Source organism: Hordeum vulgare, chromosome 3H (assembly GCF_904849725.1).
Source record: "Hordeum vulgare subsp. vulgare chromosome 3H, MorexV3_pseudomolecules_assembly, whole genome shotgun sequence".
NCBI classification, from domain to species: domain Eukaryota; kingdom Viridiplantae; phylum Streptophyta; class Magnoliopsida; order Poales; family Poaceae; genus Hordeum; species Hordeum vulgare.
In genome coordinates, this window is record NC_058520.1 from 30,847,117 (window position 1) to 30,919,205 (window position 72,089).

Below are 72,089 nucleotides of genomic sequence, written 5' to 3' on the forward strand. Positions count from 1 at the left end.
AGCTTACCACTTCACCTACACGGAACATGTGACTTGAGATGGGATGATTTCCTTTTGAACTAGCCTGTGGAGGACTTTTATTCCCGGTCGATGATACAAACCGGGACTAAAGATCTATCTCTAGTCTCGGTTTGTATTATCAACCGGGATTAATGACCCTCGCAGGGGCCCCAGCCTGACAAAACCTTGCACCATCCATTTAGTCCCGGTTCGTAATACAACCGGAACTAGAGGTTACTAATAAACCGGGATTAAAAGCATTTCTCGCGGACCGGGACTAATAGTCACATTAGTCCTGGTTCAAAAGCAAACCGAAACTAATAATCCAAACGTATGGTCGTTTTCTACTAGTGTATCTCTAGTCTAGCATGAAAGGGCGCCAGGCTCGCTTACCATCAAGGAGTCATTTTGGATGCCCGTGGCAAGCATTCAGGTGCAGTCCTCGACTAGATTGCGACCAAAAGCTAGGAAACATGCTTGAGTAAACGCAACAAATGTTGGTAATTCAACAGAAAATTATAGCATGGTGTTGTTTGTTACATGGTTTGACAATATAGGTTTATAATGGGTGATTCTAGTGCCCCTTTTTTCCAGATTAGCCTGGCCTGATGCTTAATTACTTCGGCACCAAAATAATGTGAGTTCAGTGGAGAAATTGAAATGATATTGCACCCAGTCGATCGACAGATTTGGTCACAGCTGTCCACAGCATATGCAATTACTACGTTGTTCAAATGTGATGTGATGTGCCGGCTACGTCAGCATCGTTGCCGGTCTTGGGGTGGTGTTGGTGCCGGTGCCAATGTCGGTGCGGTGCCAGTGTCGGTGTTGGGGTTGGTGCCACTGCCACTCTGCACCATATGTGTCAGGGTTGGTGTCACTATCACCCTGACACTCAGAGGTGATAACTAATCTGAGTGGAGGAGGAAATCTTCGGCACCGAGACCTGCAATAAAAAAAAATCTTTTCGTGAAGATGCATAAATGTACATAAAAAAAATTCTGGTTTCTACTTTCAATATTCAAATCGTGTTTTTTCTTCCGATGAAGGTGCATAAATGTTGTTTTTTCAAAAGACACATTATAAGGGATACATATTGCAATCTAATACATATGGCTTGGTAGATAACTTAATTTATGAGTTTGATTAGTAGAAAAAGATGCTTAAGTCTAAAAGAATATATTTAACATGAAAATTATAATGTGTTACTGCTTTTCCAAAGCTACAGAATGTAACTCAAACTTAACGAAAAGTTATAGGCATGCATAATTGATCATAAGTACCATCCTTATTATGCTTTTCACGGTGCATTTGAATTTCACACCAGCGAAACTATTAAAATCATTTTCGTTGCGCTAGCCCCAACTAGACATGGTCACCGTGCAAGGCTTCGTAGTAGATATTTATTAATATAAGTAGACGTTTCTTGTTTGAAAATTGTTTTTGGAGCCGAGCTCCATGGAGAGGCCTACATTTGCAATTGTCAAAATTCATATTTCTATGTTTCAAAAATTCTGAAAACAAATACAGATATACATGGAGGCATAACACACATGTCTAAATTTTCAGAAATGAGGGTTGTGCAAAAAAGTCATATCTAAGGCCTTTTAGCACATGATACTATTCCTCCTCAAATTTCATGAATTTGTTTTTTTACAGGTCAAATTTTAAGGTATTTCATCTTGATTTTTTACACACATGCACATCATATCATGTATACTTGTATAATTTTTTTCAGTTTTTTTTTAAACTGAGAAGTCCAAATTTTGATTTTTTAAAGAATTCGGCCTCCATGGAGGCCGAACTGCAAAACGCCCCACTCCTTGTTGAGGTAATGGTAGTACATAGGAGTATACACTCTGGGGAAATAGCATAGAGGTGCGCTTAAGTTTCTTACCGTCGATCGTAATCCGGTATATCTTTTGTTTTCTAATTTGAATTATAGGTATACACTGAGTACGTTTGGCTTGGCTCATTTGGGCTTAGCTAAACACAAGCTGGCGTTTGTAAATCCAAAACACACCACGCTCCTTGCCATCGAGAGCGAGTCATTTTTGCCCCCTGGCTTGGGCAAGCATATATGTGCAGCCATCGGCTAGATTGCCACCAAAAACTAGAGAACGTTTCCTGTACCAAAGACCAATCCTTGTGCTCTGATAAGTTAGGAACTCAGGATAAGCTTCTGCTATAGATCCAAACGCACAAGGGGTGCCCTGATAACATTTTTCGAATAAACATGTGGCCTGCGAGCAGACTTGGTCACAACACACAAAACGGGGTGACAAAACCAAAGATCCCGGCAACGGCGGCATATGCCTGGTGCATATTCTCTCGCTGCCCTATAAATATCATGTGGGTCGACCATGAGATGCATACATCATACAAAACACAAGTCAAGAGAGAAAGAAGGAGAAAGAAAGGGCAGAAGATGAGCACCGCCAAGACGTCGTGGCCGGAGGTGGTGGGCTGGCCAGCGGCGCAGGCCGTGACGCAGGTCGGCACCGACAGGCCTGACGTCGCGATTGAGGTGCTCCCGTCCGGCACCAATGTGACCCCAGGGTTTAGCAACAAGCGCGTCCGCGTCTTCTTCGACGGGACTGGCAGCGTCGAGGCCACTCCAACGGTTGGTTAGGCCAACGCCGCCATGTTGCGAGGTCAAACATTACCGGGCGACAGATCGCTGAAAGAGTATTTTGGTGTTATTTTGATCATTTAGAAGCGAAGATGTATTTGATTTCATTAATGTACTCGTTATGAGTGGAGTCCTTAGCTACTTAGAGGCCGTGTTGGGTGTGTACTCTTTGTCATTGTATCGATCTTGATGTAAGTTTCGAGTTGATAATACTCCATTTATCAAAGAAAAGAAATTAACGAGTGAAGACTTTTATGGACAAACATGTCATAGTTGTAATGGGCTCCAATGAACCCAACAAATTCATGTTGGTAATTCTACACAAAATTATAATCTGGTACTATTTATAATGGATGAATCCAATACCCAGTGTTTCTGGCTTAGCCCGGCTTCAAGCTTAACTGTAGTACTTCGCACCCAAAGGATGTGAGCTTAGTGGAGGAAAAAGTTAAAATGATGTTCCTAGTCGCTTAACAGGTTTAGCCACAGTTGTTCAGAGCATATGCACGTAACAAGGCTTGATTTTCGGTTGTTGAAATGAGATGTGATGTGATGTGCTTATTTTACAGTCTGTTGTAGCTCACACAACTACACGTTGTTTGGTTGTATATGTGGAATACGATTAAGAGCTAACATCTATATTTAACACACACAGTTAAACTATGTCTCGCGGCTGCGGTGGACGATAACTGCAGCCCGCGACCGACACAGCGAGCACGGAGTCTCGACGAGCGTTCCAGCTGGCGCCGTGTCAAACTAATTGCTAGCCTCGCTACCGTAGAGAAATTCCGTGCGGAGGAGCGTTGGTGCAGAGGACGGGGGAGGAGAAATGCAGTGTGTGTTAGGCGATGACGAGTGCGATGGACAATGACCATGACGAGTGCGATGGACAGTGACCATGGCACCGCGTCCGACATGACGAGCACAGAGTCTTGGACAAATGTTCATGTCAGCGCCTTGGCGAACTAGTTGCTAGCGTCCCGTTGCAGAGAAAGTCCATGCGGAGGGGCCTGAGGCAGAGGACAGGGGAGGAAAAAACAATGTGTGTCGGACCATGGCGACTGCGGTTGGATGATGGTCGTGGCATTGCGTCCGACACGACGTGCACGGGGTCGTGCGTGAGCGACCCTATCAACGTCGCCATGAACTAGTTGCTAGCCTCATCGTCGCAGAGAAAGTCCGTGGACATAAGAGGAGAAATGCAGTGCTTGCATCATGACATTGTCAGTGCAGTAGGACAAAAGAAAGAGGAGGTCAAGATGACCGATGCTAGAAACGAGTCTAGTGTAGTAGGATGTGGGCAAGGAGGTCGAGAGAAATGACGCCGGTGTCGAAAATGACGAACAAGAGGGCTTTGAGACACAGGATGAAGGAGAAGAAATACAGCATGCGCGTAATTGAGGCGTCAGGATCATCGAAACAGAAAAGTTGCAACATGAAGGCCGTATGGAACAACGTGATGAAGCCATCGGTCAAAGAAAATTTCAAATGGTCCACCGTACGCGACGAATTTGACAAAATTCATCCAAAATAGCTCCAAACATGAACACAAAATTGAGCAATTATGATCGACCAAACTACGAACCGAACGCAAAAATGGAACTGAAACTTCGATGTGCACCTTTTTTTTATAGAGCTTATTTCAAATCAAAGAACCGTTGTCCAGATTAGAAGGGAGGAGGAAGAAAGGAGATTAGGGAGGGGCTTAGAGCATCTCTAGCAGACCCCGTATAATGCCCTGACCCGTCAAATAACTACCAAAATATGGGTCTATACGGAAATTGCTGCCCGATCAGACCCCGCAAACGCGTCTGACACGTAAACTTTTTTGAGGGGCGCGGCAAAATCCTCTCCCCGACCCGCGAAAACACAGGTTTCCGCCTCGCCTATACGATGCATGTATCCGAGGAAAGCGGTTGGCGGGAGGGACATTTCAGCCCGTGCCCTTTCCCCACCCCCTTCCTCCGCCGCCTCGCCATTGGTTCCGCCCGTCCACCGCTGGCGATTCCGGCTAAATCTGCAGGCTGAATCGCGTCGCAGGGGCGCCCCTGCCCTCTTGCACCGAGCCGCTGCACCGGCTCCCCCGGATCCGCCAATCCACCGCGGCCGAAGAGCCACCGCCGGAGATGGAGTTGAGCTTGTGCGAGAAGTTTTTGCTCGAGGATTCATCCCACTCGGATGTTGAGACGATGCTTCTCACATTTTGCCAGCAGAGTTTGGTGATGGCCCTTGCCATGAAGGAGCACGAAGAAGAGAACCGAAAGAGGCGGCGAGGATCGACCGTCGGCCGTCTTTGCATTCCTCGAAATCGCCATCTCAGGAACGAGATGCTGATGCAAGACTACTTTGCGGCCAATCCAACATATCTGTCGCACCTATTTCGAAAAAGGTAACGTATCAGATCCATCTTTGTAAAATTTGTTCAAGTTTGCAAGGCCAATTGTCGATATTTTACTCAAAGAAGAAATGTCACGGGCTTGAAGGGATTGAAGGTATACTAACAAGTAGACCTTCTTGTTGAGGTAAAAGTAGGAGGACACATACTTAGGCTTTGTTCCGTTACACCTCTTCCCTAGGAGATTGGAGGGGATTTGAGGGAATTTTGATTTGTAAGGCCTTATTTGGTTTGAGCCTAATCCACATGTATTACCTGGGGTTTCATCCTGACCCATGTGTATTAGACAGACGTGGAATCATTACCCGGTGATGCCCAAAGGCTCATTTGTTTTAGCCTAGACATGGATTTTTCACTCGTCAATCCACTTCCACTTGAATCCACGGGGTAAAAATAAATCGTCCCAGATGGATGGAACAAATCCACTACGATGGAGAGAAGCATTGACACGTTTGGATCAATTCCACTAGGGGATTGATTCCCTAGTAACCAAACAAGGCCTAAAGAATTTAATTCCTGCCAAAATCTCTTCAAATACATGTCAACCGAACGAAGCCTTAATTAGGAAAAAGGAAGTGCACTAGAGATTCTTGTTATCGATCGTAATACAGTATGTGCAGTGAGTGCGTTTGCATCTTGCTGCCCTTGGATAGCTAAGCTCTACGATCAGCTTGGCTCATTTGGTCTTAGCTAGACACAAGCAAGCGTTTGTTGTTTGGTTACGTCGTCTCTGGTCATTTTGGCTGCCCGGCTAGGGCAAGCATTTAGGTGCAGTCATCCACTAGATTACCACCAAAAGCTAGAAAACATTTTACAGATCAGGAACAGTGGCCAGAAATGCCTCTTGAATATTTCATGTGTCCTCCTTTAACAAAAAGAAAGGCAGGCAGACCTAAACAGAATAGATTCAAAGCATGGTTTGAAAAAGGTGAGAGTAGTAAGAAGGGCAAAAAGGACAAGAAAGATGCAAAGCCAAAAAGGGCTCAAAAGGGTAACAAAAACACATGCAAAAGGTGCCAAATACTTGGGCACAGAGAGGGATCCAGACTATGAATTTCTCTCCTCCTAATCCGAGAAAGTATGTGCTTGTTTATTTGTGTTTGTTCATATTCTGATTTTGTTTAAATTATAAATATGTGGCATGCTTTGTTGTTTTCAGGAGGAAGCTTCCAAGTCAGCCTATTGTTGTTGAACAGTGTTGGCCAACAAAAAGAGCAAGAGTGAGTGACAGCAGAAGGCAAACAAGTCAGTGGATGGAACAGTTTGGTGCTGCAAGTGACGAAATTGAAGCTGTGCACACTGTCGAAACTGTCGAAACTGAAGCTGTGCACACTGTCGAAACTGAAGTTGTGCACACTGTCAAAACTGAAACTGAAGCTGTGCACACTGTCGAAATTGAAGTTGTGCACACTGTCGAAACTGAAACTGAAGCTGTGCACACTTCGAAGCTGTCGAAACCGAAGCTGATATCGAGTTTCATGAGGCGATAGCATCGAGTCCAGTGAAGAAAACCAAGATGATCAGTGAACTTATATGTGCAGTACAACCAGAAACAAGAAATGTCAAGGCGAAGAAGGGTACACGGCGTGGTCGGAAGAGATAGAACTGTTGATCATTTGAAATTTATGGCATGTAATAAAATTTGTTGGGCACTATGTACCCACATGTTTCCATCAAAACTTGTTTGATTATTATTGTTTTCAAACTGAATTTCAAATTTGATGAAGAATAAAAATTTTGGTTTAAATTCAAATTTGGAGTAAGTTGAACTTTTGACTCGGGTATGATGTTTCAATGCTACCACAACAACTCAAATATGGTTGTTATGTCATCATTCTGAGCTCTTTTCTTAAGTTAGAGCCATAGTCATGAAAAATGTGTGACAAACGACCTCATAAGGTAGGGTAAACGCCATCTTCTTAAAGACATTTTCCTGCAAATGTATATAAACCATGTTTATATATATTTTTGGTTTCTATGCAACATAATAGGACTATGGACACAAGTTTTGATTTTTTTTGAATTATTTGTGCTCATTTGAAAAATAGTCAACTTTTTTACAAAAATGTTGACCGACTCAAAATCAAAGTTTATATTTTTGTTTGCTAAGTATGTGATGTAAAATGACAATGTGTGCTGGTTTTATATTTTTTTGATTTTTTTGAATTAATTATGTTCAACCCTAGCTCATTTCGTCGATATCGTGAACGTGTGAATTTTGCTTTTAAACTTTGCATATAACAAGTTTCCATTTTTTTTATAGCAACTCAGTTGAATAAGTACACAATGTGTGCTGGTTTTGTATTTTTTGAATTTTTTTTGAATTACTTATGCTCTATCCTAGATCATTCCATCAATAACATGAATTGTGTGAATCTTTTTCATTTAAACATGGATATAACATGAATTAATTTTTTTATAGCAACGTAGTTGCATCAGTAGACAGTGGGAGAAAGTTTCATATTTTTTTGATTTTTTTTTGAATTTTTTGTGCTCAACCTAGCCCACTGCAACCCAAACCCCGAAAACCCCATCCTAAACCCCTCCATAGTACATTGTACATTGTAACAAAATCCCTTTTTCTTGAAAGCATTTTCCTGCAATTGTATATATAAACCATGTTTATATTTTTTTTTTATTGCTATGCAACATAATAGGACTATGGGCACAAGTTTTGATTTATTTATTTTTTTTAATTATTTGTGCTCATTTGAAACATAGTCAACTTTTTCACAAAAACGTTGACCGACTCAAAATCAAAGTTTATATTTTTGTTTGCTAAGTATGTGATGTAAAATGACAATGTGTGCTGGTTTTATATTTGTTTGATTTTTTTTGAATTAATTATGTTCAACCCTAGCTCATTTCGTCGATATCGTGAACGTGTGAATTTTGCTTTTAAACTTTGCATATAACAAGTTTCCATTTTTTTATAGCAACTCAGTTGAATAAGTACACAATGTGCGCTGGTTTTGTATTTTTTGATTTTTTTTTTTAATTACTTATGCTCTACCCTAGATCAATACATTAATAACATGAATTGTGTGAATCTTTTTCATTTAAATATGGATATAACATGAATCAATTTTTTTATAGCAACGTAGTTGCATCAGTAGACAGTGGGAGAAAGTTTCATATTTTTTTGATTTTTTTTAAATTTTTTGTGCTCAACCCTAGCTCACTGCAACCCTAAACCCCATAACCCCGGAAACCGCATCCGGAACCCCGCCATGTTTATAGCCGTCGATCATTGCTGAGTGAGCGGTTGGATCTGACCCCGCCATGTTTGTGATCCGCCCGCGATCCGCGTGTGCTGATTGGCTAGCGAGCGGGGGTTTGGATCGAGGGCCCGAGTGAGGGCCTGTCCGTTGGATCTAGTCAGTTCGGTGAAGATCCGACGATTGGAAGTGAATCAGTGCATGGATGTGGCGTACGCGCCTCTGACTTCGTGTGCTTCTTTGTTGCATGACACGCGTCGGTTTTTCTGCATGCATGCACGCGTCGCATCAGAGCCATTAGCAGCGCATCGAGGACCGCAGTCTGAATGGGCTCTGAATATGAGGGGCGTGCTCGACGCGGTGCACCGACGAAAGTCTGAACGGCGGGCGTGCTCGGCGCAGTCCTCGACGCAGTGTGTCAATGGGCAACGCACCTTTTGATCCAATAGGCAAACGCAAATGGGCGGCATCCATTAATTGCTGCAACTGAATCGACGAACCGCAACCGACACAGCCCAAAACCTGCTATTTAACCCTCCTCTGCCCCGTGCACATCTTCATCTTCCTCCTTGCCCTCCTTCTCCCCAGCCCCCCCCCCCTCGCATCACATCCAAGCAACCGCAAGCCCCGGCATGGAGTTCCACGCCCCGATGTTCCAAGCGCCCGGCACCAGGCCGGAAAGGATGTACCCCGCTGGGGTCGTCGTGGAGAACCAACTCCGGGTCTGGGCCATGTCGCGCTGGCGGGGTGGACGGGAGTTCGCGGGGCTCTTCCTTCGCGCCCTCTATCGCCACCTTCCTGTGGGAACTCCGCAGATGTTCACCATCGACGAGTCTCGCATGGGAGGAACGGACATGATCGTGCGCTTCCGCAACCCCTACGACGCGTATCACCTCCTCGGCCGTGTCTGGTTTGGCGGGTGCGAGTTCATCTGCTTCACCACCTACAACATCTTCACCGACCTCGACAGCATCTGGCCCAACGAGCACGCCATGCACACCCTCCCCTACAACCTCCCGCCGGCCGACGACGAGGAGTGAAGACGCGCGCCCGTCGCCCCTCCATGCCGGGTTTATCGTAGTTTAATCTTTCTTATCTATCGTATCTGTAATGTTAAACACTATCTTATCTGTAAGTTTATTGTAATCGCCCGTACTATTGTGCCCTACGTACTGTTGTGCCAGTTTATGTGATGATGCCCGTGTTTATATCAGGCCCGTTTATATCTTATCTATGTTGTGCACATCTATGTGTTTATCTGTCAGTTTATATATTTATCAGTGACGCAGTGCACTAGGTATTGGGTTGATCCTTTCTTCTCACCATTCATGGTTCTGTGTTTATCTTGTCACCATTCACCAGGAACTAATCTCTCGTTTGATTGACCCAGGAGCGGCAAGGCAGCAATGGAGGGGGGGAAATGGAGCACAGCCGCAGCGACCAAGGGGCGGGCCAGAAAAGAAGCAGCCAGAACCTGTTCCAGCCAGGCCCGTTCCAGCCAGAACAGGCGATTCTGCAGCAAGTAAGGGCCAGAAAAGAAGCAGCCAGAACTTGTTCCAGCCATTGTTCCACGCATCACAGGCGATTCTGCAGCGAGTAAGCCCCAGAAAAGGAGCAGTCAGAAGACGTGCCCGACGTTCCTCACGTGTAGTTGCCCCGTGTAGTACTAGCTCTGTAGATTTTATACTTGTATCTTGCAGTCCGCTTAGGCCATGTTTGTAAATAATACAAATCAGATTAGATGTTCAACCCTGTTAAGATAAATGAATTTGGATTGTTGTATATAATCCGTCGTTTTTATTTCCTATTGAAAATCATACATGACCAGTCAAATAATTTTGGGCCTGGTTATTCCTATTGAAATCAGTAGTACCTTTTGTAAATTACACCTTTGGGCCTGGTTATAATCCGTCGTTTTTATTTTGGGCCCAACATCTATTCGCCAGCCCACGAATAATTTTTTTGTACTGAAACTGAACTTTCTTTGGTCTCGCACTCGGCAGCCCAATTTTGTTTTTTTACTGCAAACTGAATTTGGATGTGTACTCTGTTAACTGAAGAACAAAAAACAGAGGAAACACAACATGAAAACTGAATAATTTGTGTTTCAAACTGCTGATTCATTTAAGATACATGAACTTGTCATGGCGCACAGATCACATCATCTACACTGGACAGATCTAAATGCCCCCTCTAATGACGATGAATAGCAAGTAAAACATAAACAGAGCAATGACACAGCAATAAAAAAACACTGTCATGATATTTGCTTGCTTCTTCAAATCGATCATCTCCCTTTGATTTTTCTTTATCTTCTTCAGTTCATCGGTCAGTTCAGACTCCAAGTACCTCGCCATCGGCACAACTCTGCCCGTCCCTCTGTCCGAGCTCCCCCAATTCTCCATCTGCGGCACCCCGCCCAAATTGAGCTCCCAGGTTGCGGCCACGCTAGAATCAATGTAGCCCTCAGATTTAATCCTGTGAACATATTCATCAATCCACTCGAAATGTGTGCATCTCTTCAGGATCTGCAAACCACAAAATGAACCCTAAATCTCAAATTCGAGGAGAAAAAACAAAATATGGAGAAATCAAAGCAAACAACAGCGAAAGAACGGGCTTAGAACCGAGATCTAACCTTGCCATCCCTTCCTGCCATTGGTTTGCTCAAGCATTTCACAAACTCCCGCCCAAGATTGCCATTCTCATCCGTCTTAGTCACCAACCGTTTGAGAGGCTCTGGGCGTGGACAGTTAGGGCACCTTGTGAGCATCACTGGACCATACTGACGCCAGTTTGATTGCATGGCGGAGGAGGTGGACATCTGCACTAGGTCGCCAGAGACCCGAGGAAGAAGAAGAATGGGGAAAGGGTAAAGCAATGGGCGGCGGCGGACGGACGGGCACGGGCGGAATCGCTTCTAGCCGCAACGAGGTAGGTCCCGCGCTTACTGGACAAGTGGTGGGTCCCGCGCTTACGTGGATACATTGTGGGTCCAACACATAACACCTTATGAGGATATCAGTTCAGCTTAAGGGCCATGTCGCACAGGAGCTATTTACTCGCTCAAAAGTGTCGCTGCCGAGCCATTCTGTCGAACAACGTCTCATTCCATCCAATTTCCAGGAAAGACGTCGCACAGGAGCTATTGGCCCGTGGATCGACTGTGTACCTCGAACTTATTCTAACAATACAGTATGTGCAGTGAGTGCGTTTGCATCTTGCTGCTCTTGGATAGCTAAGCTTTACGATCAGCTTGGCTCATTTGATCTTAGCTAGACACAAGCAAGCGTTTGTTGTTTGGTTACGTCGCCTCTGGTCATTTTGGCTGCCCGGCTAGGGCAAGCATTTAGGTGCAGTCATCCACTAGATTACCACCAAAAGCTAGAAAACATTTCCTGTACCAAATTCCAATGCTTGGTTGGCTAGGTTAGGATAGTTTTTGCTATAGATCCAAACGCACAAGGGGTATCTTGATAACAATTTTTCGAAAAATACATGTGGCCTCGCAGACTTAGTCACAGCACACAAGGGGGTGACGAAACCAAAGGTTCCGGCAACGGCAGCACATGCCCTGTGCACATCCTATCATCCTCTAGCTGCCCTATAAATACCATCCATATCTAACATATGAGATGCGTACACTGCTCACTGCTGGTCACAACACAAGTCAAGCAGCGGCGCATCCAGCAGCCGTGTAGTTCTACCTAGCTCGTACGTACTACTTCTATCCGCGCACCTCCTCTTGCGATCTTTGGTTCATTCTCGTAAGTAAGGGGGAAAAAGAAGAGCAGAAGATGAGCACCGCCAAGACATCGTGGCCGGAGGTGGTGGGCTGGCCGGCGGCACAAGCCGTGACTCAGGTCGGCACCGACAGGCCCGACGTCGCCATCGAGGTGCTCCCGTCCGGCACCAGCGTGGCCCCTGGGTTCAACAGAGAGCGGGTCCGTGTCTTCTTCGACGGGACTGGCAGCGTCGCTGCCACACCCGTGGTTGGTTAGGCCCGCCGCGCCGCCATCATCGTGTGTCGATGTTACCGGTCGAGGGATCATATTGAAAGAGGGGTTTAATCTTATTTCTATCGTTTAGAGGTAGAAAATGTACTTTGATTTCGTTACTGTACTAGTTACGAATGGGGCCCTTGGCTTCTTAGAGGCTTGAAGCCGAGGGTATACTCTTTTCGGTTGTATTGTCTCGATGTAATGTTTTCAGTTAATAAAATACCTTTTGCCAAAGAAAAGAAACGATTGGAGACCTTCATGCGAGGAGCTGACATAGCTGTAATCGTAGTGGGCTTGAATGAACCCAACAAATGTTGGTAGTGCAACACAGTTTTAGGGCTCCTTTGATACAAAGGAATTTCATTGGATTTTTGAAGGATTTGGATCCTTAGAATTTTTTCCTACGATGGTCGTTTGATTCGTAGGATTGAAATCCTTTGAAATTTTTTCATAGGATTCATTTGTACTACATTTTGGAGAAAAATTTTCATCCACCCAAACTTCTTTGTAGAATTCCTTTGTTTTTCCTGTGCTATCAAACACACTTCCAAATCATGTAGTGTAGAAAAGGACATGTCACTCTATTCCTACGTTTTTCCTATTCTTGCATTTTGAGAATCCTACGAATCAAAGAGGCTATTACCATATAGGGGCTCCTTTGATTCATAGGATAGGAAAAATGAAGGAATAGGAAAAATGGAGGATTGACATGCCCTGTACACTTGAATCCTGTGGATATGGAAAACACGGGATTTGGCACCAGTGGGTGCTTGATGGGAGCATAGAAAAAACATAGAAACTCAAGACATTATAATATTACTATTTTGAAGGGTGTGCATTCTAACCGTTGGTCACTAAGCTAGCCGTTAGGCTGCAGCAGTATATATAGAAGATGTGCACTTCATACAGCTCTAAGAACAAGTTTCCATTCATATGCACCAGAATGCTGCATGCAAGTCCGTCTGTAAAACCTGTAGTCTCACCATCAACTTCAAGATCAATTGTCTCATTTGATTGCAGATGATGGCCTTGTCGCTCAGACAAGCAATATCGATCAGCCATCTACATGCATCAGATTGTTAGCATACTATTTTTACAGGGCACAATTGATATTTGTTCAGAATAGAATGCTTGAGAATTTAATTAAATCTGAGAATATTTTTTTGGACCTAATAGCTGCAAAGAAAATCCCCAAATCCTGAGATAACAAGTTCGATCTAAAAAATCGGAGAAAATCTACAACAGATTGCTAACTAATACTAAACAGATCAATCTAATCTATGTGTACAATAGCTACAAATTCATGGGATGCAAAGGAGGACCGGATCTGGTTTTTGGATCGTACCTTGTTGCCGGACATCGAGCAGGGAGGAACAGAAGGCCAGGCGGCCGGCAGAGGTGCTTAGCAGAAGGCCAGGCGGCCGGCCGAGGAGCAGGGCAGAAGGCCGGACGACCGTGGCGGCGCAGCATGATTATGTCGATGCGAAAGGGACTGGGAAGCGTGTAGATGTTAATCATGTTGCTCATGTAGGATTAGGAAAGAAAGCCAAACCGAGTCCTAGTAGTATTAGGATTCCTAGTCCTAGTCTATTTCCATAGTCCCTTGTGGACGTGTATAAAAGACACCCTAGGGGTGTTGATTGTAACACCAGGAAAACGAAAAGCAATACAAAGCAAAGGCACGACACGGGCCTTTAGCCATCAAATCCATCGATCAGTTTTATTCGTGTCGCTAGTTACGCAAGTTCCGTCAAGTAACCGGCCGAAGCAAGAATCGCGTAGGCACGCCTGTACAGCTGCATACGCACGTTCAAAAGCCAACAATTGGTATCAGAGCCTCGACGATCTATGATCTACGATGACGGACAGCGACGCTGAGTCGGTCAAGTCCGGCAGCGGCGGTGCCAAGGCGAACAAGAACGGCGACAAGGTCAAGAAGGGCGTCAAGTCAGCAACCAGTGGTGGAGGAACGAGCGGCGCTAACGTCCAGGCGCATCGCAACATCCCCATCCAGTACCCGATGCTCACCGACGCCAACTACGGCGTGTGGGCGGTGAAGATGAAGATTATTCTCCGAACCCTTCGAGTGTGGCAGGCAATCACGGACGACGACGTCGATGACGAGTCCGACGAAGGTGCCATGGCCGCCATAGCCCAGTCTGTGCCGGATTCCGTGCTGATGACATTGGCGGAGTTCGAGACGGCAAGAGAGGCGTGGAACGCACTCAAGGAGATGAGGATCGGAGAAGATCGCGTCACCAAGGCAAGGGCACAAGTGCTGAAGCGCCAATTTCACAAGTTGCAGATGGAGGAAACTGAATCGGTGAACGACTATGCCATGCGTCTTACTACTCTGGTGGGAGAGATCCGCGCGCTTGGTTCAAAGCTCGAGGAGACCGAGATCGTGGAGAAGTTTTTCAGTTCAGTGACTGATAAATTCACGTACATCATCGGCACGCTCGAGCAGCTTTACGACATCGACGACATGACCATAACGGAGGCGATCGGACGATTGCGGACATGGGAAGAGAATGCTCGTGGCTGTCGGAAAGGCAAAGGAGGAGGTAGTGACCAACTCATGTACTCGCGCACAGACTGGGAGGCCCCAAGTAGCAAAGGAAGGCGTGACGGTGGCGAAGGCTCAAGCAACACGAAGGGCGATGGACAAACCGGAAAAGGCAAAGGAAAAGGCAAACCACAAGGTCGTGGTAAGGCGGGCCAATCTAAAGAGCAGAAACCACGGAACTTGGACTTGTCCGAGGTCAAGTGCTATAACTGCAATAAGATGGGTCACTTTGCGAAGGATTGTCCAAAGCCTAACAAGCGGGAGATCAAGGCAAATTTGGCAAAGCAGGAAGACGAAGGTCCAGGTCTTCTGATGGCCGAAGTTTGTGATCTCGCTGAAACGGTGGTTGTAAAACCAAGCCGGAAGGTGCTACTTCATGAGGAAAAAGTGACACCAAAGTTATCCGGTGATCAGAACGTGTCGTGGTATCTCGACACGGGTGCCAGTAACCACATGACGGGGTGCAAGGAGAAATTCCTCGAGCTGGAATACGATGTTGAAGGCTCGGTCAAGTTCGGTGATGGTTCAGCTGTGGAGATTTGCGGGCAAGGATCTGTCCTCTTTGAGGGTCTCACAGGCGAACATCGCATACTCATCGGAGTGTACTACATCCCACGGCTGCGCAACAACATCATCTCTATTGGGAAGCTTGACGAGAATGGATGCAAGGTGAATATAGAGAGCGGAGTGATGACGATCTTCGACAACCTCCGAAACGTGCTAGCTCGTGTTAATCGCACACGGAATAGGCTCTATATCCTCAACCTTGATCAATCCCAACCGGAGTGTTGGCTTGCCAAGAGTGATGATGATTCGTGGTTATGGCATGCTAGATTTGGACATGTTAACTTCTACGCCTTGAAGAAGATGTCAAAGATGCAGATGGTATCCGGGATGCCAGTTATCGACCATGTTGATCGAGTATGTGACGGGTGCTTGGTTGGAAAACAGCACCGCAGGCCATTCCCTGCTCAGTCTACCTATCGTGCAAGTGATGCACTCGAGCTGCTCCATGGTGATCTATGTGGCCCTATCACCCCGGCAACTCACGCTGGAAAGAAGTATTTCTTCCTTGTGGTAGACGACTACTCGAGATATATGTGGGTCATTCTCCTACGATCTAAAGATGAGGCGTTTGAAGCGTTCAAGAAATTGAAGACTGCAACAGAGATGGAACACAAGCTGAAGGTTCGCGCTCTACGGACAGATCGCGGCGGAGAGTTTACGTCGAATGAGTTCAACGACTACTGCGAGAAGATTGGCATAAAGAGGTTCCTCACGGCACCTTACACGCCGCAGCAGAATGGGGTCGTTGAAAGGCGCAATCGAACCGTCGTTGACATGGCAAGGAGTTTACTCAAGAGCAAGAACCTGCCGGGGACTTTTTGGGGAGAAGCTGTCTCGACGGCGGTCTATCTTCTCAACCGGGCTCCAACGAAGGCGGTGGTCGGCAAGACTCCGTATGAAGCAATTTACGGACGTAAGCCGAATGTGTCTCATCTACGGACATTCGGGTGCGTGGCACATGTGAAGATGGCGGAGCCGCACCTCTCAAAGCTTGCCGATCGTAGCACCAAGATGGTGTTCATCGGATACGAGAGCAGTTCTGGCACCAAGGCATACCGTTTCTACGATCCACAAACCAAGCGTCTACGGATTTCACGCGACGTCGTGTTTGAAGAAAATCAAGCGTGGAATTGGAGCGCCGCAGCCGACGATGCTCCAAACAGTAACATATTTGCAGTTGAATTTCCAACTGATGATGATGCAGGGGAGGATGTCCAGGTGATTGGCAAGACACCCAACCAAGGTGACCACAATGGTAGTGATCATCATGGTGCCGACACCGACGATGACGCGCATAGGTCGCAAGGAGATAGCGACAACGCCGCGCACGACACAGGTGGAGATCTCGACGACAACATCGACAACGAGGCGCATAGTGACGACGACAATCAAGATGATGGTCACGGTCACGACGACTACGCCGACGACACGGATGTCGATGACACACCAAGGTCTCAGCCGTCTTCCTCAAGTGCATCAACACCGACACAATTTGTGTCGCCTCCTTCGCAAGCCACAACGGACTCCTCAGGGCCTCGTCGCTACAAGACCCTCAAGAAAGTCTACAAGTACACAAAGCCAGTTACCCTCGAGTACTCCGGACTATGTTTGTTCGGAGTTGAGGAGCCGGCGAACTTCGTAGAGGCGAGAAAAAGTCCTAGCTGGACGCACGCCATGGATGAGGAGATGAAGGCAATTGAGAGCAATGGCACGTGGACTTTGGTAACCCGACCTCCAAACCAAAAGACGATAGGTTTGAAGTGGGTTTACAAGTTAAAGAAGGACACGGAGGGTGCCATTGTGAAGTACAAGGCAAGACTCGTTGCAAAGGGCTACGTTCAACGTCAAGGAGTTGACTATGATGAGGTGTTTGCACCGGTTGCTCGAATCGAGACGGTGAGAGTGCTCCTAGCTTTGGCAGCACAAGAGGATTGGAAGGTTCATCATATGGATGTTAAATCCGCTTTCCTCAACGGCGATCTCACAAAAGAAGTGTACGTGGAACAACCCCTCGGCTACGAGAAGAAAGGCGAAGAAGGGAAAGTTTACAAGCTCAAGAAGGCACTTTACGGGTTAAAGAAAGCGCCAAGAGCTTGGAACTCAAAGTTAGACCGAAGTCTGGTCTCGCTCGGGTTCAAGAGATGTCCCCTCGAGCACGCAGTCTATACAAGGAACTCCAAAGGCTCAAACCTGCTAGTTGGAGTTTATGTCGACGATCTGATTATCACCGGAGATAGCGTACAAGAAATTGAACGTTTCAAGGCGCAAATGAAGAACAAGTTTTGCATGAGTGATCTGGGATTACTCAGCTATTACTTGGGCATCGAAGTGAAGGAAAGCTCCGGAGAGATTTCCCTATGTCAATCGGCTTACGCGGTCAAGTTATTGGACAAGTGTGGCATGTCAGATTGCTACGCGACACAAGTTCCAATGGACCAACGTCACAAGTTGAGCAAGCGTAACTCAAATCCGCCGGTGGACACCACAATGTATCGAAGCGTTGTGGGTAGCCTAAGATACTTGGTGCATACCCGACCTGACTTGGCTTATTCAGTCGGGATTGTGAGTCGTTTCATGGAGAAACCGACAACGGAACACATGAGCGCGGTCAATCAAATTCTACGCTATGTGAAAGGCACAATTAATCTTGGCTGCACGTACAGAAAGGGAAAGGAAGGATTGATCCTTCGTGGATATTCAGATAGTGACATGGCAGGTGATGTTGATGACCGAAAGAGCACAACGGGCATGGTTTTCTACCTTGGCCCGAATCCGATTAGCTGGAATTCTCAGAAGCAAAAGGTGGTGGCACTGTCTTCATGCGAGGCAGAATACATAGCGGCAAGCACGGCGGCTTGTCAAGCAGTGTGGCTGAGAAGACTCCTAGCTATTCTTGCAAAGCGGGAGGTGCAGAAGGTGTCATTAAAGATTGACAACCAAGCTGCAATCTCATTATGCAAAAATCCGGTTCATCACGAAAGGTGCAAGCACATAGATACCCGGTTCCATCATATCTGGGAGTGCGTTGAGGAAGGGATGATAGAAGTTCTGCACGTGAATACGAAGGCCAACTTGCCGATATTTTCACCAAGTCCCTCGGTCGACAGAAGTTCATCGAGATGAGGAGGAAAGTCGGAGTGCAAGAAGTGAAGTCAAGCAACAAGATTAAGGAGGTGAATGTAGATGTTAATCATGTTGCTCATGTAGGATTAGGAAAGAAAGCCAAACCGAGTCCTAGTAGTATTAGGATTCCTAGTCCTAGTCTATTTCCATAGTCCCTTGTGGACGTGTATAAAAGACACCCTAGGGGTGTTGATTGTAACACCAGGAAAACGAAAAGCAATACAAAGCAAAGGCACGACACGGGCCTTTAGCCATCAAATCCATCGATCAGTTTTATTCGTGTCGCTAGTTACGCAAGTTCCGTCAAGTAACCGGCCGAAGCAAGAATCGCGTAGGCACGCCTGTACAGCTGCATACGCACGTTCAAAAGCCAACAAAGCGGTTCTCGTTTTTTACGACTGGTCCGTCAAAACCTACGCGAGCATATTATTTACCGCGAAAACCGTGAGCGTGCGGGTGAGCGAGCGGCGTGCGCGCGCTTTTTTTCCCGTCAGGATTCTTTCCGAGAGCTTCGATCTCTTGGAAACTTTCCAGTGAAACAGAGAAGGGGAAACCCCATAGGATTGATTCCCAAGGTTTCTATTCCTGTGAATCAAAAGATCACCGAAGGAAAAAAAAATCCATAGGATTAGAATCCCATGAAAATCCTACACAAATCCCATGAATCAAAGAAGGCTAAAGTAGACCAAAACTTGTTGCATAAGTTGGATTATCGTAATCTTTCGTAATGCTAAATGTGGAGAAAGAAGGAGAGATCTGCACCCAGGAAATCAAGTATCAAAGGACCCGGGCAATAGGTTTATGACCGAACTGAAACCAGAGCAGGGAATAGCAGGATGCCTATGTTTCCAATACAGAAATCCTTAACAGAACTCCAGTACGCTGCATGGCGGTGGACCGATCAAGTAGCTCATCAAGACATTTGATCCTTAACAGAACTCCAGTACGCTACATGGCGGTGGACCGATCAAGTAGCTCATCAAGACATTTGATTTGATTTATTTTTCTACGGGGACGCATTTGATGTCACACAAACTGCATTTACCAATTTGCACACATTTCTCTTGAGCGAGGGGATTTGTAGAATTATCAGTCATTTTACCAACACATAACCTGCATGTTTTCTCTCATATGCAAAGTCGGGTTACTATTCTTACACACTAGTCATGGACACACTGAATTCGCAGAGTTTCAAAATTGGTGAGTACTGTATGATGTAAAGATATGCATACTTTGAGAAAAGTAAGTGGTTTTGAAAATCCACCAGAATGCAAAGAGAGACCCAAGTCCAACTATATTCAGACAAGATTACAGTTAACTTTGGTGCCAATCTGTTGCAGTTATCTATGAGTAGGTTATTCCCTTTTTTTTCATTCAGAATATAATATAAAGATATTGGAAAGGAATCAGATTTCTGGGCTGGGTGAAGAGAAATTTAAACCGGAAACTGTCAAATCGGAGCTGTAACGCACTTGATTCTGAGAGAAAAGACAGTTCACGAAATTTGAACTTCTGCCAATTTGTGGCACCAAACTGAATATCCTGTGTACTACGAGAGAACCAACAAACTGAATCCCTAGAAGGACATACCTCACACGCACAAATAATTGCCTAAATAGATAGCTAGGCTGAAGCCAACAAACAGAGAAGCAGAGCAGGACGTCAACAAATTTTGTGAAAGTAAAGCCCAGCGCCCAGCAGCAGCAAGCACGGGGACAAGAGGAGAGCAAGGATTGGGAAAAAAGTTACCTTGCACGCAAGCTGAAGCAGGGCATCTCCATATCCAATCAGAACTTATGCCGGGCTTGCAAAGAGAGCTAATAGGGCTGCAAACTTGAACAAGAAAGCCACTTGAAAATTTATACCCAGATGTTCATTTTAAACAGAAAAGGTCAGGTGATAAACTCCAAGCTTCAGGTTACAATTTCATGTTTTTGAGTTCATTTAATAGACGTATCGCAAGGGAAGAAGCAAAGTAAGGATATCTATAAGTTCAACAGCGTTATGTGCAGAGATTTACAGACGAACATACTTGATCATATTAGTAGGAATTCTGTGGAAGTGAAGGATCATCCACAAAATTGAAACAGATTGATGCAACATTACTAGTAAGGACTCGGCAAAAATAAAACTGGGAAGATACACACGTACGAGTCAGACTGAAGCATCGACATTTAGCATTTCTTCAGAAATTTCGGGTTTTGAACACGGTTACTTCAGATCTAAAAACACTGCCCAGAGCACAAATTTCTTCCAAGACGACAGTCGGAACATAATAATCTAACTACAGCCGATTCATCACACACCACCGGGAGGCATAGAAGAGGGGGGCTCGTCACATCACAGAAGAAGGGGAGAGAGCCTAGGAGGAGGTGAATTTGGTGACGGCCTTGGTGCCCTCGGAGACGGCGTGCTTGGCGAGCTCGCCGGGGAGGACGAGGCGGACGGAGGTCTGGATCTCCCGGGAGGTGATGGTGGGCTTCTTGTTGTAGCGGGCGAGCTTGGCGGCCTCGCCGGCGAGCTTCTCGAAGATGTCGTTGATGAAGGAGTTCATGATGGACATGGCCTTGGAGGAGATGCCGATGTCGGGGTGCACCTGCTTCAGCACCTTGAAGATGTAGATCTTGTACGTCTCCACGCTCTTCTTGGACTTCTTCTTGCCCTGCTTCTTCTCGCCGCCCTCCTTGCCGGAGGCGGTCTTCTTGCCCGCCGGCAGCCGCTTCTCCGCCTTGGGCTTCTTCCCGGCCGGGGACTTCTCTGCCTTCTCGGCCGCCGGCTCCTCCTCCGCGGGCCTCTTCGCCGACGGCTTCTTCTCCGCCTTGGGCGCCATGGACGCTGCTGCTGCTGCTGCCGCCGGTGAGAGGTGCGGTGAGGTGCGGGTTTCGCTGGAAGGTGGGGAATTGCAGGTGCGTTGTGGAGAGAAGGGGAGGGGAGGGGGAGGTTCTATGTAGGAGGGAAGATGTGGGCGCTGATTGGTGCAGGGGTCGTGCCGCGGATCGATGACGTGCCGTGATGCCAGCCGTTCGCCTTTGTTGCGATGGACGAGCCAGATGCAATTCGGCGCGGATCGCTGGCGTGGCGAGCAGGTGACGGGTTTTGTTCGGCTTGTTAAGAATAGATTAGTTGCTTATTAATTAAGCTAATTAGGATTAAGTTAATTCTTAGATAGGTTACTTAGTCCTCAAGCAACCATGCACTTCCTTGACTCTCAAAGAAACTATGTAATAACTTGGCCCTTAAGTAACTTCAAGTTACTTGACTCCCAAGCAACATGTGTACTTCCGCCCGGGTATAAATACTCCATTGCTATCATTAATAAAGACTAATGAATCATCTTTCATTCATCTCTCTCGTTCTTTACTTTCTATTTCAAACACGTTATCAGCATGAAGTCTCTACTGCTAGAGAAAGAAAAAGCTGAGACCCCTACACCGACCGATGGAAGCGCCGAACGGGCGTGAGACGCTCTAGCGCTGCTCACGATTACACATCGAAGAAAGGAAAGACATGCATGCATCCGACATGCATGAATCTCTACAAAGGACTTGCATGCATGCACCGGCATGCATGAATCTCTACTCAGGACTTGCATGCATGCATCCCTGTAGGGAAATCGGATCAGGAAACCTTAATTTATTGTCCTTTTGTGATTAAGATCAGTAATCTGAAGATTGTGATTTCATAAATGACGATCGTCGGTGGAAAGCTTCGTTGCGCAGACACATGCAGCGGCAGCACCATGGAGCGTGCATCCATCCGTATAGATACTAATCATGAGAATATTAATTTGTATGTCTTCTTGTGATTAGGAAATACACAGACCACCGCTACTGCCGACGATCACAAATCACGGAACGGAGGTTGTTGCTCCCATGGCATGCCAGAGAGGCATCCGGCGTAGAATCCCGCAGAGCGACGACGCCTTCTTATGATTAATTTCATCTATCTACTTGTGATTAAGAGGAATCTCATCCATTCTGCCTTATGCTAGAATCGCTTCATCCAATCGTCCATGAACAGGTCGACAGCAGGCATGGCTGCGTGACGCTAGCGGCCACTTCCATGAAGAGGCCAATTGCACTTCATCCACGCAAAGGAAGACAATCCCTTACATATCCCCATTGAGCCCTCAGGCTTAGAATACTTTGCAGATTAATCGTTATACTTTCTGTGAATGAAATTATAGAAATATATTGGCTGCACTTTGAAGCCCTCTGGTTTTCATATATTACATAAATATGTAAATTATTAAGGTTTGCATCCATATGTATTACCACAGTAATACTAAATACAAAAGAATATTTTGCGTGCATTTATTCCTTCAGAATTTAAGACAATATATATGTCTTTGCCGCAAACATTTCCTAAGGCATGCGTTTTAGGAGAACAGCTATTTTTGCAATTAATTTTAATTTTTGCAAATCTTATTGTAATTCAAAACAAGGATCACGTACTCTCATACTTAATATGATGGCATCCAAGTTTATTTGTGAATTACAAGGTATTTGATGGCATATACTGCATATTTTTGCAGATTATCCATCATTACCGTAAGATCGACGTTTTGTCATTTTGTCAAGATGACTATCTTCAAAGTACTCTTCCAAATATTGATATTAGACGAGACTACCTCAAGATATCATAAGGTAATACTGGCATCTACTGCAAAAAAAATTGCAGACTATCCACTATTACTGCAAGGTCTACATCATGTCATTCTGACACATGACTACCTTCAAAGTGATTTTCTTAAAAATAACATAACATAAGGTAATAGAATTATGAACATCTACTGACAAAAGTCAGACTATGTTTTCTATTATTCCGAGATCTACACCATATTGGTGATTATCTTCAAAGTGTTATTCTATATCAATTGAGGTTTACACATATAAGGCATCAGCTAAACAAGAACTTGCTCCTCTAAAGCATTTATTGTTGTTGTTTACTAAAATATTTTACTCTCATAGTAAATATTGTTCTTGCACGGTTTTTTTGAATATGTCATAGGAAACTATGAAAATATCTGCATATACCTGTGATTACCTTCTACTACATTCGTAAAATGCATGGCAATGAAGCCTATGTCATTATTTCTAATTATAGTGTCATCCAAGATGGATGCCATAATTTATAGCGAGTGTCTCAAACACTATTGCAAGATCCACATCACATTGTGGTTGTTATTTTCATAGTGACAAAGCAATATTAAAATTGCAAAGTATATGTTTTTGGCCGTGACTTTAAAGTCACACTTTTTATCACGAATGAAGTCCAAAACATTAGCAATAATTTCATCGCATGTGTTATATTGAAGGATACAACTAGGTTCACCAAGGATCACCTTGGCCATGGTTGTTCTCAAACAAATTATTTTATCAATATATATTTCTTACTCACAAAAGTAAATTAAAATGAATGCAATAGCATTTCCATGTAACCCATGGCTGACATTTCCAAATGCTTTAAATTCATGTTAGGTGGGAATATTTATCGTAAGATGATTCATGACATCAGTCATTATATCCACATGTGGCATTTGTGGCCACTATAACTCCACCTTTGGAATATGTGTCATGGTTATTCTCTTAATAGCTAAGTATATTCATATGTATTTCATGTGTCACCAAGTTCACTTAGTTCTCAAACTAAGTACATAATGGATGAATATATATTCACCTTGAATATTTCTCTTAAGAGAAACATGCTGCCATGAGCACATTTGGAATGATCACCCAATAATTTTTCAAGGCCTCAAGTCTATTGCAACTTACAATTTCGGTAATTATAAAATCAACTTGAAGTTGAGATCTCATGATCTGACATTTTCATATGCAGATCGGGTTGAAAAGCCCTTGATGCACTTTACATCTTCTTATAATGGCATTACCATTTTCATGGTAAAGAAACATATTATTTCTCAAAATCATCATATTCACCCAACGGGTGCTATACCATTATTTCAAATATTTGCTAGTATTGAGTAGCAAGTCACTGTTCATAAAAAAAACCATGAGGAATTCAAAGTAAAGTGGAGGCTAAAGACAATCGATGACAAAATTATCTTTTAGTTGGGAATTGATCATTTCCAAATGATCACAAAGACAACTCTTAAGGTTGTCAAATGTGTGGTTACATAAATATCGTACATATGATTACCAAACCCTCAAACATATGGTCAAACCACACCATGATTTTATTAAAAGGCAAATAAGTTCATTGTGGTATTAAAAGGCAAATCCATTCATACCTAGGGGTGATAATGAAGTGATACTAGGACCTGAAGTTCTATATCTCACTAATGTCAAAGCACTCATATACTTGCAAACTACGTCAGGCCTGACACTGTATTTGCTATCTTTATTCAGAGTGCAACCCCCAACAAAGGGTATATGGTTGATATAAGTAATATCATCTTATATCTAAAGATTACAGTAAATCTTGGATATTTCCATCAGGAAATAGAAGATACGACCATGGTATGATGTAATGATATTGGCTCTTTATTTTATCCCAACGATGCCATATCAATGACTGAATTTGCTGGAATAGCCTTCACATGGAAGTCATATAAATGGATTTTAGTGGTTATTTCCAATTATCATTCTAACATAATTGCTTTATCTAAAGGCATTGAAAAATATGCATAACTTAGTAGAATGGTTAACCACACTCAAAATCGTGTGGTTGAGATTCATCAGAATCACATAACTTGATTTATCAAGATACTTCCACTTGTGTTACTCAAATGCCTATAGGTTATATGAAGAGCAATATCATAAATCACATTGCTCGGAAATTACTTATCCTCACGAATTATAAAAAAGTGAGGAAATAATTTGCAAACAAAATATTGTTATAATCCAACAGATTATACACAATCTCATGTTCATGTCCATGAAATTGGTATGAGACATCCTCCATATTTGCAAAGTTCAGGGGGAGTAATCTCCCAAACTATAACCTATTAACAATCATCAGATTGCATATATTGTACTCTTTTTTCCTTGATGAGTTTTTCCCTAATGGTTTCTCATAAAAGGTTTTTAACGAGACAATATAAACACATGTGCTTGTATGTGCCATATCATTTTTTCCTTATATTTTTCCCACTGGGTTTTAAAGGAGTTTTTAATGGCATGTCAAATGCACTCTTTTCCCTTATGAGTTTTTCTCTCAAAAGTTTCTCATAATGGTTTTTAATGAGGCAATATCTTATCAAAGAGCATATGTCATACTTCCTATTTTCCCTATTGGGGTTTTTAAAGGAAGTACTCAGGACATATCAATTGTTCTCTAAACTCACCAATGAGTTTTCTCCTTCTTCAAAGGTTTTTCTCATATGAGTTATCAAGAGGCAACAATCATTATATGTTGCATCATTTCCTCCTTATTATTTTTCCCACTGGGTTTAAAGGAGTATTAGCAACATGTATGCACAATTCTCCTCATATTTTTCCCATAGGGTTTTTGGAGGAGACTTTCAAGAATATTCAAAGAATTTATGAAGATGATGCATATACTCAAGAAGAGGCGTTGTACAAGGGGGAGTGTTAAGAATAGATTAGTTGCTTATTAATTAAGCTGATTAGGATTAAGTTAATTCTTAGATAGGTTACTTAGTCCTCAAGCAACCATGCACTTCCTTGACTCTCAAAGAAACTATGTAATAACTTGGCCCTTAAGTAACTTCAAGTTACTTGACTCCCAAGCAACATGTGTACTTCCGCCCGGGTATAAATACCCCATTGCTATCATCAATAAAGACTAATGAATCATCTTTAATTCATCTCTCTCGTTCTTTACTTTCTATTTCAAACACGGCTCACGCGCGCAGGCAGAAATTGGAGGATCCGGAAAGAAAAAAAGTACTCGTACCAATTGGAGGAGCAACCCTAGAAAAACAATTGGAGGAGCCATATTTTGTGCATGCGGAAACTTTGTAGTACTCCCTTCGTTCCTTAATATAAATCATTTTAAATGTTTAACTAAAAGGGTCAGATCATGAAATACTTTTGAATCAAGTTCAGTTTATGGCAAAGCTTGTTGAGAAGGTCAGAACAGTGCAAAAATCCTATTTATTTTAAAAGGACAAGAGAATGAATGCTTGTCTCTCCAAGTCTCCTGGAGAAAATTGGTCATGCCTTAGAGAGACGAGAGAGTTGCCCCGATCCATAGCCATGTCTCGAACATTTATCAAATCCACGTACGTCCAACCACCCACGTCAATCAAGACAGTTATTTTTCTTATGGATCCACATAGATGTTGCGTTCGCTCATTATATATTCCTGAATCATCGAGGAAGCCTAGAGAAACTCCGTGCAAAAGTGAGCTCGTTTCTGGATCGAAGGTCGTCTTATCTTCGGCCCGCCGCGAGGAAAGCTCGCCTTCGAATTTATTTCCTATAGGGAATTTCAAGCCGTTGTGAGGAAGGCTCCACAAGAAGAGGCATGGCCAGCGGGTTTGAGCATCCAAGAAATCAAGATTTATGAAGCCCTCCGTTCGTGCATACAAGAAATCAAGAAGTGCATGATAGACCTTATGAAAAATAATGGAAAATCAAGAAGTGCATGACAGACCTTATGGAAAATAATGGAAAATCAAGAAGTGCATGACGGACGCATCCAAGAAAATAATGGAAAATCAAGAAGTGCATGACACATCCAAGTAATTTTTGGTGTATGACGCATCAATTATGGGAAATAATGAGAAGTTTACTCATGGGTACACAAATAATGAGGAGAGGCTTATATGTTAGCATATTTGAGAGGAGAAGGCGGCACGTCCCGGAGAACAAGCAGGTCCAAATAAAGGGCACACCACTTCTTCGTGATTTTTCCTCATGGCTAAAGAGGGGAAGGAGTTCCCCGAGGAGGTACGATCACTCGGTAAGGGAGTGAGGGGGTTGTGGGAGTGGAGAGGGCGAACAGAGGCTCTAGCGTCCGCCTTGTCGATCGGTTTGTGGATGCTGACCGCTTTGCTGCACGACCCTCCCACCATCTGGAAGCATAGGAACCTATGGAGGGGATTGGAGCACAATTGGAGAAGAAGGAAAGTGTGGTGAACCTGGCAGGGCGCCATGTCGTGATCGCTCGTCTCCTCGTGATAGACATCCTCATGTCGGTGACCGTCATGAACTCGAGGTAGTTCATTAACATCGACAAGAAATTATGGAAGGTATGTGGTAATCTTATCTCAAGCCTTATGTAGGACAAGAGGTTCATGCATGAGTTCTCATAGGAAGGCAATTTCAACCACGGGACCAAAGGCGGGCCATGGTGGTGCGGGGGGCGGTGACGTCTTGGTCGAGGCCATGGAAGGAGGCAACCCAAACTCAATGGCCTTCACATAGGCATCTATTTGGGCACAATTCAGGGAATCCCCTCGTATCTGCTCTTCGAGGCTTAGCAAGGGACATTAACCATAGCCTAGGTGATGTTCTTATGATTGATAATTATGATCATGGTGACCTTGGCAAGAGGAAGCTTGAGTAACATTTTATGTTGGCATGCGATTGAACATGGACTTGACCTCTTGAAAAAGGGAATTATCTAGAGAGTCGGAGATGGCAAACCCATCAGTGTTTTTAGGGATAAATAGATCCCAAGGAACTCTGCAATCAATGCTATGGAAGGAAAAACCAACACGAGAGTTTGTATAGTGCACCAACTTATCATGCTGCATACTAACCATGGGGACGAGGCGCTCATGCGATTATTTTTTTCTAGGGAGGGTGTTGATTGGATTTTGAATTTGAATGCACCAGAGGAGGACAATGAGGACTCGCCGACTTGACACTATGATAAGTCAGGTCTCTACTCATTTTGAAACACCTACAAAAACTAGCCTACTGTCTGCACCATGAAGATTTAACTTGTGTGGTTGCAGCAGTCATGGTGATTGCTCCAGGAAGCTTTCCAATAATATATGGAACATCCGCGTGCCACCTAAAGTCATGATGCTTACTTGGAGACTTGCTAAAGGAACACTGGCTACCAAAACCAGTAGTTCGGAATGAACTGAGAAAAATATTTTGTGTGCCAAATCTCCGGTGTCCTATTTGTGACACGGAGAGAACTTCCATCGAAGGACCCGGGAGGTGCCTACGGAGAGCAAGTTGTTGATGCAACCCTGAACTTTGACATCGAGGGGAGCAATTCTAGATATGTTTCCAAGTATGTTTGTTGGTTTGTTATGTGTGATGCAACCCTTGACGGGCCTTCGGAGGCCAATAAATTTGACGGGACACATCAGGACCAAAAATTATCCAGCCTCCGACTTCCGATTGGTTATGCCTCGTGACAAAGGCCACCTTTTATTTTTGTTTCTATAACGCTTGGAGGCACAGCTCACCAAGTGGGTGTGTCTGTGAGTAGAACTCAAACGGTGCTCATACGACTCAGAAAATAATAAACTTGTTATAAAGTAAAATGTGGAGCCTAAGCATTCGAGCTGCCCTAATACCGCTATTAGGACTCGACCAAAAATTCTCAGCAGGAACCCATGGCAAGATTTGTTCCCTTGTTGATTGTACTCAGCATATACATTTATATGTCCTTGCTACATATCTAGGCTTGCCTTTATGATTCTTGGTGTAATCTCTCGTAAGATTTCATTCATACAAACGAAGAAAGGGTAAGATTTCATTCATACAAACGAAGAAAGGATAGGTACAGTATGTGTGAAACAGCAAATACTGAACCGGCAACAATTCACAACACGATTTTGTTGGCCGCATATTAAAATAAAAAAGGACAAAAAAAATCAAGTTTCAACTACTCCCTCTGATCTATATTAATTGACACTGGTACAATCCTAGTACTAATATGGATCCGAGGGAGTATATATGTCCTACACAACTACGGGATATGTGTTGAACAATATAATCATCACAGTGACATACAGTATAATTACATACTTTATATCATACTACATATTTCCCGTTGCAGCTAACTCAACCTTCATCAATCATCACAGTGAAACACAGCGCAACAACATACTAATACCTGTTAGAGCAAAAAGTTCTTTTTTGAAACAAACAAGAAGGCTGCTACTGCCCAGCACTACATCCTAATTGATTTGACAAAACATTTACACCTTAACAGTCAAATCTGACATTCCGGCAGTTCTATCTCCACTTAGATCGACACATGAAGTCAGAATGTAAGATAGTGCCGCTGAGGTGAAGATCAGAACATGCCATCATCAGCCATGAAAGCTGTCTTCAGAGTTACCAAGAAAAGTTTAATGTGCAAGCGATGTATCAACAGCTATTGAGAGATGAAAAGATGCTGTTACTCCTTGGGCAACAACGGATCATGAGGTTGTGAGACGAAAAATTTAGCGTTCTCTGCAACCTCTGCTTCAAGCACAGCCTCCAGGAGTATATCTGAACCTTTTGGCTCACCTGTTAAGATATAACACGGAAAATATATCAGTCTGCGGTCATAGGAGAGTTGTTGCAGTATATCACTTAAGAGCATGTACGGTGATTATTAAGGCAATTTTCTCTTATGTATTCCATGTCATCTAGAGAAGATGAACAAAAAAACATGTTATACAATGCATTATATGTTAGTGTTAGCTCTAACAATTGTGCTTTTATGGTCCTAAAATCATGGGGTGGTTGAAATTAAATTAGAAAACGTGCAAATAGGAGAAGACATCTAGTACAATGGGGAAAATACCTTATCTTTATTATTAAGAGATCAGCTCTTAGCTAAGAGAAGGTAATTAATTTTCATCGTTTCTCTCTTCCACCTCACCAATCCTACGTGACATTGCTAGGATAAGACTAGTACATGGAAAATGCTAAGGATCTCCTAGGTGCTCCCCTCACCCATATCTCAACCCCCCCACCCCCCAAAAAAAAACATTGGGATCTGTGCCCCATCCTGTATTCCTGTGTGTAGAGAAGTTGATATTTATCTCAACATGAACACATGCCACCTCATCAACCCCATTACTTTCATTTCTTTCAACATGCATGGGAAATGCTACTTCTACTATTCTCAACATGCACACATCCCACTTCATCAACCCCCTACTTTATTTATCCCACTTCATCAACCCCCTACTTTTAAAAAAAAATCTCAACATGCATAAAAAACACCACTAATATTCTACAAATATTTTACAACTATATAAAAATAAAATAAAATAAATCATTTTATTTGTAGTTTTGATTCTCATATTCAAATTCCAGACAACCAAATCTCATCAAAATAATACATTGCAACCAACTCCCACAGCAATGCTCGGGGTATCATCTAGTTTTGATAGACTTGTTGACTTTGGAACGGACATGGATTCAAGACTTGTTTTGGCCGTCTAGAAACATAATATGAAGGGCACTTAATGAACATAGCAAAATCAGACCACGACTATGGTGGGATTAGAGTAGCGCTAGCCAAGGAATTGGACCAATGAAATTTAAGACTGGGTGAACCCTTGATGCTTATCTTAGATCCAAAATGGTACAGCTGGTGCATTATTTAAAAATGTCAGGGACTTAATCTCAGGTACCCAAGAAGAATTCATGGCATGTTGTATGAACCTATACTTCACCATCATGCAAAGTGAATATAGTTGCTGGTGATTTTGGAAGCAATCCAAACAAACATATGCTGTTGCAAATTTAAAAACATCACCAACACATGTTACATCGTGAGAAAGAAGATATGGAAGTCTTCCTCTGTATAACTACAGGACATAGTTTTGTGAGTAGTTTTTCCTCTATGACTATCACTAACAACTTCTTGACTCTTGAGTTACATACCACTAATAAAATGTACGAGTTCACCGAATAAGTCAATGAGCATGTAGTACAGTGGTAGCACTAGCAAACAAATAGATGTTAGGAGTTAAGATCGTTGTTTATGTACCTGTGTGTTTTGGGAGCAATCCAGCACTTTCAGCTGATATTGGGAGTACATTTAGCAGTCCATTGCTCTCTTTGAATTGTTCTCCATAACTCGTACTCATGGGAGAACTCATCTTAGTTCCTGGGGATACACTTAGCCTGGCATACATCATTGCTTGGCTGTGCAGATTTGTAGAGCTTGTATTCGCTGATTCCATGTCCTACGGGAACCAAGAAGCAATGCCTAATAAACTAGTCCATGCATTAAAATTGTCGAGACAATGTCATCATACCTTAGGTGTCATTGCAAATTTATTAGTTACATCGAATTTTGTAGCTTCAGTTGTTTTTTCTGACATATTGGTAAAAGGGATCATTAGTCATCAAATCAAATAAAGCATGGGAAAAATCTTGAATCAGAAAGGAACAAACGGTATTAGAGTGAAGGAAAGACATTATTTTCACCAGAGTTCTGAATTCCGTCAGGATTATTTAACCTCCTTGTAAATTGATCAGGATTTTTTCTACAAAAGCTCTCAATTTCATCACGAATTATACTGCGAATATCATCACGAAATTCTCCGGACTGCATAATCATAGCAAACTCTGTTAAGTAGACTTAAATTGCCACAGCCCTAGAATATGGTAATATAATAAATGCATTAGAGAGCATTGCATGCATCATGTTTAACTTTAAATTAATTTTGAATTGAGAGAATTTCAAAGGCTCATGTTTTTGTTGAAGGGCAAAACCCTAAATGTTCTTCCATGTATCCAGAGTGCCTTTCTAAGCCCTAGAAATTTTGGCAAGAGCTTATAATAAATATCAGATTCGCCCCCCCCCCCCCCCCCCCCAAAAAAAAAAGAAGTTTAAGAAGAATTATTTTGGGCCTTGAATTTAAATTATTATTGTATTTGACTTGGATTAAATTTTACCACCAAGGAAAGGATCTGCAGCAACCGATCCACCGTACCAACTTGTACCCGAATGAAATCACCACTCCCACAATGCTGCCTGAACTGCCGCCAAAAGGGTGGGATTTTACCAGCTTGTGGAGCCAACCACTCAATCCAGAGAGAAATCGCCGCCGAATTCATGGATCAGTAAGCTCTGAGTACCAATTTGTCAGATCCCAGTGGGGATCCAACGGAATTAACAAAGAAATCGAGCAATTTGCAGAATAGAACTAGGATTTGAGGCCGACCGAGGAAGCCTTTCTATATTACTGTAGCTATATATTGTATTAGGTTCTAGCCACTGAGGCAGAATAACAAGGGGAATAATGGGAATGTTGCCACAGCCCAGCGTTATATAGGCACAGTAATTCTCAGAGTAAAAGTAACTGTAGTTAATACAAAGCATTAAATTTAGCTGAAGCCATCATAGCCGTCGAGCGAAGCGAGATAGGGCATCCGATAACTGAACTTTATCGACACTTGAGTGACATCTTCAGAACAGATGTAGAGGCTGACACATATCCAAACCTAAATTGCATTTCTATGAAGCATCCTACACATTTTTATGCTACAGCGTGCTATTTAAAACAATAGGATGAACTATGTACAGGTGCATTTGGGCGTTCAACCCAACAATGAACTATGACAACGTTACCGTACATCAATGTATGCAATAGATAATTCAATTAGTCAAATACATATATTAAGACAGAGAAAATGAGATGTTGTCATACCTGAGTTGCAGAACCATCATATATTCCTGCTTCAGTCATGCCCTCTGATGTTTAAACAAAGGTCCTATTAGTTTAAGTCAAATGCAGTACTCTGAACTTCTGTAGTAATCATATACAAAAAGTTACCGGTGTTGTGCTGCCTTTTGATAAACTGGCCAGGAGTTATTCTAGATAAGTTCTGAACTTCATAACCAATTGATTGTAACTTTGACATAGCATCTTGAAGCTCCGTATTAATCTGAGTATTGGAGGGGCGTAAATTAATTGTGCATAATAATCGAGAATTTAACCACGAGAATGTCTCAATTATGTTGAATAGCATGAACTATTAGCAAGTTATCATTGATAAGTCATTCAATCTGTTCCAATATCATTATTATAAATAAAAAGCAGTCTACCAACAGCATATGCAACGTGTGGAACTGTAGCTACAAACTATTTTTCTGAAAACAGCTAACTGTAAGTTTCCTTTGCTTACAGATATTATGACCCATCATTTTTTTTTGTACAAACAAATTTACATGAACTTAGGTATGGGTGGTTATGACTTATGAGTCAATGCACATAATACAAAGTTCTGCCATGGTCTCTTACAAAGCTGCCTAACTATCTCACACTGTGAATAAACTAAATGTCTTCAAGAAACCAAGGCTCTTTGATGCGGAGCATCCCATGAACATCACCATGAACCCATCATCAAACCCACAAGCTCCAAGTGGACTAATGACAAAGGCTCGTGCACAAGCCATCGGAACCGAGGTGACTTCCTTCCTATTTGAACTCCCTGCGCATTCATGTGAGACATGGTTGCTACCTCACTCAGGAACCTTGTGCATTCTTAGGTGTGAAGAGATCAAGCATGGAGAAGTGAGGAATGAAGGCCTGGCTATGGAGGAGAAGGGAATCAAGGATGAAGCAAGGTACACTCGATCTGGGTAAACAGCTAGCTGCTATGAGCTCTCTTCTGAAAACTCTGCAACCACAGAGCTCTAGGAACACTGAGAAATAGATGGTTACTGAAGACTTGGAGCATGTCAAATGTCCCACTCTGCAGCAAGGTCAACTGGAACAGCATAATACCAGAACTGAAGTTCTCAGGAAACAAATGGAATTGGAGAAGGAACTCAACAGGCACTGTGACAATTTGCCTCCAATTAGAAACAACAGGCCATATGTAGCCCCTGGTCTCAGAAAGCAACAGCCACCTAATGGTGTCAATGACCATACACCTACTGCTCCTTCTCCAGGACAAGCTTATACTCCTGCTTTCAATCAATTAAACCAAAGCAGGGAGAGACAGCTTCGGCAAGGTTATTTCAAGACTTATGGCCAGGAAATGAAAGCACAGTTCCATGAAGTCTATAACAGAAGGGCCTAAGATGGAGTTTCCCAGATTTGAAGGAGAAGATCCTGTGGGATGGATTAGACAGTGCAATGGATGTTTCCAAATGGCTGTAGCTCCTGAGAATTACAAAGTTTCATTGGCACAGCTCTATATCATTGGAGAGGCTGATGTCTGGTTAAGGAGGTCTGGGCTGTTGAAAAAGCAATTGACATTGCCTGAATTCTGCACTAAATTGACAAAGAGATTTTCCTCCCAAGGTTCCTATGAATTAACAGAGAAGTTTAATGGTCAAACAGAACAATCTAACAGTGTTGGAATACACCAGAATATTTGAAGATCTCATGGCTGATGTGCAGGAAGGAACACCTGAACTTTCTGAACCCTGGTTTGTGAGGTGCTATGTAAATGGACTTAGAGAGGGCATCAAGTATCAAGTTAGATCCCTTAGACCTCAGACACTTACTGATGCTTATTGATTAGCGAGATAATGAGCCATGTCACTCTCCTAAGAAGCCTCCAGTGCCATACAATAACTTCTATCAGAGACAGAACAATACAGTTGCAGCAGAGAAATGTGCCCCTCCAATTACCTCAACAACAACCCCTGAAACAACTGGAACCTCCTAATGCAGTTCCAAAGAGCATGGAAAGTGGGAGAATATTGGAGATGTGGAGATAAGTGGGTGCAGGGCCATAAATGTAATTAGTTCCAAATATCCATGTTATGGAAGAGGAACAAATTGAACAACAACAGACTAACACTGAAGGTGGTGAAATACAGAACCAGGAACAGTTCACTGAACCCACTGAGGCTGCAATGTGTATTTCTGCTCAGGCTTTAAGTGGAACTAGCTCTTCTTCTACTCCTACAATCATAATTCACATCAATGGAAAAAGAGAAGTAGCTCTCTTGGATGCTGGCGGTACATCTTCTTTTATGGATGAACAGTTTGCCATTTCTACCGGTTGTGCTCTGCTGACAACCATACCCAGGAATGTGGCAATGGCAGGAGGAGGAGTGTTATCTTCTACTTTTATGGCCCCAAACTGTCCTATGAATATAGCTAAATTCAAGTTCCAACATTACCTCAGAGTTTTAGAGTTACCCCACTATGATGTAATTATTGGGTGTGATTGGTTTTCTCTGGTCAGCCGCATTCCATTTGACATTCCACTGAAAACTTTTTCATTCACTCTAGCTGACAAAACAACAGTCAGGTGTGAGGATATAAAACACATGTTGTTTACTTGTAAAAGGGCCAAGGCAGTATGGAAAAGTATGGGCATTTAGAACATCATTGAGAAGGCCCTGAATATTGACCGTTCGGTTCAGTTATAGTAAGCCACTGCATGACATGCTCAAAAAGGGCCAGTTCATGTGGTCTGCAGCTCAGGACAGTGCTTTTCAGCAGGTGAAGCAGACAGTGATCTCTGCCCCTGTTCTTGCATTACCTGATTTCTCCACTCCTTTTGTACTGGAAACTGATGCCTCTGGCACTGGAATTGGAGCTGTACTTATGCAAAATGGAAAAGCATTGGCTTACTATAGTGCACCTCTTTGCCCTAGGAATTCCGTCATGTCTCATGTCCACTTAAGAAAAAGAAGCACTAGCTATAGTAGAAGCTTTGAAAAGGTGGAGACACTATTTTCTGGAGGAAAGTTAATTATCAAAACAGACCAGCAGTCTCTGAAGTTTATCATTGATCAGAGACTTACAGAAGGCAATTCAACATAAGCTAATGATGAAGTTACTGGAATTTGATTTTTCCATACAGTACAAAAAGGGTATCCACAACAGAGAAGCAGATGCTCTTTCTAGAAAAGTTCATCAGCTCATGACTCTGTCTATGAGAATTCCTCTCTGGGCACAGAATTTATATGACAGCTACCAACAAGACATTTTTACAAGCCCATTTTGGAACAGCTGCTCTTACACAACAATGCCTCCCCTACAGACTACTCCTTTTACTATGGAATCATCAGATATAAGGGCAAGATTGTTGTGGTTGACAATACTGAACTGAAAACAAAATTGTTGACAGCCCTACATTCCTCTCCTATTGGTGGACATTCTGGTATGAGGGCTACTTATCAGAGAATTAAGAATACTTTCTTTTGGCCTGGATTAAAGAAGTTTGAGGAGAATTATATTGCACAGTGTCCTGTTTGCCAGAGAGCCAAAGGTGAGCATTGTCTTATACCTGGTGTCTTAGACCCTCTGCCCATTGCTGATATGGCCTGGCAACACATTACCATGGACTTTATAGAATGATTGCCTAATTCTCATGGGAAGGAGGTGATAGTGGTGGTAGTAGACAGATTTACCAAATATGCCATTTTATTCCACTTTCACACCCCTACACAGTTCAGTCTGTTGCTACAACCATAAGGAGAGGCGGCAACAGTAACAGCGACGAACCATAAGCACACACGGCAGTGGCAACAAGCAGATTGCATTTTTTTCCCTTTTGAGTATTGGTTTTTCTATTTAATCTCGAGTCTAGCCGGTTTACCATGTAGGCCAGCAGGCAACTAGGCATTTACGTTGTTTGATGTTGTGTTTCAACTTCAAAGTGAGGTCAGTAGCAATTAGGCATGTAGGCATGCAGCTCGTTTGATTGGACATGATTTTCCTCGCACAAATATTGGGAACGATTGACGGGCATTCAAAGAAGTATGGTATAAATTCTATGATTTGTTATAGTATAGTATAGATAGATGTCCGCTATTGTTTCTGTTGTTTCTTTTCAGGTCTAGGAGTATTTTTGTAATATTATTTTGACATAATGTTTACTCAAAGACAGTTTTTAAAATTGGAAAAAGGAAATGGAATACTTCAAGGCTATTGTTAATGCTTTTTCCTGTTTCTGCTAGTTGAATTTCATGAATTTGGGTTGAGTAGACTTGCATTTGTACCTAATTTTTTAAAGCTTAAATGTTTGCCCCGTCTAACTTCAATTCCTAGATCTGGCGTTGAGTAAGACATGGTTTCACGTGGCACTAATGAGAAAATGTACGCACAAAAATCAACTCACACAATGGCACCAAAAATACATACATGTGCAAGAATCAGCAAGGTACCTTCTTCGCTGCAGTCTGCTCAAAGATGTCATCCATCTGCCGGCGGTAGATCATGAGGCGACCGACCGCTCTCCCGGTCATCCTCCCTGCCACTCTTGCCATCTTGATCATGTCACTGGGCTCTGCCAAGAACAGATGAATCAGACTAAACGGAAAAAAAAGGACCCGCGCTGCAGTTTCTCACAAATTGTGAAAAGAGAGCTCCCCAAATCATCTTCTTATGGCAGCAATCGGCAAAATAACCTATCCGATTGAGCAGCTCAGGCAGGCAATGAGATCAAATGAAAGGCAAAAGAAAAGAGAGGTGATGTGGCTCCAAGTCTTACTCATCATCACGGAGCAGGCCCCAAGGATGACCAAAAGCTGGCCGGTGGAGACGCCCAGCATGTTGTCCGCTGGAACCACTGACCCACCGGCAGGAGAGATAGGAGATCTCACCACCTGGCGAGGGCGGCACAGCTGGTGCGCGGAAGCTGGAGAGTTGCGGTGCGGCCGTGACTCAGCTTTGGGCTGGTCCAGGGGTGGTAGGCCTACCGTAACGAATGATGTGGATCGAATAGTCAATGATAGTAGGGAAAAGAATAAGAGGTTGTAATGAAATCCATTCTTTTGTTGAAATCCTATTCCGTTTGCTACAGCACAAGGTCATTCCATCACACAAATAATAAACCAAGCCATGTCACATATGCTACAGAAAGCATTCGTAATAAATAAACCAGGTCATATATGACATGGTTCAACAACCATCCCTACATATCCAAGTATGATTTGTCCTCCGCCATATCAAAGCACGAACACACCTTCAACTTCAATCAGCATATTCAGTAACACAAATTAATATGCCAAGCCATATTTCTTCAATCAGCATATTCAGTAACACAAATTAATATACCAAGCCATATTTGACATGGTCCAGCAAGGCTTCTAAACCAAATAAATAAACCAAGCCAAAAGCACATGCTGCAGCTACACTGATTTTTCCTCCACCATATCAAATCATGGACAAACATCAATCAATATCCACTAGCAAGCCATCAAATTTGTAAACAGAAGCAAGCACATGGCAAGATAAATAACCTGGGAGAGCAAAAAATATGTATTTGTTAGTCACGAGCCTTCAATTGGCCTTCAGGATGTGCCGACCTTGAAACAACCTGCAAATTCCAGAGAAATAGTCAGCATCTAAGAATCCAGCACGGGAGGAATTGGGATTTAAGAAGTGGTTAAAAGTGAGGCGAGCTGACGCCGCCATGGGGTACGGGAGGGGGCGGCGACCAGCTACTGCTCCACGACCCGCATCGGACATGGACGGGGTGGGGGTGAGGTCCCGCATCCAAGATGTGTGGTATAGGCAGGGGAGGGATGAGGACTGGCCGGATGGGGCAGAGGCGGAGAGGGAGGAGACACGCCGATGGCCGGAGATGGAGATGGAGATGGAGATGTCGAGCGGGGACAGAGGGGATCGATGCGGGCCGCACTGGCGATTGGGGGCGCTACCGCCGTTGCCGGCCGGAGACAGGAAGGGAGGGGGAGGAGGGGCGAGGCCGGGGCTCACCTGCGCCGCCGCTTCTCCCCTCGTCCCGCGCCGGTGCCGCGTCTCGCTTCACGCGACAAAAATAATAATATATAGAACATCTTTTTAGAACTACTGTACTCACTCTCACATGAAGCCGAGCGCAATAAGGACCGGCCCAGGCACGGGGGAGCCACAACATCGTTTTTTTTTGTCTTCCATGTTATTTTCTTTCCATTTTTTCTTTCTTTTTATTTACTTTAGTTTATACTTCCAAGTTCTAAATAAATTTATTAAAAACACTTTCGTAAAAACGCTTCCAAAAACTGTTATCCAAGCATTTGAAAAATGTTAAACATGTATATAGATTTTTTTTTCATGTATAAAAAAAACTACTCCCTCGGTCCAAAAATTCTTGTCTTAGGTCTGTCTAAAAATGGATGTATTTAAATACTAAAACGTGACTAGGTACATTCACATCTAAACAAATGTACGACAAGAATTTTGAAACGGAGGGAGTATAATGCGTGTGGAAAAAATTGATAAAGCATTTAATAAATTTTTAATCCACCATTTGAGAAAATATGTTACACAAGTGTTTATAAAAATTTAATCAAGCATTTGAAAACGTTAAATGTGTATAAATTGTTTTGACCATGTATTCAAAAAATGGTAATCTTGTATTAAAAATATTAATTTCTTATAGAAAAATGTTGACCATGTATTTTAAAATGTTAAGCTTGTACTTAAAAATGTTAATCAAATTAAAAAAACATAAATGTGTATAAAACAAAATTTGATCATGTATTCAAAAAAATGTTAATCTTGTACTTGAAAAATTATTAAATCAAGATTTTTGAAAAAAAATCATCATTGATTGGAGCTCTTAATGGGTATGACATCCAAAATTGGCACCCGATAGCTTAACGACGACCACAACTTAACGAAAAAACTTTCATGACACGCCATTTATCACCACAGAAGTGAACACTTCTATGATACTAAATGCATTATTGTCATGAAAACACTTCCATAACAACACATGTATGACTATCTTGATTCTCTCATAAAATCGTCATGGATATACATGCGTGACACAAAATGTGACCTATTATAACAAAGTCGTACCATCACATATGTGTTTTCTGATAGTGCACACAGTCGCGGACGGTCCTCTTGTCGGAGGGGGGACCGAGCTCTCCTTCCATCCATCTGAGTGGTTGCTCTTCGTACTGTGGAGTGGCAAGGATGCGCCGAAGCAATGTAGGGATCTGACTCTGGTTCCTTCTGGGCCCCGACTACGCGACGTCAATCGACCACGAGACTGAGAAATGAGCTTGTTTTAAGCGATCGTCACCTTCAGAAAGGTAGACACTTGCGGGATGCCATCCACGACAATCCCATCACCCTGTGTCGGACAACTGAAGGGTCAAGGCGTCGATGTCGAATGTTATCTGCCAGTGCCTGCTCGCAAACAACCAAGTTATGCTCAAGTTGAGCCACACGTGCGCCTTCTGCCAGAGTCTCCTCGTGTGTGACCTCAAGGACCGTGTCAGTCACCAAAACACCCAGAATATGGGTATTGAGGAGTCATTCATACCTCGCGCTACTTGAGAGGGTCCTTATCCACTGCATCTCCGTCGTTCGTGTTAAGAATATAATAGTTGCTTATTAATTAAGCTAATTAGGATTAAGTTAAGTGGTAGATAAGTTACTTGGTTCTCATGTACTTCCTTGGCTCTCAAGGCAACTATGTAATTCCTTGGCTTTCAAGTAACTATTGGTTACTTAACTGCCAAGCAACAAGTGTACTTCCGCTCGGGTATAAATACCTCACTTTTATCATCAATAAAGAATAATGAATCATCTTTCATTCATCTCTTTCGTTTTTTACTTTCTACTTCAAACACGTTATCATGCACTTTTGTTCTCCGCTGAGAAAAGGCCACACGAGAGAAGAGAATTATTGTCGTCGCTGCAGATTCGACCAGTCTTGATTCCATCCACAAAAAGAATCCATCGACATGCATACATCCGTAAAAGAGGAAAAATGGATCAGGAGATTGTTCAATTTTTCTTTGTTTTCTTGCAATCAATCCAAGATCTAATAACTACTTGTATTTTGGGAATGGCAAACAAGAAGTATAGGAGGAGGGAATGCGTATTTCCTCACCAAGTACAGAGAACAACCGAGAAGAACATGAACCAGGAAGCATAAATCGAATAAGAAATAAGGGGAGCCAAGTCACGAACTAGTAGCATCAAATCAGATTCCGTACTTCACACATGAAGTACACATATCAAAACTCTTGGACCTTAATTGCACATCATGAGCGCAACCCATGGCCCTCGGCCTTCGCGGAGGCGGCCAGCGTCCATAGATACCTCCAGGCACGACCACGGCACGGCGCAGCGTGGAGCCCTCCCTCAGGCGGAGCACGACCACGGCGTGCCGCGGCGCGACGCAGCGCGGAGTCCTCCCTCAGGCGGAGCACGACCACGGCGAGCAGCCCACCCTCAGGCGGAGCACATCCACGGCGTGCAACCCTCCCTCAGGCTGGGGACACATGCGGCGATCAGCCGTAGCACGCGCTGTAGCATGGCCCGTCCTACTGGATATGTCAGCGCAACTCTGCAGGTATCGTTTGTAATGCCGGCCGGCGGCCCGGCTAGCTAATCACCACGGCAAACATTGATGTGGAATTATTTCCAATTGAATCACACGGGAGAAATGAAGGTCGGGACGAACCTTATCTCTTTGTTTGCTATTCAATTTAGCCATTGCACTTCTGTATAACAAATACATGTCCCTGCAGTTTCGCTGTACAGAACGTGGGTTACTAGCATTTACTAAACCTACGGTTTAGTCCTCCAACATTTTGAAACTATGTTCTATACATAGCACTTGTAAAATATTTCAGCAGGCTTACTTTTCTTCTGCAATTTAGCATGTGTACGTACTTTAAATAGTAGACTTGCCGGTCAACTATTTTGCAAGTTTGGATAGGAGACTCACTTTCCATATTGTATTTACATACTAGTTTAATGCGTGTGTGTTGTCACGGGAAACCCATGGGAAACAAAGCAGTGAATGAAAAAGTGTGACAAACGCCAGTGTTTTTCTCCTCTACATTTGTTGAACATAGTCGTGTGCACAAAGGTTTGGTTACCATAAAGATAAAATTTAGCACACATATTCGTTATGTATACCTAAAAAAATTATGAATAATACAAAGAATGATGAAGAAGTGCATACATGCACGACAGAAACACACCAAATGTTGCCTCTCCACCATTGTCTACCTCCCATAAGTATGGGGGCTAGCAATACAAAAAGACATGATTTAGTTATTACAACCTAGAAGATAACCTTGATAGGCCTTACCTTGGATGAGGTCAAAACGAATGTCCACAAGATTTTGTTAGTACGAACTGCAGACAGTAAATTCCTCTTAAACACTTTTAATAAACCTCTGTATTGATTTGCTCAGTACTTCAGTTCTTAAGTTTAGCATTCCCCACAAATTAAGCTTGCATGCTCAGCCTAAATTCTGCAACAAAATGGATGACGCGGGCCAGTTTGGCACTATAAGTTCCTATCCTTAACTCACCTAAGGGGTAAACCAAGTATCCAGATAGTAAAGTACCCAAGCCCATAATTAGTGTTGTAATTAGTCATGTAAATATTAAATATTATAGAACATCACTTAACCAGTTCTATAGTAGTTGTAGAACTTTAATGATTTTAGTAGTTTTGCCTGACATAAAATATTTTGAACTTCATAGTACATCATTGATTCTAACCAGTTTTGTTAGTGCAGACTGCAGACCATGCTTCATATGAAAAAAACTTGCACTCCGCTATAAGTTATAATAGGGGTATATTAGAAACCTTATTAAAGATTGCTCTTTCTTATGCCTTCAAGCCCTCCTCCTTTCCTATGTCGGCAGATGCCTACACAATAGCCAGTCAAAGAGTACATGGTTACTTAAATATGTTTCACAAATGTCACCAACAAAGAAAACATGAAAAATATGTGACTCGTATACTCTCTGTTTAGAAGTGGAAATTTTTGTTTCATAGCTTCTTATATATACAAATAAAATTGGCAACACCATGTATATATCTAAATTGGGTATGCAAGCCAGGCAAATGTACCGTACAACCATGGTGGATTGTGTTTAGCTAGTCAAAACTTGGAGACCCAGCATGGTAGCGTCTAATTTTGTATTACCAATATCTACACTAATTACAATTCATTGACATGGCATTATCTATCTCTTTCGCAGCTACTCTAATTTTTGAACAATGCAGGAATGATAGCAACTTCTGAAAGGATAAACTTATATGAAGTTCCGATCATATACAATATAAACATCACATGTTTCGTGGGAGCACACTTTCATCAGAAAAATAAAAAAACTAACATCCAACGACTAACACAACAAAAGGGTCAGGTCCCCATCTTTTTCTTCCTATAAAGGCTTGCCTTAAATCATCTTATCTGCAAATAAAACATGACATAAAGAAAATAATATATCTATAGCTACAACAGTGTGGACCTTGGCCACCGTTCCCTCGCTAGATCCCGGTTTGGAACTCGAGGCAGCCATTGCTAGAGCTTGGGGGGCTAGAGAGGAAGATCATGAGGTTAGAGAGGGTATGAGGATACAATTTTCATGCAAGGGCGACGAGAAGCGAGAGTATTTTGCCTGCATAGGGATGCATACAGAAGATGTGACATCATCCCTTCGATTGGTGTTAGGCGGTGCGTGGATTGAACTGGGTTTCCATGAAACACCGACTGAGGCACCCGTGTTGTACAGGGCATTATACACCCGATTATGTTCACCTATGCCAACATTTTTGAGTAAGTAAAATGACAACCTGCATCAATAGAAATCATGTCAAAAATAAAGGGAAAAGGTATATTTCTAAAACAAACATAACTTTGCTTGCTTACGTGTAAACTAAATCAACATTTACTTGCGAATATGTTTAACTTTTTAGTCAAAATCGTTTGCAAGAAAGATTTCCAATCTTGGAGATACAATAATCAATTCAAAGATTGCTAAAAGCCGATGCTTCCTTACATAGAAAAAACATTTTATGTCGGATTCTTAAAATGCCAAGTGATGTCAGCTATGCTAATGCACAAAAGTCCTTCCAATGGCGCCAGAAACACGTGTGTCGACGGCACCAGGAATCCTTCAGCTGTGGCTACACCTTAAGGGACTTCCTAGGCAAGTATGCAAAGGATTTCCCCCGTGGCCTTGGAGCCTTGCGTTGGTGTTCCCTTGAAGCGGAAAGGGTGATGTAGCACAGCGACGGTAAGTATTTCCCTCAGTTTGAGAACCAAGGTATCAATCCAGTGGAGGAGTATCTCAAGATCCTGCACAAACACAAAAGCTTGCTCCCAACGCTATGAAGGGGTTGTCAATCCCTTATAGATTGTTTGCCAAGTAAGAACTGAAAGCAACAAAGTAACAAAGCAAAGTAAAAGCGGAGGTGTAAACGATGGATGTGAATAGACCCAGGGGCCGTAGTGTTTACTAGTGTATTCTCTCATGAAAGCAAGTAGATGGTGGGTGAACAAATTACTGTCGAGCAATTGATAGAACCGCGCAAAGTTGTGACGATATCTATAGGCATCACGTCCAAAACAAGTAGATCGATACTTTCTGCATCTACTACTATTACTCCACACGTCGACCGCTATCCAGCATGCATCTTGTGTATTAAGTCCATAAGAATAGAGTAACGCCTTAAGCAAGATGACATGATGTAGAGGGATAATCTCAAACCAATGATAAAACCCCATCTTTTTACCCTTGATGGCAACTACTTGATGTGTGCCTTGCTGCCCCTACTGTCACTGGGAAAGGTCATCACATGGTAGAACCCAAAACCAAGCACTTCTCCCATTGCAAGAATCATAGATCTAGTTGGCCAAACAAAACCCAAGACTCGGAGAGACTTACAAGGATATCAAATCATGCATATAAGAAATCAGCAAAGACTCAAATATATATCATAGATAATCTGATCACAAATCCATAATTCATCAAATCTCGACAAACACACCGCCAAAGAAGATTACATCGGATAGATATCCATGAAGATCTTGGAGAACTTTGTATTGAAGATCCAAGAGAGAGAAGAATCCATCTAGCTACTAACTACGAACCCGTAGGTATGAAGTGAACTACTCACGAGTCATTGGAGGGGCGATGATGATGATGAAGAAGCCCTCCAACTCCAAAGTCCCCTCCGGTAGGGCGCCGGGAAGGGTCTCGAGATGAGCTCTCACGGAAACGGAAGCTTGCAGCGGGGGAAAAGTATTTTCGAGGCTCCCCTGATTTTTTGCAGAATATTTGGGAATAGATAGGCCAAGGATCTAGGTGAGGGGGAGGCCAGGGAGGCCACAAGCCCTGCCACCGCCGCCTCCCCTGGTAGCGGAGTGGGGGCTTGTGGGCTCCTTGGAGCCCACCTGGCTTGGCCCAAAGGCCCCCTGATCTTCTTCCGTTCGGGAGAAAATCATTTCGAGGTTTTTCTTCTGTTTGGACTCCGTTCCAAAATCAGATTTGAAAAGAGTCAAAAACACGGAAAAACACGAACTGACACTTGGCACTGAATTAATAAGTTAGTCCTAAAAAGATATAAAAGGTACATAAAACAACCAAAGAAGACAAGATAACAGCGTGAAACCATAAAAAATTATAGATACGTTTGAGACGTATCAAGCATCCCCAAGCTTAACTCTTGCTCGTCCTCGAGTAGGGAAGTGATAAAGAATGAATTTTTGATGCTTTCCTGCTACCTAGCATAGGTGTCCTTTGTAATTCCTCTTATGTGACGTGAATGTTCAGATTCATTAGATTCAAAACAATAATTTGCTATTGACGTGGAAACAATAATAATTCAAGCAAACTAGCAAGGTAATCATGAACTTTCAAAATAACAAGGCCAAAAGAAAGTTATCCCTACAAAAGCATATAGTCTGGCTATGCTCTATCATCATTGCACAACGAATTTAAATCATGCACAACCCTGGTATTGGCCAAGTAATTGTTTCACACCTTTACTTTCTCAAACCTTTTCAACTCTCATGCAATACATGAGCGTGAGCCATGGTTATAGCACTATAGATGGTGTGGAATGTGGTGGAGGTTGCAAGACAAAAAAGGAGAAGATAATCACATTAACTAGGCATATCAATGAGATGTGGAGATGCTCATCAATAGATATCAATGTGAATGAGTAGGGATTGCCATACAAATGATGCACTAGAGCTAAGAGTATGTGAAAGCTCTTAAAGAAAACTAGTGGGTGTGCATCCAACTTGCTTGCTCACGAAGACCTAAGGCAATTTTGAGGATGCCTATCATTGGAATATACAAGCCAAGTTATATAATGAAAATTTTCCACTAGCTATATGGTGATGACAAAACAAGAGACTCTCAATCATGAAGATCATGGTGCTTAATATGCACAAGTGTGGAAAAAGTGGTAGCATTGTCCCTTCTCTCTTTTTCTCTCATTTGTTTTTTATTTTTTTGGTGGGCTCTTTTGCCTCTTTTTTTACTTCTTACTTTTTTTTGGTGGGCTTCTTTGGCCTCTTTTATTTCCTCACATGGGACAATGGTCCATTAATGATGATCATCACACTTTCAACTCAAAACTTAGAGCAACTATGACTCTATATGGAATGCCTTCGGTAGTGTACCGTGGCAATGATCTAGCATGGCATAGACATCAATGGAAACATCATGCTAGCTATCTTACGATCATGCAATGGCAATGTAGACGTGGTGGCACATGTCATGGTGGTAGTTGCATGGCAATATATCTCGAAATGACTTTGAAAAAGCCATAATAGGTAGGTATGGTGGCTGTTTTGAGGGAGGCTAATGGTGGGTTTTGTGCACCGGCGAAAGTTGCACGACACTAAGAAGATAGTGATGGTGGAAGGTGAAAGTGCATCTAAACCATGGACTCAACATTAGTCATGAAGAACTCATATACTTGTTGCAAAAGTTTTATTAGTAATCGAAACAAAGCATTCAACGCATACTCATATGGGAAGGGTTGGTAGGTATAAACCATCGCGCGATCCCGACCGCCACGCAAAGGATGACAATCAATATACTAATGATGCTCAGATTTCATCACATAGCGGTTCACCATACGTGCATGCTACGGGAATCACTAACTTCAACACAAGTATTTCTAGATCCACAACACCTTACTAGCATGACTTCAATATTACCATAACCACAACTCAAAACTAATTGAGATGAATCAAACTTCTCTAACTATTCAATGCACATGAAGGTGGAAGTTTTCGTATCCCTTTGGATAACTACCCCTTTTGAGACTACTTTCAAAGCATAGATCAACTACCAAGCCACGCACCACTGTGCTCTAAAAGATAAAAGTGAAGCACATAGAGCAAAAGTATCTAGCTCAAAAGATATAAGTGAAGCACATGTGAGCTGAATTGTCTACCAAAAGATATAAGTGAAGCTCGACAAAATCACGGTGTGTGCATGTCTCTCTCTCTAGGTGTGCAGAAAGGATGATTGTGACACAACAAAAATAAAAGACTCCTACGATACAAGACGCTCCAAGCAAAAACACATAACATGTGGTGAATAAAAATATATCCCCAACTAACGTTACCGATGGATTGAAGACGAGAGAGGGGATGCCTTCCTGGGGCATCCCCAAGCTTAGGCTTTTACGACATCCTTGAATCTCTTGGGGTGCCTTGGGCATCCCCAAGCTTGAGATCTTGCCACTCTTTATCTCTTTGTCCATAAGAACTTCACCCAAAACTTGAAAACTTCACAACACGAAACTTAAACAGGAACTCGTGATAACATTAGTATAAGAAAGCAAACCACCACTTCCTTAGGTACTGTAGCAAACTTAAATTCTACTTGTGGTGATGTTGGGTTACTGTACTTTCAATATTCCATGGCTAATACCCCCCGATACTATCCATAGTTTCATCAAAATAAGCAACCAACACAACAAAAACAGAATCTGTTAACAGCAGACCAGTCTGTAGCAATCTGTATATTTTGTATACCTCTGGTACTTCAAAAATTCTGCAAAATTACGACAGTCTGAAGAATTTGCGTAGGAATCAGCACAAAAAAGAATCAACTCAAAAGCTATTACAGAAAAAAATGAAAATTATTTTCGTGCGCAGAAAGTTTCTGTCTTTTCCAGCATGACCAAACGATCATCCCCAAGACTAATCATAACGGTTTTGCTTGGCACAAACACAAAAAGAAACACAAAAAACACAATCATAACAAGATTATGAAAGTGTGGGAAACACACAACATAAAGAAAAATGATAGATTCGTTGGGTTGCCTCCCAACAAGCGCTTTTGTTTAACGCCCTTAGCTAGGCGAAAGGTGATGAAATCACGTATAGTCATCTTTTGTGCTCAAACCATAGGTAGCCCTCATCATAGATTCATAAGGCAATCTTATTTTCTTTCTAGGAAAGTGCTCCATGCCCTTCTTTAAAGGAAATTGAAATCTAATATTCCCTTCCTTCATATCGATGATAGCACCAATAGTCCTTAGGAAAGGTCGACCAAGAATAATGGGACATGAAGGATTGCAATCTATGTCAAGTACAATGAAATCCACGGGTACATAGTTCTTATTTGCAACAATAAGAACATCGTCGATACTCCCCATGGGTTTCTTGACAGTAGAATCCGCAAGATGCAAATTAAGAGAACACTCTTCAATCTCATGAAAACCAAGAATATCACATAAAGACTTTGGAATCGCGGAGACACTAGCACCCAAATCACACAAAGCATTGCACTCATAGTTTTTCATCTTGATTTTGATAGTAGGTTCCCACTCATCATGAAGTTTTCTAGGTATAGAGACTTCTAGTTCGAGCTTCTCTTGAATAGATTTCATCTTAGCATCTACGATATGCGCGGTAAAGGCTTTACTTTGGCTATAAGCATGTGGAGAGTTTGCAATGGATTTAATCAAAGAAATGCATTCAAACAAGGAGCAATTATCATAATTGAATTCCTTGAAATCCAAAGTGGGAGTTTCATTACTACCCAAAATTTTGACTTCTTCTACTCCACTCTCCACACCTTTATCATCAAGATAGGTGGACTCCGAATCATTGGGCCGTTTTTCAACCAAAGTGGATTCATATCCAGCCCCTCCATAAGTAGGTTTGACACACAACAACAAAGATTCAAGAGGAGACACACCAAGCACTTTAAGATATTCGTGATTTGCATCACTAGAACGCACCCTTTTAAACCATTCATGTCTAGCGCGAATTTGGGTGGTTCTTTCTTTACTCTCATTCATGGAGATACACATAGCTTTCAAAGTTTCATCCAAGTTGACCTTGGGAGGAGCGCATCTAACTTTCAAAGCATCAATATCACAAGACATCCTATCAACGCTCTTAGCCAAATCGTCTATTTTGAGTAGTTTTTCCTCTATGGACGCATTGAAAATCTTTTGAGAGTTGATGAACTCTTTGATATTACTCTCTAAATCAGAGGGTAATTTGTTGTGATTTCCATAAGTGTTGTTGTAGGAATTGCCATAATTGTTAGAGGAGTTACTAGGAAAAGGCCTAGGAACATAGTTTCCTCTAAAAGCATTGTTGTTGCCAAAATTGTTCCTACAAACAAAATTCACGTCCAAACTAGCGTTGCTACTCTCAATCAAAGAAGATAGTGGCATGTCATTAGGATCTACGGTAGCGTTTCTACTAGCAACCAAATTCATCAACTCGTCCATCTTAGCACTAAGCAAGTTAATCTCTTCTATAGCGTGCACCTTTTTGCTAGCAGGCGACCTTTTAGTGTGCCACTAAGAGTAGTTGGTCATGATATTGTCTAGGAGTTTTGTAGCATCTCCTAACGTGATTTCCATGAACGTTCCACCTGAGGCAGAGTCCAAGATATTGCGAGAAGCGAAATTCAAGCCAGCGTAAAAGATTTGTATAATCATCCATAAACTCAAGCCATGAGCGGGACAATTTCTAATCATAAGCTTCATCCTCTCCCAAGATTGTGCAACGTGTTCATGATCAAGTTGCTTGAAATTCATGATAACGTTACGTAAGGAGATGATCTTAGCCGGCGGAAAATACTTGGATATGTAAGCATCTTTGCACTTATCCCAAGAATCGATACTATTTTTAGGCAAAGAAGAAAACCAAGTTTTTGCGCGATCTCGTAACGAGAAAGGAAAAAGTTTCAACTTAATCACGTCATTATCCACATCTCTTTTATTTTGCATATCACAAAGCTCAATGAAGGTATTGAGATGGGATGCGGCATCTTCACTAGGAAGGCAAGAGAATTGCTCTTTCATAACAAGATTCAGCAAAGCTGCGTTGATTTCATACGATTCCGCACTAGTGGCGGGAGCAATCAGAGTACTAATAAAATCATTATTGTTAGTGCTCGAGAAGTCGCAAAGTTTGGTGTTTTCAGCCATGATGACTTCAACAAACAAACAAGCACACAAGCAAGCAAGAGAACCGGCAAAGGCAAAAGAAAACGGCGAAGGAGAAAGGTAAATGAAAACGGCAAATGTGAAGTGGGGGAGAGGAAAACGAGAGGCAACTGGCAACAAAAGTAAATGCAAGAGAAGAGTTTGTGAGGCCTACTTGGATAGATCTTGATTTCTCCTCCCCGGTAACGGCGCCAGAAATGCTTCTGATGTCAGCTATGCTAATGCACAAAAGTCCTTCCAATGGCGTCAGAAACAGGTGTGTCGACGGCACCAGGAATCCTTCAGCTGCGGCTACGCCTTAAGGGACTTCCTAGGCAAGTATGCAAAGGATTTCCCCCGTGGCCTTGGAGCCTTGCGTTGGTGTTCCCTTGAAGCGGAAAGGGTGATGTAGCACAACGACGGTAAGTATTTCCCTCAGTTTGAGAACCAAGGTATCAATCGAGTGGAGGAGTATCTCAACATCCTGCACAAACACAAAAGCTTGCTCCCAACGCTATAAAGGGGTTGTCAATCCCTTATAGATTGTTTGCCAAGTGAGAACTGAAAGCAACAAAGTAACAAAGCAAAGTAAAAGCGGAGGTGTAAACGATGGATGTGAATAGACCGGGGGCCGTAGTATTTACTAGTGGCTTCTCTCATGAAAGCAAGTAGACGGTGGGTGAACAAATTACTCTCGAGCAATTGATAGAACCGCGCAAAGTCGTGACGATATCTATGCAATGATTATATCTATAGGCATCACGTCCAAAACAAGTAGACCGATACTTTCTGCATCTACTACTATTACTCCACACGTCGACCGCTATCCAGCATGCATCTAGTGTATTAAGTCCATAAGAACAGAGTAACGCCTTAAGCAAGATGACATGATGTAGAGGGATAATCTCAAACCAATGATAAACCCCCCATCTTTTTACCCTTGATGGCAACTACTTGATGTGTGCCTTGCTGCCCCTACTGTCACTGGGAAAGGTCACCACATGGTAGAACCCAAAACCAAGCACTTCTCCCATTGCAAGAATCATAGATCTAGTTGGCCAAACAAAACCCAAGACTCGGAGTACAAGGATATCAAATCATGCATATAAGAAATCAGCAAAGACTCAAATATATATCATAGATAATCTGATCACAAATCCACAATTCATCGGATCTTGACAAACACACCGCCAAAGAAGATTACATCGGATAGATCTCCATGAAGATCATGGAGAACTTTGTATTGAAGATCCAAGAGAGAGAAGAAGCCATCTAGCTACTAACTACGAACCCGTAGGTATGAAGTGAACTACTCACGAGTCATTGGAGGGGCGATGATGATGATGAAGAAGCCCTCCAACTCCAAAGTCCCCTCCGACAGGGCGTCGGGAAGGGTCTCCAGATGAGATATCGCGGAAACGGAAGCTTGTGGCGGCGGAAAAGTATTTTCGAGGCTCCCCTGATTTTTGCGGAATATTTGGGAATATATAGGCCAAGGATCTAGGTCAGGGGGCGGCCAGGGAGGCCACAAACCCTGCCACCGCCGCCTCCCCCTGGTGGCGGAGTGGGGGCTTGTGGGCTCCCTGGAGCCCACCTGGCTTGGCGCAAAGGCCCCCTAATCTTCTTCCGTTCGGGAAAAAAATCATTTCGGGGTTTTTCTTCCGTTTGGACTCCGTTCCAAAATCAGATCTGAAAAGAGTCAAAAACACGGAAAAAACAGGAACTGGCACTTGACACTGAATTAATAAGTTAGTCCCAATAAAGATATAAAAGGTACATAAAACAACCAAAGAAGACAAGATAACAGCGTGAAACCATCAAAAATTATAGATACGTTTGAGACGTATCACCAAGCTTCACACAATGATTGGCCTGACATCCAGAACTGTTCAAAGAGCACTAAGAGCTAGAACTGAAATTGACCTACACGTTGGCAACAAAGTACTGTGTAAAAAATCAACATAAAGTGTTGTGTTATACCATAGAGAAATATATGAACCCCACTAAATTTAGCCCCTTTTTCTGTGTGAAATTTTTATGTAAATAAGAAAACTGCAACATACAAAACAAAGAGCATTTGCTTAATATAATCCACACTCAAAAGCAAAGTAGATGATCTGCTACCATACACATGGATTAAGCTAGATCCTCTTATATTTCTTCACGTTGCATTAGGTAAGCTAGGTGATGAATTCTCATATTCTCGTGGCCCACTCTTACTATGACAAAGAAATCACCAAGGTATGCAGCCAAAGGTAGAGTTCACGTAGATCTCAGATTTTTTGTCGTAGCAAAAGATATTCCTAATTTGTTTGTACAGAGTATTAAGTGGGACAAAGAGAAACCACCAAGGTATGAAGCCAAAGGTAGAGTTCACGTAGATCTCATATTTTTTGGCGTGGCAAAAAATATTCCTAATTTGTTTCTACAGAGAATTAGTGGGACAAAGAGAAAACATTGTTGATTACATCAACTTGACAGTTATTCTACAACTCTGTTTCCTTTTTTTAGTTACTTGTCATGTAGCACACAATCAACCTAGACACCCAGTGAATGAATAATCAAAGATATAGTGCTCCTACAACTAATAAATAATGTTAAACCCACAATTTATTTGCCCCACCAACAGGTCAAGTCACAAACGTTGGCACATCACTTCAAAATAGTCGGTACATGATACGTCTCCAACGTATCTATAATTTTTGATGGTTTCATGCTATTATCTTGTCAAACTTTGGATGTTTTGTATGCCTTTTATATCTTTTTTCGAACTAACCTATTAAGTCAGTGCCAAGTGCCAGTTCCTGTTTTTTCCGCGTTTGTGACCCTTTTCAGAGGAGGATTTTAAACGGAGTCCAAACGGAATAAAACTTCCGAAAAGATTTTTTTCCGAAACAGAAGAAGATCGGGAAGTTTGAGAACCAAGGCAGGGGGCCACCAGGGACCCCACAAGCCCCCTAGACACGGCCGGGGGGGGGGGGCTCCCTGGGCCACCTCTCACCTAGGTCTTTCGCCTATAAATTCCCATAAATTCCAGAAAAAAAATCAGGAGATCATCGAAAGTACTTTTCCGCCGCCGCAAGCTTCTGTCTCCGCAAGATCCCACGTGGGGCACATTCTGGTGCCCTGCCGGAGGGGGGATTCGGATAAGGATGGCTTCTTCATCAACACCATGACCTCTCCGATGATGTGTGAGTAGTTCACCATAGACCTACGGGTCCATAGCTAGTAGCTAGATGGCTTCTTCTCTCTCTTGGATCTTCAATACAAAGTTCTCCATGATCCTCATGCAGATCTATCCGATGTAATCTTCTTTTGCGGTGTGTTTGTCGAGATCCGATGAATTGTGGATTTATGATCAGATTATCTATGAATCTTATTCGAGTTTCTTCTGATCTCTCTTATGCATGATTTCATATCCTTGTAATTCTCTTCGAGTTGTGGGTTTTGTTTGGCCAGCTTGATCTATGATTCTTGCAATGGGAGAAGTGCTTGGTTTTGGGTTCATACTGTGTGGTGACCTCACCCAGTGACTGAAGGGGTAGCGAGGCACGCATTGTGTTGTTGCCATCAAGGGTAAAAAGATGGGGTTTTCATCATTGTTTTGAGTTTATCCCTCCACATCATGTCATCTTGGTTAAGGCGTTACTATGTTCGTCATGAACCCAATACACTAGATGCATGTTGGATAGCGGTCGATGTGTGGAGTAATAGTAGTAGATGCAGAAAGTATCGGTCTACTTGTCTCGGACATGATGCCTATATGTATGATCATTGCCTTAGATATCGTCATGACTTTGCGCGGTTCTATCAATTGCTCGACAGTAATTTGTTTACCCACCGTAATATTTGCTATTTCGAGAGAAGCCTCTAGTGAACACTATGGCCCCCGGGTCTACTCCACACCATATTTTCAGCCTTACTCTTTTTCTTCGTTGCACTTTCCGCCTTCAGATCTCACTTTGCAATCAATCTTGAAGGGATTGGCAACCCCTTTATAGCATTGGGTGCAAGATCTTTTGTGTTTGTGCAGGTACTTTGGACTTGACGAGATTATCCTACTGGATTGATACCTTGGTTCTCAAACTGAGGGAAATACTTATTGCTCCTGTGCTGCATCACCCTTTCCTCTTCAAGGGAAAAGCCAACGCAAGCAAGTCTCCGTCAACGTGTCAATTTCTGGCGCTGTTGTTTGAGAAATAGCAGAAGGATTTCTGGCGCCGTTGCCGGGGAGGATCAAGTCAAGAACTCATCCAAGTAAGTGTCGCAAACTCATCTCTTGCCTTTACTTTTTTGCCTCTCGTTTTCCTCTCCCACTTCTGAAAAACAAAAATTTACAAAAAAATATTTGCCTTTTTCGTTTGCCTTTTTCGTTCGCCCTTTTCTCTCGCTTGCTTTATGTTCGTTTGTGTGGGATAGTCTATCTGTCCTCATGGCTAGATCCACCACTTCGAACGATACTCCCAAGAACGAAGTTCTCAATTTCAAACAAATTGAGGAAGAAAACTTAAAGGACGCTTGGTATAGGATTTGCAATGCTTAGAGTAGATCTTCTCATAAGCAATCCACTATCGTCCTGGTTCGCTGTTTTTATGTGGTATTTCTCCTTGGAATAGGTATATTCTTGACACCATCGTAGGCGGAAATTTCTTGGGTAGCCATACCGTTGATTCTTACGGAGCTGTAATAAATTTGGTAGACTCACCCCCACTCATGGTCAATGGAACTACCTTAACTCTCGAACATGTGATGCGTAGTGTGGATGTCATTGAAAATAAAGTTGCTATGATCGAGCTTATTGAGAATTTGGATAAAAAGATCCACAATCAAATCACTCAGTACGGATCCAAGGTGGGAATGGTTTTGAAAAATTTAAAGGAGAAGGAACCTATAGTTAACGAAAAATTAGGTCATGACTCCGCTAGGATTGGTAAACTAGAGGATGTTATAACCAACTTGGGTTTCGCTTTTGCCGCTGTGCAGAATACTTCAAATTTTTCCCACAATAAAATCACCAAGTCTATTTTTGTTCCTAAAAGTAGTGGTGAATCATCTAGCAGGAAAGATGAAAACCTTAAGATGATAAGTGATCACGCTACTTATGGTTTGAGATCCAAAGACGACGATACATGATTGTATCGCTTTATGCCTAGCTAAGGGCGTTAAACAATAGCGCTTGTTGGGAGGCAACCCAATGAATTTATCTTTTTCTTTCTGTTTTATTGTGTCCACACTATCATAATTCTGTTGTGATAGTGTCTTTTGTGTTTCTTTTTGTGTTTGAGCCAAGCAAAACCTTTATGACTAGTCTTGGTAATGGTTGTTTGATCCTGCTGGAAAAAGACAGAAACTTTTTCGCTCACGAGATTATTTTTAATTTTTATTCAGAAAGAGAATTTAAGTTGATTCTTTTTGCTGATGGTTTATATGGATTTTTCCCACGCAGTAGTAATTTTTCAGAATTTTTGAGGTACCAGAAGTATACGAAGTATACAGATTGCTATAGATTGGCTGTTTTTGACAGATCTGTTTTTGTTGAGTTGGTTGCTTGTTTTGATGAAACTATGGATAGTATCGGGGGGGGGGGTACTAGCCATGGAAAAGTGAGAATACAGTAATCTAACACCAATATAAATAGAAATCAAGATTGCTACAGTACCTAAAGAGGTGGTAGTTTGTTTTCTTGTGCTAATGTTATCACGAGTTTCTGTTTAAGTTTTGTGTTGTGAAGTTTTCAAGTTTTGGGTGATGTTCTCATGGACAAAGAGATAAGGAATGGAAAGAGCTCAAGCTTGGGGATGCCCAAGGCATCCCAAGCCAAATTCAAGGACACCAAAAAGCCTAAGCTTGGGGATGCCCCGGGAAGGCAACCCCTCTTTCGTCTTCAATCCATCGGTAACATTACTTGGAGCTATATTTTTATTCACCACATGATATGTGTTTTTCTTGGAGCGTCTTGTATCGTAGGAGTATTTTATTTTTGTTGTGTCACAATCATCCTTGCTGCACACCTTTTGAGAGATACATGCACTCATCGTGGTTTTGCTAGAATGCTCATCGTGCTTCACTTATATCTTTTGAGCTAGATAATTTTGCTCTGTGTGCTTCACTTAGATCTTTTAGAGCACGGCGGTGCGTGAGTTGGTAGTTGGCTTGTGCTATGAAAGTAGTCCCAAAGGTGATAGGTACCCAAAGAGGATACAAAAACCTCCATCTTCATGTGCATTGAGTAGAAAGAGAAGTTTTGATTCCTCTCAATTAGTTTTGAGACGTGGATTTGGTAATATTAAGAGTTATGTTAGTAGGGTGTTGTGAATCTAGAAATACTTGTGTTGAAGTTAGTGATTCCCGTAGCATGCACGTATGGTGAACCGCTATGTTAGGAAGTCGGAGCATAATTGATCTATTGATTGTCATCCTTTGTGTTGCGGTCGGGATCGCATGATGGTTAACACCTACCAACCCTTCCCCTAGGAGTATGAGTTTAGCACTTTGTTTCGATTACTAATAAAAACTTTCGCAACAAGTATGTGAGTTCTTCATGACTAATGTGAGTCCATGGTATATATGCACTTTCACCTTCCACCATTGCTAGCCCCTCTAGTGCCGCGCAATTCTCGCTGGTGCATAAACCCACCATATGCCTTCCTCAAAACAGCCACCATACCTACCTAATATGGCATTTTCATAGCCATTCCGAGATACATTGCCATGCAACTCCGACCGTTTGTCTCATGACTTATGTCGTCACTCTCATATTTCCATTGCATGATCGTAAGATAGCTAGCAAGATGTTTCAACGTCATACACCAAGCTAGATCATTGCACATCCCGGTACACTGCCGGAGGCATTTCCTATAGAGTCATCATCATTCTGAGCTTTGAGGTGTGAGTAAATAAAAATGTGATGATCATCATTATTAGAGAATTGTCCCATGTGAGAAAAAAAAGAGGCCAAAGAGCCCCCAAAAAAAGAGAGGCCCAAGAGCCCAAATAAAAAAATAAAAGAGAGAAAAAGAGAGAAGGGACAATGCTACTATCTTTCCACACTTGTGCTTCATAAAAGCACCATGTTCTTCATGATTGAGAGCCTCTCGTTTCGTCACCACCATATGCTAGTGGGAATCTAATATATAACTTGGCTTGTATATTTCGAAGATGGGCTTCCTCAAATTGCCCTAGGTCTTCGTGAGCAAGCAAGTTGGATGCAAACCCACTAGTTCTCCTTTTGATCTTTCACATACTTATAGCTCTAGTGCATCCTTTGTATGGCAATCCCTACTCATTCACATTGATATCTATAATGGGCATCTCCATAGCCTTTTGATATGCCGAGTCAATGTGACCATCTCCTCCTTTTTTGTCTCACAAACACCACCACACTCTATTCCACCTATAGTGCTATATCCATGGCTCACGCTCATGTATTGCGTGATAGTTGTAAAAGGTTTGAGAAAGTAAGAGTGCGAAAACAATTACTTGGCCAATACCGGGGTTGTGCATGATTTAAATTAGTTGTGTGGGGATGATGGAGCATAGCCAGACTATATGATTTTGTAGGGATAACTTTATTTGGCCTTGTTATTTTGAAAGTTCATGATTACCTTGCTAGTTTGCTTGAAGTATTATTGTTTTCATGTCAATAGCAAACTATTGTTTTGAATCTTACGGATCTGAACATTCATGTCACACGAAAGAAGTTGCAAAGGACAACTATGCTAGGTAGCATTCCACATCAAAAATTCAGTATTTATCACTTCCCTACTCGAGGACGAGCAGGAGTTAAGCTTGGGGATGCTTGATACGTCTCCAACGTATCTATAATTTTTGATGGTTTCATGCTATTATCTATTCAAACTTTGGATGTTTTGTATGCCTTTTATATCTTTTTTGGGACTAACCTATTAACTCAGTGCCAAGTGCCAGTTCTTGTTTATTCCGTGTTTTTGACCCTTTTCAGAGGAGGATTTTAAACGGAGTCCAAACGGAATAAAACTTCCGAAAATATTTTTTCCGAAACAGAAGAAGATCGGGAAGCTTGAGAACCAAGGCAGGGGGCCACTAGGGACCCAAGAAGCCCCCTAGCCGCGGCCAGCGGGGCCCGCGCCTCCCAGGCTTGTGGGCTCCCTGGGCCACCTCTGCCCTAGGTCTTTCGCCTATAAATTCACATAAAATTCAAAAAAATCAGGAGATCATCGAAAGTACTTTTCCTCCGCCGCAAGCTTCTGTCTCCGCAAGATCCCATCTGGGGCACGTTCTGGTGCCCTGCTGGAGGGGGTGGGCTTCGGATAAGGAGGGCTTTTTCATCAACACCATGACCTCTCCGATGATGCGTGAGCAGTTCACCATAGACCTACGGGTCCATAGCTAGTAGCTAGATGGCTTCTTCTCTCTCTTGGATCTTCAATATAAAGTTCTCCATGATCTTCATGGAGATCTATCCGATGTAATCTTCTTTTGCGGTCTGTTTGTCGAGATCCGATGAATTGTGGATTTATGATCAGATTATCTATGAATCTTATTTGAGTTTCTTCTGATCTCTCTTATGCATGATTTCATATCCTTGTAATTCTCTTCGAGTTGTGGGTTTTGTTTGGCTAGCTTGATCTATGATTCTTGCAATGGGAGAAGTGCTTGGTTTTGGGTTCATACCATGCGGTGACCTCACCCAGTGACAGAAGGGTAGCGAGGCATGCATCCTGTTGTTGCCATCAAGGGTAAAAAGATGGGGTTTTCATCATTGGTTTAAGTGTATCCCTCTACATCATGTCATCTTGCTTAAAGCGTTACTCTGTTCGTCATGAACTCAATACACTAGATGCATGCTGGATAGCGGTCGATGTGTGGAGTAATAGTAGTAGATGCAGAAAGTATCGGTCTACTTGTCTCGGACGTGATGCCTATATGTATGATCATTGCCTTAGATATCGTCATGACTTTGCGCGGTTCTATCAATTGCTCGACAGTAATTTTTTCACCCATCGTAATATTTGCTATTTTGAGAGAAGCCTCTAGTGAACACTATGGCCCCCAGGTCTACTCCACACCATATTTTCAGACTTACTCTTTTTCTTCGTTGCACTTTCCGCCTTGAGATCTCACTTTGCAATCAATCTTTAAGGGATTGACAACCCCTTTATAGCGTTGGGTGCAAGCTCTTTTGTGTTTGTGCAGGTACTCTGGACTTGACGAGATTCTCCTACTGGATTGATACCTTGGTTCTCAAACTGAGGGAAATACTTATTGCTCCTGTGCTGCATCACCCTTTCCTCTTCAAGGGAAAAACCAATGCAAGCAAGTCTCCGTCAACATGTCAATTTCTGGCGCTGTTGTTTGAGAAGTAGCAGTACACACACCAAGATCATTAAAAGAGGGAATACAAAAACAAGCCAGTCTCACTAGGAGGGAAATAGCCCCTGCAATATTGACATCCAAATAACAATCTAAGCATACACAAAGTCAATTATATCTATCTTCTACCATACAGGAAACTGCACACATGATCGAACTGCACACATGATCGTTTTATTCCAAAATCAGCAAATCACTTTTATGGATAAAAAACAGCAGGTTACATCATCATACAAAGATAGCAACAGAGAGAAGCATTGTGCACAGAATACAATGATGTAAAAAATACAACAAGGCATAGGTAGAGAGAGGGATGAAAACTATCCTGCTCGAAGAATGGTTCCATTGAACGCAACTTGCATCACCGAACAGAAAGGTTCGTTACCCACATGGTGTGCACTAGCAGCGGCTTGGTTTAGTTCATTGATGACGTAGTTGGAGCCTTGGATGAGAGGATGTAGATCCCGGACAAGACGGGGCGATAGGTGACGCCGGTCTTCCTTGTTCCTTTCATGAAGAACATGTTGAATATAATATGACGTTGACGTCGGCGCCGACACACACAACAGCGGCAGGGCATCGTTGACCGAAGACTCGGATGACCAAGCGATGAGCCCATGCTGTTGTTGGCTGACGCGGCATCCGCACATATTACGTACTTGCCGAAGATGAGCGGGATGATCTAGATCGAGGTCCACGTCCCCGACCCCGTTGTCCTCGTCGATCCGGTTGACGCCATAATCTATGCGTGGCCGACGTTTGGGCGAGGAGGTGGGAGCGTGGTAGAGGAGGACCGAGGTGAGCTGTGAGGGAAGTGGCCGGCGGCCATAAGAAAGAGGGAGAGCGACTGCTGCCGGCTCGACGACGGTGTTGATTTTCTTGGGAGAGATGGGCTAGGAAGGAGCGAGGGGTTGGTGGGACCTGTGTGCCTGGTTGTTGCTTTTTGTGTTCCCTGCTATGTGGATCTCCAGATCGTGGGTAAGGACTTAATTGTGGGGGAGGAGATAACGATATTGATGTTTTTTTTTCTGTGTGTATCTGAGCATAAGCTATCGCACGATGCGGGGGATTAGCAAGGAAGATCACGTAGGAGGTGCGATGTACTGCGATTTTTTTATTGAACTAATTGGTTGGTTTATTGTCTGGTTTATGGAGGGATTGAAAAAATTTGGTGGAACGGTGGAAAGGCTAGCGGTAGGAGGGGGATCGCTGGAGGTCGAACCATCACGACAGACGGCATATCCCCCTTTAATAGTAGAGATTGTAAATGACAATTCTATCTAGAGAAATTAAATCAACATGTTCAATGTGTTTGCCTGAAGCATTCTCTATAACATGTAATTTTAGTGCAACAACTATATTATACAATTAAAATCGAATTTGGAATCACAAAGTATTTGATGGCATCTACTGCATATTTTGCACATTATCCATAACTACCGTGAGATCTATATTTTGTCATTTTGGCAAGATGACTATCTTCAACGCGCTCTTCCAAATATTAATGTGTATATAGCCTAAATATTATTTGCGAATCCCAAGGTATTGGTGACATCTACTGCACCATTTGCAGATTATTCACCATTACTATAAGGTCTACATCTTGTCAATTTTACAAGATGATTACCTTTAAAGTGCTCTTCCAAATATTAATATTAGATGTGACTACCTCAAGATATCATAAGGTAATATTGGCATCTACTGCAAAATTTTGCAAACTATCCACTATTACTACAAGGTCTACATCATGTCATTTTGACAGATGGCTACCTTCAAAGTGATTTTCTTAAATATAGCATAAGATAAGGTAAGAGAATTATGAACATCTACTATCAAAAGCCAGACTATGTTTTCTATTACTGCGAGATCTCCACCATATTGGTGATTATCTTCAAAGTGTTATCCTATATAAATTGAGGTCTACACATATGGCTATAAGGCATCAGCCGTAGTAGAATTTGCTCCTCCGAAGCATTTATTGTTGTTGTTCACTAAAATATTTTACTCTCATAGTAAATATTGTTTTTACATACTTTGCTTGAATATGTAACAAGAAACTATGGAAATATTTGCATATATGTATGATTACCTTCTATTACATTGGTAAAATACATGGCAATGGAGCCTACGTCACTATTTCTAACTAGAGTGTTGGCCATCCATCAAGATGGATCCCATAATTTATGACAATGATTAAGTGTCTCAACATTTTCGCAAGTTCCACATGACATCATGGTTATAATTTCATAGTGACTAACCAATGTTAAGCATGCAAGTCTATATGTTTTGGCAGTGAATCTAAAGTCACACACTTCCTCGAGAATGTAGTCCAAAACATTAGCAATAACTTAATCACATGTGTTATATTGAAGGATACACCCGGGTTCACCAAGGATCACCTTGGTCATGATTGTTCTCAAACAAATCATTTATTCATAGATGCCACTTACTCCTAGAAGTAAATTAAATAAATGCATTAGCATTTTCAAGTAACACATGGCTGACATTTCCAAATACAGTAAGTACATTTTAGGTGAGATTATTTATTGTAATATGATTTACGACATCAGTCGTTGTATCCACCCGTGGTATTATTGCCACTATAAATCCACCTTCAGGAAAATATTTTATGGCTATTCTCTTAATAGCTATGTATGTACATATTGCATTTTATATGTCAGCAACTTCAATTGATTCTCAAGCTAAGTACATAAATGGATGAATATTTATTCACCTTGAATATTTCCTTTAAGAGAAACGTGCTACCATCAGCACATCACGGATGATCATCCATTCGTTGTTCAAGGCCTCAAGCTTATTGCAACTTACAATTTGGTAGTTCTAAAATAAACTTTACCCTTACAAGGTAAAGAAACATGGAATTTCTTAAAATCATCAGATTCACCCAACAGGTGCTATTCTATCGTTAAATTCTTGCTAGTATTGAGAATACTAAGCAAGTGAGTGGTCACAAAATAGAACCATGAGGAATTCAAAGTAAAGTGGAGACATAATTACCTTTTAATTGGGAATTGATCATTTTTAAATGATCACAAAGACAACTCTCAAGGTTGTCAAATTTTTGGTTACATAAATATCGTACATATGATTACCAAACCCTCAAACATATGGTCAAACCACATTGCAAATTCATTAAAAGGCAAATAAGTTCATTGGGATATTTGAAAATTTTGCAAACATACAACGAGAACATATTCTGGTAAATGATGTTCTCAAATCTTCATCAGAAGGAGAACCAAAACTATAGTGCAATAAAAGAATGGTCAATTCTTTTGCGCCTATGATATGTTTGCATAAATCATTTTTCAGTAATATGAGAGACCTCATGTAATATCGTGATTATTTCCACAATATTGTTTCCCTATAATTGTACTACTACATGTAGTGCAATGTCCAATATCCTATTTATTGGACATTATATTTGATAAATTTTGAATGTATGGATAAATTCATACTTAACTTTGTTGCGTACAAAATAATTTTATAAATCCTACAATTTTTTTTGGCTTTAAGCCTTACAATCCTGGTTTGGGATTGATTAGAAAACTTATTGGTAATTCTATTGGTCACAACTTTTTTTTAGTTACAATATTTCCCAATCAATAGATTTTATATGCACCACATGTGTCATATGGGAAATAAGTTTTAAGGCTCTCTCACCTTAAAATTTCAAATGAGCCACTCATTCTTCCTTGAACACATTTAGAAGATATGTGAATTACTCAACCGTTATGTTGTATTATATAGATACTTCATGATACTCATGGAAACATTTATAAAATGATTTCCAGTGTGTCTCTTCTCACAAAAAACCATGAATGATATACCTAAATTAGTTGCTCATATTCTCAAAGTAAGAGCAAGTTATCCTAAACAAGGGATAAATCCATTCGAATGGACAGCTTCGTTGAACTCATTTCAGAAGCAATGTCTGATTATACATAATACTTTATGTGCATACCCAGAATGGTTTAGTTAAATATCTTATCAAAGGTAGTGAAATTAATAACATGATCAAAGTTATAGAATTGCAATTTACTAGCCTCTTGCTAGAAAAATACGCATTACACACCGTAAATATGATATAAATCATACCAACTGCATAGCATACTACTTTCCCCTTGTAGTTATTACGTGGAAATCAACAAAGTATTTCCTATCTACGATAATCTGGTTACATACCAATATCACCACTCCAACATACATCAATGGGCTCTCACAAAAAATTAGGGATCTATGTGAGGAATAAAAAAATTATCCGTCAATCAAAATTATCCATAGCCCGTATGCTATTGCATCAGCAATAAGGACATTTCCGGCATTAGGGGGAGATAAGTATCACAAATAATGCCGAGAAATAAACTAGAAATGTTATCTACATTCAGTCCTTATATCCACGTACTCAAAGAATCTGAACAAGAAGTTTAGAATCACATATTTGCAACACATTGCAAATCTGCCACATACATTTACTGATGACAAAGGTGTTACTCAATTTTATATTCCTGTAGTAAAGTGTCAGAAAGAGTGGAGGTACCTGATAAACCACTCTTCTCCCCAAATGAGAGCAATAGGGGGAGAAATCCGACCACAGGAGATATAATCTTGCATATGCTTCCGCGGAAATAGAGGAAATCAAATCCTCAACCAGTGAATGTAATTCAACATCAAGTTGAAAGACACCTCACCGGATGCTCATCATCCAAAACCCGACATAAATGTGCACAACTGTTTAGGTGTCGGGACATCGAAACACCTTGACTCCATTGTTGTAGGAAATCACAACGAGTTAAAAGGAATAAATCTATTTCCACAAATTTCATCGATTCCACCAGAATCATATAAAATAAAGACTACATTTGTCGACTTACATTTCTTCTAAAAATTGCTAAAACCTTTTGGGCCCTGAACCAAAATCCATGGTAGAGCGCCTCTTGCACTCATATTGGTTCACATAAAAGGAAGCAAGTAATGAAGAATGGCACTCGCTCAGAAAAGAGTGGTATTTACCACAGTAATACCTACTACTCATAAGTATCTCCCATACGGAATACTAAAAACTTCTCATTTAAACAAAGTCAATGAGGTGGTGAGAAAGCGAGGCTTGTAGCAAAAGGGTTCACGCAGAGACCCGACATCAAATTATGATGTAACATACCCTCTTGGTATGAGTGGAATTAAGTTTCGATAATAAATATCATTGGCAGTACAAATAATATTATCCATGCAGTTAATGGATGCAGTGACTACATACTCATATGGGTCACTCGTTTCGGAAATTTATAACGAAATGCCTGAAGGGCTTACAATTCCGAATCCAAAATAAATCGCAACATATTTGTGTAAAATTTCAGAAGTCACTCTATGGCTTGAAAGAGTCGGAAATCATATGGTACTACCGACTAAATGATTTTCTTCTTCCGAAGGATTACTCAAAGAATGATGATTGTTTATGTGTTAACAAAGGAATACCAAATTTGAATTCCTTATAACACCTCAGTGTATATCGATGATTTCATCATTAATGTCTCTACAAGACCTAAACATACATAAAATCATCTCAAGACGGAAAATTTGGATTCAAGCAAATTTAGCTTAAGTTTAGAACTTGAGCATTCTCTCAAAGAATACATATCAGTCTACATATATCCAAAACATATACGAGAAGTTCAATTTGGATATATCATATCAACAAAAGACATGTATGGTCATACTGCCTTTGATAAGGTACAAATCCATTCATACCTAGGGTGATAATGAAGTGATACTAGGACCTGAAGTTCTATATCTCACTAATGTCAAAGCACTTGTATACTTGCAAACTACGTCAGGCCTAACACTATATTTGCTATCTTTATTCAGAGTGCAACCCCCAACAATAGGTATATGGTTGATATAAGTAATATCATCTTATATCTGAAGATTACAGTAAATCTTGAATATTTTCACGAGGAAATAAAAGATATGACCATGATATGATGTAACGATATTGTCTCTTTATTTGATCCCAACGACGCCATATCAATGACTGAATTTGCTGGAATAGCCTTCACATGGAAGTCATATAAATGGATTTGAATGGTTATTTCCACTTATCATTCTAACATAATTGCTTTATCTAAAGGCATTGCAAAATATGCATAACTTAGTAGAATGGTTAACCACACTCAAAACCATGTGGTTGAGATTCATCAGAATCACATAACTTGATTTATCAAGATACTTCCACTTGTGTTACTCAATACCTATAGGTTATATCAAGAGCAATATCATAAATCACATTGCTTGGAAATTACTTATCCTCACGGATTATAGAAAAGTGAGAAAATAATTTGCAAAATAAAATACTGTTATAATCCAACAGATTATACACAATCTCACGTTCATGTCAATGGAATTGGTATGAGACGTCCTTCATATTTGCAAAGTTCAGGGGGAGTAATCTCCCAAACTATAACAAGTTAGCAATCATCAGATTCCATATATTGTACTATTTTTTCCTTGATGAGTTTTTCCCTAATGGTTTCTCATAAAAGGTTTTTAACGAGACAATATAAACACGAGTGTTTGTATATGCCATATAATTTTCTCCTTATACTTTTCCCACTGGGTTTGAAAGGAGTTTTCAATGGCATGTCAGATGCACTCTTTTCCTTATGAGTTTTCCTCTCAAAGTTTCTCATAATGGGTTTTAATGAGGCAATATCTTATCAAAGATCATATGTCATACTTTCTATTTTCCCTATTGGGTTTTTAAAGGAAGTACTCAAGACATATTAATTGTTCTCTAAACTCACCAATGAGTTTGTTCCTTCTTCAAAGGTTTTTCTCATATGAGTTATCAAGAGACAATAATCATTATATGTTGCATCATTTTCTCCTTATTATTTTTCCCACTGGGTTTAAAGGAGTTTTAGCAACATATCTGCACAATTCTCTTCATATTTTTCCCACAGGGTTTTTGGAGGAGACTTTTAAGATTACTGAAAGAATTTGTCAAGATGATGATATACCCAAGAAGAGGCGTTGTACAAGGGGGAGTGTTAATAATATAATAGTTGCTTATTAATTAAGCTAATTAGGATTAAGTTAATTGTTAGATAAGTTACTTGGTTCTCAAGTAACTATGTACTTCCTTGGCTCTCAAGGCAACTATGTAATTCCTTGGCTCTCAAGTAACTATTGGTTACTTGACTGCCAAGCAACAAGTGTACTTCCACCCGGGTATAAATACCTCACTTCTATCATCAATAAAGACTAATAAATCATCTTTCATTCATCTCTTTCGTTCTTTACTTTCTACTTCAAACAGTTCGCATGTGACTTGTCTCATGTAAGGGTGTCCCACCCAAGGAGACTTCTGCCATAGATGGCTGTGATCTGCAACTTCCTTCTCCCTCACATACGGACTCCAAGAGAGAAAACGAACTCAGAATCCATCATTCCCACCAGTTGGCTCGTGGAACGGCGGAACCGAGGACGAGGTTTACCGGCTCGCTTCCGGCGATGACGCGGCGCAACTCCGTCGTGATGTGATGAAGCGAGTTGCAAGCTAAAAAACCCTGAACTGTCGGTTCGATAGTGGATGCTCGTGTGAGCCAGCAAGTCAATGATGTCCATTAATGGGAAACTTGAGTTCCCCGAGACGGATGCTACCAGCCGAAACTAAAGATGAAACCTACCTCACCATATCATTATCAGATGCTTCCCATGATGGGCGTTCACTGTCGTGAATATAATCCTCACAATACTAGGGGTAGGAATGTAGAGGCAACCGTATCTACCAAATGGTGCAATTGGGAGTACACTTAATCATTTATATAGGTTTGGACCCTTTGCGATGGAGGTAATACCCTACTCTTGTGGCGCTCTTAACTCTTGGGGTAAGTTACAATGTGATGATGTTCAACTTCTAGTCTGAAGCTTCCCATCTGGCTTATATAAACTATGTGAGCTAGGGGTACATAATGGACCGATATTAATTCTATTCATGGCCTCAGGTGTGACCGACTATTTCCTAGCATTTATCGCTAGTAACTGCCATAATTAACTAGCTTACTCCATCCTTGGGTAACTTCCATCATTAAGAAGTCATGGGCAAGAGGCATCCTAAGCATCACGGACTACTCCCTTCGTCTCTCACCCATTGCTAACACTCAACTGTCGATTGGACCAGTATCCGACTGTAAGGACTTAGTGTGATCTTGGGACACCACCCCTTCTTTTATCTTTGGCGAGCTGATGATGAAGCCCCTTGGTCCATGGCCTTTCGAATCGTACTTTATATGGGTCATGGGACTTCAATGGGTCATCCGTATACTTGGGCCTACCCATATTTATAACCCTGACACTCGGTCTAATTGGTTTAAGAGAATTAGTCCTAAGTAGACGAGAAGCGCCACTAGGCTTTCTCTCTCTCTCTCTCTCTTTATTTTTCTTGTAGTTCTTCTTCCTCGACGTCGAAGCTCTGTCGGACTGCTATTTCAGAACGAGTGGATACTTGGACTCTCATCTTGGAGAACTTTTTGCGACTGATAGGTAGAACCTAGCTCCGGGAAATCGTCGTGGTGCACCCACACTTCGCTGCTTCTGCTACTCTGGTCGTTGGTGAGTTTGATTTTTACCGCTATATACATAGTGTTCATGGGTGTGATTGTGTAGTATTTTTTGTTGTTGTTGCATAGCATGCTTCCCTACTGGCGGCATGGATGGCATCTGACGAGTGATCCATCACGCTTGGACTTAAATTTCATTCTAGCTTATACGAATTGTTGACCTGTGATTTATTTTGCTTTGTCGCATTGTTAAACTCTGGTATATTATGATCTATGTGCATGGATTTGAGAATCCAAATTTGATGTGTGTGACTGTTCAACATGCCAAATGAGGGGCCATCTAACGCTGCCCACAGGCGTATAGGCTGGCGGATTTGTCAAATCAGGTTGTAGATGATCTTATATATTTTGATTTCATTAATTAGGATACCTTCATTTAATATTTTTTTGTTTTTAATGAGGGATACAAATTAGTTGCATTGGTTTGACTCACCCAAGATAATCGTATAGTAGAAATACGACATGCACACAAGATGATCCTGTTCAGTTTTACTAGGTAATAGATCATTTTCCTCGTCCCTGGCGACTCGAACCCTAGCCGTTGCCAGGAGAGGCTAACTTCTAATGTCGTTCTATGATGGCTCCCCTCCATCGGTGACCTCGGTCACCGGTGATGAGGGGGTTCTTGGATCCACACATGTGGATCGTTTTTAGTTTTTGTAGTCTAGGTTTTGAGGTTGTTCATCGTGTTGACTCCGGTGGTGATGATGGAGACCATAAATAAAAATTCTTTGAATCGTTCCGTGCCGAGGCCATAGGTCCTATGGTTGGGGATGGATTTCAAAATTAGTCTGTACAAATAAGGATGGCGTTGTGGCAGTAGCATCCTCGTGGTGGACTTGTGTCCTCAAGCTCTGCCGTTGCGACGACGTTTGCTCCAATGTCCGCGGAGCTTGGGAGGTAGTCCAGGAGCAGATGCAGATTGTGGTCTACAACGATGACATCTGGAAGACGAAACACATGTTGTGTTCATATTTCTTGGGTGGAAGGTATGGTTTTCTCCTTTAGTGTCTTGGTCGTCGTGGGCTGCCAGATCTAGAGTTTGATGGCGTGTTTGGGATGTTGCTCCGAACTGATTTGTTCAAAGATAAGGGCTTCACTTTTGGTGAGACACCTTGAAGATCCGCAAAGGTGCATATGAGTGATGGAGCCGCGTCGAGCTTGAGTGAGGAGGTGATCCGTCATTATTTTCTTCGATGTGTGTTTGGTAGGGCCGGAGGCAGGTGACATGCATTGGTGACTTGGTGTCAAGCGGAGAGATGTTTTGATAGCTTTCCAGTTTTTTCATGTTGGCCTTTACGTGACTTGCCATTTAATCTTTATGCAATATGAATGAGACACGTATTACCATGCAAAAAAGAGAGTTTTAGTAGGTAATTGTATCATTGTTGTGTGTATACTGAAAAGGTTCTATGTACTCAATGAATTGACTAAATTGAAGTTTTGAGTATTATTTGCAGACACGTTGAGAATGAAAGAAGTCACCACTAATTAGCTCTCACCTTAGATTTCTTTACTACGGGACATGTCACGAAGGCCCCTATACAATTATAGGCATCACCATATAAAATTCAGAGAATTTCTCGGTAAATGGCACTCGACAATCCAAACTCAAATAATGTAAAAAATCTTCAATTACTATGTTTAACCTGATATAGTTACTTGACACACGCCTATCTTCCTTTTGCTAATTATTGTGTTCAACTGCTCATCGGTTTATTGATGGAACTATTTTTGCACTCATTGTTTGCACCATTCAATGTTTACAAGGACTCTTATGGTTGTTTGATTTGGTTGGTCGTTCATCTACTATTAAAGCTTTAATTTCATACTCTCACCTTTGTCTCATCCACTCAAGAATTTTTAGATTATGTATATCGAGGAGTTCGAGAGGAACAACGCCGATAGTGGTGTGAGTGCAGCAAGAGACATGAGAGGAGACCGAGAGGAGGATTAGAAGGGATGACGGAGATTAAGTAGTGTCATTAAAACATCTCACACATATACACATGTACATTTCGTGAGAAATATGTAGATCTACTCGTCTACAATCGTCGAAACAGAAAACATGCAACATGAAAGTCGTGTGACACTGCAAGCTGAAGCTACTCGCCAAAGGATTCAAACGACCGACTGATTTGACAAAATATGTCCAAAATAGCTTCAAACATGAATATTAAATTGAACATTTATAATTGACATACGAAATTGAACATTTACAATGGATGAAACTACGAACCGATCGCCTGAATGGAACCACAACAACGAAGTGCTTCGTGTAGAACTTACCTCGAATCGAAGCACCGTTGTGTACATTAGAAGGGACTAATAAGTGGACAAGATTAGGAATAATATGAACACACCATGTGGAACTTCACGTAGACCCATTTATGAGACAAAACGAGGTTGCATCACAGGACCAACCCACGTGGCTTGGGTTGCATCCGTCGAACATGACTAACTAGAAACTACCCATTTGAGCGCTTCGAGCGAGACAAACCCAGATGTGCTTTTAGTTTCGTGCTATGCAAGTCCAACAATGAATGGAGTCAATCAAACGGGCCCAATTCTTCCGACGCAGGTGTGGTTAAGGTGTATGAAAGCTACCAAACACGACCTACGTATGTCAAAGTGATAGTTATCGACTAGGGGGTGAATAGGTGATTTTTATGAAAAGCTTTGAAATAGTAAATGTATTCAAATTTAAGCCGAAGCGATACAGGATCAATCAGGGATAAGTATCATGGATTTACGAAAAGTATGCAATCTTACGAAAATATCCAATCATGCAAATTGTAATCATCATGCACACTAAGATATATCAAAGATAAACTTAAAAAGTGTGAAGATAAACAACTATTGGGAATTTCTTCAGAGAATGTCTTCGGGTGAGATGATCAAGCAATGGTTTCACAATACAGGAAGTAAAAGGAGTGAAGAATAGAACCAGTAGCTTGACGAAGACACATAATTTGATGGACAAGTTCCAGTTGTTGTGACAACTATACTTATGGGTGGCAGGGCCGGCCGTGTGTTTCAGGATGCCCTAGGCGAACTCAACGACATGGGCCCCTATTTCCATATCAATGAAAGAATTGCCTTGTCAACGATGACTAGAAGGTAAGTAACTCTGAAGGATTCCATAGATGAAAACTGTATTTTCTCATCTTGATCATTGGTTTCATCATAATGCATCTTTCTTTTCCTTTGACGTTTTGTAGGAATTTCTGGCTCTATGTCCATATCAGATGCAATGGCTTTTGCTATCTCAATACTAGCCTGAAAGCATTCATCTCCGTACTTCTCAAAATATGATATGACAGCTTGAATGTGTTTTATAGTAGCATCAATGCACACCATCTTTTCCTGCAACTTTTGCCTCATCATATTTACAGAGAATGAAAGATCATGCCAGATATCTATGCCAACTAAAGTTTCAAAATTCTCAAGTGCACTGACCAAAGATTGGGCATCACTTACAACTGCTGGGTCATCAGTAGAAGTCTCCTCCAGTTCCTTCAAAGCTGATCTTACATGTATAGTTTGGTACCTAATAGGTTGCACACTCTTTATTCGACTCTCCCAACGAGTATT

The 72,089-nt window shown here is 41.9% G+C and overlaps 2 protein-coding genes and 1 pseudogene across 2 annotated transcripts; all 3 read right to left on the reverse strand.

Annotated features, from left to right (window-relative positions):
• LOC123441431 overlaps positions 1–860 on the reverse strand; it is a 9,347-nt pseudogene extending 8,487 nt beyond the window's left edge.
• A 19,796-nt stretch (positions 861–20,656) lies between these two features.
• LOC123442784 (histone H2B.1-like) lies at positions 20,657–21,412 on the reverse strand. The gene has a single exon (XM_045118918.1). It carries the CDS (start codon positions 21,330–21,332, stop codon positions 20,865–20,867), a length of 468 nt encoding a protein of 155 aa, XP_044974853.1. The 5' UTR covers positions 21,333–21,412; the 3' UTR covers positions 20,657–20,864.
• A 7,960-nt stretch (positions 21,413–29,372) lies between these two features.
• Positions 29,373–39,124, reverse strand: LOC123442786. Its single transcript, XM_045118919.1, has 10 exons — positions 39,039–39,124; positions 38,561–38,637; positions 37,810–38,013; positions 37,484–37,605; positions 33,183–33,294; positions 33,057–33,100; positions 31,831–31,951; positions 31,659–31,717; positions 31,388–31,586; positions 29,373–29,910 (listed from the first exon to the last, which is right to left on the reverse strand). The coding sequence occupies exons 3-10, from the start codon at positions 37,868–37,870 to the stop codon at positions 29,798–29,800; spliced, it is 831 nt and encodes a 276-aa protein (XP_044974854.1). The 5' UTR covers positions 37,871–38,013; positions 38,561–38,637; positions 39,039–39,124; the 3' UTR covers positions 29,373–29,797.
• Between the last annotated feature and the right edge of the window lie 32,965 nt (positions 39,125–72,089).

What these genes read in the sequence shown, in the direction of transcription:
- LOC123442784 (XM_045118918.1), bottom strand. Translation starts at nt 21,332, where the DNA reads ATGGCGCCCAAGGCGGAGAAGAAGCCGTCGGCGAAGAGGCCCGCGGAG.
- LOC123442786 (XM_045118919.1), bottom strand. Translation starts at nt 37,870, where the DNA reads ATGCTGGGCGTCTCCACCGGCCAGCTTTTGGTCATCCTTGGGGCCTGC. An exon ending in ATGATGGTTCTGCAACTCAG is followed by an intron (nt 31,952 to 33,056) that starts GTATGACAACAT and finishes ATGATTATGCAG; the next exon opens with TCCGGAGAATTTCGTGATGA. An exon ending in AATTTGCAATGACACCTAAG is followed by an intron (nt 31,587 to 31,658) that starts GTATGATGACAT and finishes TGGTTCCCGTAG; the next exon opens with GACATGGAATCAGCGAATAC.